Source organism: Leuciscus leuciscus (assembly GCF_965113295.1).
Source record: "Leuciscus leuciscus genome assembly, chromosome: 16".
NCBI lineage: Eukaryota > Metazoa > Chordata > Actinopteri > Cypriniformes > Leuciscidae > Leuciscus > Leuciscus leuciscus.
In genome coordinates, this window is record NC_138740.1 from 16,676,505 (window position 1) to 16,748,593 (window position 72,089).

General features: G+C 39.4%; 1 protein-coding gene across 2 annotated transcripts; it reads right to left on the reverse strand.

The window, feature by feature from the left end:
- Window positions 1-28,116: 28,116 nt before the first annotated feature.
- slco2b1 (solute carrier organic anion transporter family, member 2B1) lies at window positions 28,117-46,773 on the reverse strand. 2 transcript variants are annotated; one of them, XM_082140681.1, is made up of 16 exons: window positions 46,454-46,648; window positions 45,652-45,739; window positions 41,311-41,448; window positions 40,893-41,055; window positions 40,574-40,792; window positions 40,384-40,482; window positions 39,968-40,095; window positions 39,332-39,437; window positions 38,038-38,202; window positions 37,313-37,496; window positions 36,520-36,661; window positions 32,684-32,853; window positions 30,058-30,122; window positions 29,435-29,555; window positions 28,816-29,055; window positions 28,117-28,485 (listed from the first exon to the last, which is right to left on the reverse strand). In XM_082140681.1, the coding sequence occupies exons 2-15, from the start codon at window positions 45,709-45,711 to the stop codon at window positions 28,842-28,844; spliced, it is 1,974 nt and encodes a 657-aa protein (XP_081996807.1). In that variant the 5' UTR covers window positions 45,712-45,739; window positions 46,454-46,648; the 3' UTR covers window positions 28,117-28,485; window positions 28,816-28,841. The 2 variants fall into 2 exon arrangements, with proteins under 2 accessions (XP_081996807.1, XP_081996806.1); XM_082140680.1 differs by lacking the exon at window positions 46,454-46,648 and adding an exon at window positions 46,740-46,773 and having other exon boundaries at window positions 28,117-29,055.
- Window positions 46,774-72,089: the final 25,316 nt, after the last annotated feature.

Sequence of the window (72,089 nt, forward strand, 5' to 3'; positions counted from 1 at the left end):
GTGAAAAAGGATCGAGTTAAGACTGAAGAGTTTGTTGTCGTTTTGAACTCATTGCAACCTCTATGAAAAAAAATGGATTGGGCGCGGGTGCGAGCATGGGCGTGTCGTGATGCACGAGTGACTGATTACCATGGAAACGTGAAAGTCACGTATGTAGATAGACTTGACTCTTTGGAATTTTAAATCTCGATGTAGGCTATGCACACCCGCGAAAACCGGGTGTGGTGGACACACTTGCCCTATGAAAAAGTGCGGGGGACGAATTTACATTTTATAAAAAGTAGGGGGGACACGTCCCCCGCGTCCCCCGCGTAATCTACGCCCATGGGTAGCTTACATTCTGTTTATCAATAATAATGTTGCAATGATTTGTATAAAAATTATTTAATTACTTAAGTTGTTATAAAGTCATTATCGAGTCATACAGTACAAGTCAAGTCAAGTCTCGAGTCATTGGATCTCAAGTCAAAGTCAAGTAATTTTCTACATTTAGTCAAGCAAGTCTCAAGTCCTTAAAGGGATACTTCACCTCTGGAAAGATGAATGTGTATTTAAAATAGGTCATTTATGTAGAAGAAATGTGAAATTATTTTTTAATTTGGAGCTTTCTAGACTGAGAAAAGCCAGAAAATGTATTTTTGGCTCATGTGGATGAAAGACAACAACTCCCAGATTGCACTTGCTTCGCTGCCCTAGGAGGCCACTCCCAAGCCACGCCTACCGGCAAGAGAGCACAGTTGACAACAACAAGGCTAGGCTACTAGTGAGTCTCCGTGACCAGTTTGCCCGGGATTTCGAGATCGCCCAAAATGTCCGGGATTCGGCTTTTGCGTTCTACAGTCGCCATTCATTATGTTTACTGTGGCGAGCAGGACGAGGCTGAGGGGTGCGGGAGAACGGCGCGAGGCCGGTGGCGTGATTACTGATGATGAGCAACACCTGTGAGACACACCGGTTTCGTGGGCTATCTCTCACGGAGGAGCGGAAATTTTCTTTGCAATGTTAAAACGCACATCAACCGATCACTTGTTTAGCGTTCACGTAAACACTACATTCAGATTCACCAATCGGAATGAATTCAGTTAGACTGTAACAAAAGGTGTGCATGTAAACAATGAATGGCGACTGCAGAAAGCAAAAGCCGAATCCCGGACATTTTGGACGATCTTGACGGCCGGACATGTCCGGGAAAAAGAGGATGGTAACCCCTACTACTCAGCTTTCTCCTACTACTCAGCTTTCTCCACAGAACAAGAGCCTGCTAGCTTAGCTTCCAAAGAAAGATGGTTGACACTGTGTGTACATTCTGTGAGTGAGATCCCACCCTCTGTGGGTGGGTTGAAAACATGCAGAACAGCCCCAACTACTGGCTGTAGTCTTCAGCCTCTGGCCAAAAAATCCTCCGATGACGCAAAATGACGATTTTTGCGTCATCGGAGGATTTTTTCCAGACAAAAAAATACATAAATCTCTCGTCTCAGGGGGATATGAGGGTGGAAAGCACGGTAATTCGAAAATACTACAGGTTTTCTACTAATACAAAGCTTAATGCTAAATCCTGAAGTATCCCTTTAAATTTGACTCAAGTCCCCCACCTCTGATAAATAGTTCATTCTTGGAATGATCACAGGAAGTCATTATGCACCATTCTCCAGTCTTTCCAAGTGTTTGCTCAGCTAACAAATTATGTTCTTAGAATGTTCTATGCCCATTAAGTTATGAAAATGTTATTATGTGAACGTTAGAGGAATATTCCATTCTATATTTTTTTTAAATGTTATTAAATTTTTTATTATTTCTGAATGTTTTCTTAACGTTCAAAATGTCCAGTTTTACAAATGTTTTAAAGGGATATTTCACCACTGGAAAGATGAATGTGTATTTAAATTGGGTCATTTATGTAGTAGAAATGTTAAATTATTTTAGAAGTTGGTGCCTTCTAGACTGAGAAAAGCCAGAACATTTATTTTTGGCTCATGTGGATGAAAGACAACAACTCCCATAATGCACTTGCTTCACTGCCCTACAAGGCCACTCCCGAGCCAAACTATCCATCCATTATCCACACCACTTATCTTCTCAAGGGTTGCAGGTTGCTGGAACATATCACACCATCTCGGGCCACAGACAGGGGAAACACCATCAGTCTATCAGGGCTCACACACGTATGAATGTTTAACTGCATGCTTGCTTAGTTACCAAAAGTCAGTAAAAGAGTCCAAAAGTCCAAATTCCTCTCCAAACTCATCACTGAAAATGCTAACTGACTGAGAATGCTGTTTAAGACAATTGATTCATTGCTAAATCCCTTACCAGCCCCATCCCGTCTCTTGTTCCATCTCAGGAAACCTGTGAGAACTTTAAAAAAAAATGTTGATATGAAAGTCTTGGAGATCAAGGCTTCCAGTAAGCCATCAAGATAATATGATCTACCCTTGATTTGTTCACCAACAGATTCTCTAACTTGTTTTCATCCAGTTACCTCTGCTCAGCTAGCTGATATTGTTTACAAGGCTAAATGCTCCAGCTGTGAGTCCAGTGTCATCTCAACTCATCTTTTCAAGGAAATATTTGGGTTACACTTTACTTTGATGGTCCACTTTGGACATTCTACTAAGTAACTTTGAAACTACATGTCAACTTTAGGGTTTAGGGTTCAGGTTAGTAGAATAAGTTGACAAGTAGTTGCAAAGTTACTTATAGTCAGTAGAATGTCTGTTGGGGAACTATCAAAATAAAGTGTTAGTAGACTGTCTGCTTAGTATCTACTAATACTCTAACGAGAGTTATTTGACATTTAGTTGCAAAGTTACTTATAGTGAGTAGAATGTCTAAAGTGGACCATCGAAATAAAGTGTTACCGTTTTAAACATGCTGTGGTTCACCCTCTGTTTAAGAAACCCCATGTTGACCCAACTATCCTTAGCAATTTCAGACCTGTCTCCAAATCACCTTTAATTTCAAAGCTCTTAGAGAGAGTTGTGTATCGTCAGTTGAATTCCTATATCAGTATGTCTAATATTTTAGATATTTTTTCAGTTGGCTTTTAGATCAAAGCACAGCATGGAAACTACACTGTTGAAGGTCAGCAATGACCTGTTGCAAGTTCTCGAGACTGGTTCGTATGCGGTGCTTGTCTTGTTGGATTTAAGCGCTACATTAGATCCTATCAATATTCTGTTACATCGGTTGGAAAAGGTGGTGAGTATTCAGGGTGTTGCCCTACAGTGGTCGGCCTCTTACCTCAAAGACAGAACCTTAGTGAGCATTGGGAAGTTTTCTTCTTCGTCGGTTCCCCTATTATGCGGTGTGCCCCAAGGGTCCATTTTAGGCCCTCTTCTCTTTTCACTTTATATGCTCCCCTTGGGTGCCCTTTTTTAAGAAATATAATATCTCCTACAACTTTTATGCTAACGATACACAATTTTATCTACCAGCTAAAACTGACAGTAGTGATTCTTTGGACAAGATTTATAACTGTTTTGAGGAGATCAAATGTTGGATGGCTAATACTTTGCAAAAATACGAAAGCAAAAGTGAAATTCTGATTTTAGGCCCCTAAATGTCTCCATCTGTTTTTGATTAGGTTTTGTTTTTGATTTAGGTTCTCTTTTTGCCAGTGTTAAACCTCTTGTAAGAAATCTTGGTGTTACATTTAATTTGTCACAAAATTTTGATAAACAAATCAGTACAGTGGTAAAGGGCAGTTTCTTTCATCTGAGATTGTTGCAAAATTAAAACAAAAACATCTGGAGACTGTACTCCATGCTCTTATAACATCACGCCTTGACTACTGTAATTCCAACTGTGGCCTGCCTCTAACTGCGATCTCTCGCCTGCAAATTAGGGGGGCTTTGAGCAGTAAAGAACGCTTACTGCATTGCCAAACCATCTGTTCAGGAGGAGGAGATGATGGCGCTCCTGAGAGGGCGACGTCGCGGAGCTCTCAGAGTCAAATTATTTTTTTGTTTATTTCTTGTTGTTTTGCACTATACTATGGTAACAGCATGGTCAGAAAATAGCATTTATGACCGGGCGACCCTATTAAGGCTGAGAGAGTGCAGTCATTTTGGACTTTTAGACACAAGCACGCTTAGCTCCTATCCTGAGCTAGTAAGCGACAAGACGCTAGGCCGATACCCGGATAACAACAGGCCCAGGCGGAGACGCGGCAGGCGGGGAGGGGCCGAACGACGACTCCGGCGCTTGGTTAGCAGTGGAAAGTTAGCCCTCCCGGTCATACTGTTTGCTAACGTCCAGTCTCTGTTAAACAAGATGGATGAGCTCCGGGTTCGGATCTCCACGCAAAGGGACTTACAGGACTGCTCCATGCTGTGCTTCTGTGAAACATGGCTGGGGGAAAGGACACCCAACGAGGCGATAACACTAGATGGCTACACGGCCTTTAGGGAGGACCGGAGCGCAGTGGATAGCGGCAAGACTCGTGGCGGAGGAACGGCCGTCCTCGTCAAACAGACTTGGTGTACCGACTGTAAGCTTATTTCTAAATCTTGCTCTGAGAATGTGGAGTTTTTAACTTTGAAGCTACGGCCGTTTTACTTACCCAGAGAATTGCAATGCATTATTGTGAGTGTTGTGTACATTCCCCCCTCCGCCAAAGAAGAGGCTGCACTCAGGGAGCTACATGACATGATCAATGAGCATGAAAACAAATATCCTGATGCTGCTTTTATTATTTTGGGAGATTTTAATCATTGCAACCTGAAGAAAAACATGCCAAAACTGTATCAGTTTGTGAATTTTCCAACTAGAGAAAATAAGATACTGGACCACTGCTACAGCAATATTAGAAATGCCTTTACAGCTGAACCAAAACCCCATTTTGGCAAGTCTGACCATCTGGCAATTCGGCTCAAGCCCACCTACATCAAGAGGCTTAAGGCACAGCCAGTCACAACAAAAACTGTTAACACCTGGACTGACAGTGCACAGGCTAGCCTGCAGGGTTGTTTAGAGGCCACAGACTGGAACATCTTTAAGGAGGCCACAGATGATATCCATGAATACACAGAGGCTGTGAGTGATTACATCAGTTGGTGCACATCTATATGTGCACCTCCCAGAACTGTGCGTGTGTTTCCAAACCAGAAACCTTGGTTTAATGGAAATATAAAACAGAAGATCAGGAAAAGGCAGGAAGCTTTTAAGTCAGGAGATCAAAGTGAGTACAAGAAAGCCCGGTATGAGCTACAGAAGTCCATCAGAGCTGCAAAGAGGGCGTATTCCCAAAAACTTGAAAGATTTGATCTAAGTAACAACACGCGCAGTATGTGGCAGGGAATTCAAGCAGTCACAAATTACAAGAAAATAGTACCAGCCGCAGACCCCCTGGATGTCACCCTCCCGGACAGCCTTAACACCTTCTACACCAGGTTTGACAGAATGAACACAGATATCCCTTCAAAAGCCTCCTGCAACCCCACGGACACTGTCTTTCAGGTGACACCCACACAGGTCCTGGAAGCTCTGAGGCAGGTGAACCCCCACAAGGCTGTTGGACCAGACGGCGTCCCTCCCAGAGTTCTGAAGACCTGCGCAAAGCAACTCACTGGTGTGTATGTAGACATTTTCAACCTGTCTCTAAACCAAGCAGTAGTCCCTCGTATTTTTAAATCCTCTATCATTGTACCAGTTTCAAAAAATCCAAATCCATCCACTCTGAATGACTTCAGGCCAGTGGCACTCACGCCAGTCGCCATGAAGTGTTTAGAAAAACTGGTTCTTACACACATTAATCACATGGTTCCGGGCACAATCGACCCCCTTCAGTTCGCCTATCGCCCCAACCGCTCAGTGGACGACGCAGTGGCCGTTGCGCTACACCACATCCTGCAACATCTGGACAGCAGAGGAACATATGTTAGAACGCTGTTCTTGGATTATAGTTCGGCTTTTAATACCATCCGCCCGGGCAGGCTGACTGAGAAGCTGACAGACCTCTGCGTCCCGACTCCCACCTGTAACTGGATCTTGGATTTCCTGACTGAAAGACCACAGGTGGTGAGGATGGGAAGGAGGGTGTCTGCAGAGCTCATCGTCAGCACAGGATCACCACAAGGCTGCTGTCTCAGTCCTAAACTATTCACCCTGTACACACATGACTGTGTCTCCACCCAGGATAATACCATCATCATTAAGTATGCGGATGATACCACCATTCTGGGCCTCATTAAGGGGGGGGACGAGTCGGGCTACAGGACTTTGGTGAATGACATTCTTGCCTATGGTGAAGTGAACGACCTATGCCTTAATACAGATAAGACAAGAGAAGTAATCATGGACTTCAGGAAAAATCCACCCCCCCTGCAGCCCCTCTTCATCAAGTGGACTGAGGTGGAGAGGGCTGACAGTTACAGATTCCTGGGACTACAAGTAACATCAGATCTGAACTGGACCTTGAACACTGCTGCCACAGTGAAAAAAGCCCAGCAGAGACTGTATTTCATCAGGCTGCTCAGAAAAGCTGGTCTGCACTGTCGCCCTCTCACCCAGGTCTACAAAGGACTGATAGAGAGCATCCTCACTACAGGCATCACTGTATGGTATGGAAACACCACACAGACAGAGAGGAAGGCTCTGCAAAGAGTCATAAAGACTGCAGAGAGGATTATTAGAACAGAACTCCCCTCCATGGATACAATTTACACACAGCGCTGTCAGAAAAGAGCAGAGAGAATTATTAGAGACACACTACATCCAGCTCACTCCCTGCTCACATACAAAAACTGTACATACAATCTCAGGCACAAACGAGCGGACAGCATTATCACAAATAGAACACGCTTTTATAACAGCTTTTTCCCAGCCACAGTGAGACTCTTGGCAAAAACAAAATGAACTACTGTTTCTAGGGCTTGTGCAATATACTTATGCATTATATTTTATTTATTTATTTATTTATTACGCAACTTTGCACTATAATATATCATATTATATTATGTTGTCTCTGGGGCCTGTGCAATATGCTACATACTTGTGCAATTTACAATGCAAATTTACACTTTTAATGGGTTTTGTGCAATTTTTTATCTTAATGTATATGTTTTATAGATAGATTTATGTCTTTTTTGTGTGTCTTTTTAAATCTGACTTGACTTTCTGAGCAATAACCGCACAAGAGTTCCTATGTGTGTAAGCACAAATGGCAAATAAAGATCTTGAATCTTGAATCTTGAAATTATCCAAAATGCTGCTGCGAAACTTCTTACTGGAACGTGAAGGTGTCAAAAGGTGAAGATGCCATTAGGGGTGTATAAACATAAACATGTTTTATCTTCCAGGTTGAGTCCTGCAGAAGTTGCATTCCTCTGGGAGTATTGTATCACCATGAAGCCACTAATGAAAGCTTCAAACATCCTCCAGTCAGAGTCCAGTGTCTACATGGGATGGCTGCTGCTAGTAATCCACCAGCTTCTATCCAAACTCAACAGGTTAGAGACATCAAGCAAGACCTGCATGCCACTCATCAGAGCCCTGCAAAATGGCCTGCAGAAGTGTTTTGGACAGATGATGGAGGATCCAGAATGTTATTGAGCAGATGTTATAGAGGCTGGAAAATTTAAAATGTAAATTATCTCATTTGTCTTGCTATAACTGCATGCCTGTATAAGCGTGTATACCTTATTACAGGCCTAAAAGTTTATTAAAATATCATTTGTTGTGATTTAGCTAATGTAAGTGTGGGTATTCAAAAATGCGCATATAAATTGAAGTAACTGTGTTCAAATTACAGCCTTGACATACTTGAAACAACATCTTAAAAACTACGGAGCATGAGAGTGTACATCAAAGAGAGTCATCTGATGATGACGAGCTGATTCACTCCTTCCCAGTCATCAAGAAGCTGTCTATGAAGTTAAACACAGCTATGCCTGCCTCAGCTGCATGTGAATGGCTTTTTTGCTGTGCTAGTCTACTTTTCATATCCAAACGAAGACGGATAGACTCTGTGAACTTTGAAAATCAGCTTCTGCTGAAACTGAACAAAAGGTTCTGAAAGTGAACTGTCCAAGAGTTTAAAGGGATAGTTCACTTTGAAATTCATTTTTGGTATGTTTTAGCTTACCTCAAGGGCATCCAAGATGTAGGTGTCTTTTTTTCCGCAGTAGTTTCAATTTTGATATTTTTAGGTCAAACCGTTCTTGTCTGTCAGTCATATAATGCAGGTCTATGGTCACGGTCTCAAAACACAAGCACAGAGTCCAAATTAAAACAATTCCCCGTTGTCCAAATTAAACAATTCCCCATCGTAAGTACACATTGATGGCCTAAGACACGAAACGAGCGGTTTCTGTGAGAAAACGAACAGTATTTATATAGTTTTTACCTCTTATACGCAGACATGTCCGAGTGATCTGAACTGACGTGTACGCAGACTGGTGCATAGATATATACACTAGATGTCGCCTTAAAGACATTCGTTCCAATGAACTGCCGTAGACAAGGCGACATCTAGTGTGTATATATCTATGCACCAGTCTGCGTACACGTCAGATCAGATCACTCGGACATGTCTGCGTATAAGAGGTAAAAACGATATAAATACTGTTCGTTTTCTCACACAAACCGCTGCGTGACAAACGCTGCTAGTGTGAAAGCAAAACGCGCGTGTCCTGCTTCCGCTCACCATACGCACTGTTCCTGCGCTGCTTATGCTCTGCTTTCACACTAGCAGCGTTTCTGCTCTCCAGAGCATATACGAGCGGTGACTCTCTCGATTAATGCTAATGCTAATGCTCGATAAACATCTAAAAAAGATGGCCGCCAACGGGTTTCGAAACTTTCGCCTCCGGATTTCGCCTCTGACGCGCGTAAATTTCGCTTCAACCTTTTGTTTTTACGCGCGTCAGTTTCACTCTTGACGCGCGAATTAACACAAAGTGGTCAAGCGTCAAACTAGACGCAGTAGACGCGAATTTGACGCGCTATTCACGTCCGGTGTGAACGCACAGTTAGAGTGGAATAAACCGGCTTGTAGTGTGACTGGGATTGATTGAAGTGTAATGCCTTCACCAATGGGTCAACCAATGGGTATCAACTGCTGTGATGTTTGTGGATGGTACACAAGGAATCAGCTCATCATGAATTAAGTTGATTGCAGAACCGGAATGGAGTAGCGCAGCAACACATTGCGAGACATTAGCATATGTTATAGTGATGGGTAATGTTAAACATTGGGTTAACATCCTTGGAAAAAATATACTCACTTAAGCTTGGGGTGCTCTGTTGGGGCACATACTACATTGATGGTCTGGTTGCCGAGTTTTTTCAAAAGTGTGTTAAACTGTTTAGAAGTAGATCTCCTAGAAGTGGTAAATGCCTCACTTCTCTCTGGGAGTTTTCCAAACTCCTTGAAAACTGCAGTTGTTAAGCCCCTCCTGAAAAGAGAAATCTGGATAAGACCATTTTAATCAAGTATAGACCAATCTCAAATCTTCCTTTCATAGGCAAGATCATTGAAAAAGTTGTCTTTAATCAGCTGAACAAATTCTTAAGCTCGAATGGATACTTTGACAATTTTCAATCTTAGTTTCCAACCACACAGCACAGAGATAAAGATAATAAACGATATTCGCTTAAATACTGAGAAAGGCAAATTATCAGTGCTGGTACTGCTCGACCTCAGTGCTGCATTTGACACTGTTGATCACAACATACTTCTTGACAGGCTGGAAAACTGGGTCTGGCTTTCTGGGATAGTCCTAAAATGGTTCAGGTCATACTTAAGAGGGAGAGGTTATTATGTGAGTATAGGAGACCATACGTCTGAGTGGACATCCATGACATGCGGAGTCCCTCAAGGCTCAATTCTTGCACAACTCCTATTCAACCTGTATATGCTCCCACTGAGCCACATATTAAGAAAGAACCAAATTGCTTACCACAGCTATGCAGACGATTTACAGATCTTCTATCGCCTAACGACTACAGCCCCATTTACTCCCTGTGCCAATGCATTGATGAAGTCAACAGTTGGATGTGCCAAAACTTTCTTCAGCTAAACAAAGACAAAATTGAAGTCATTGCGTTGGAAACAAAGATGAAGTTCTCATGGTGAACGCATACCTTGAGGCTAGGGTTTAAACAACTAAAAATCAAGTCAGGAATCTCGGTGTGATTCAGTAGTCATGTCAAAGCAATAACTAAATCAGCATACTATCATAAGAAAAATATTGCAAGAATTAGATGTTTTGTTTCCAGTCAAGACTTAGAGAAACGTGTGCATGCTTTCATCACCAGCAGGGTGGATTATTGTAATGGACTCCTCACTGGCCTTCCCAAAAAGTCAATAAGACAGTTGCAGCTCATACAGAACGCTGCTGCCAGGATTCTGAGCAGAACCAGAAAATATGAACATATCACACCAGTCCTCAGTTCTTTACACTGGCTCCCAGTTACATTTAGGATTGATTTTAAAGTATTATTACTGGTATATAAATCATTCAATGGCCTAGGACCTAATTACATTGCAGATATGCTCACTGAATATAAACCTAACAGATACACTCAGATCATATAGGATCACATCAGCTAGAAATACCAAGGGTTCACTCAAAGCATGGTGAGTCTGCTTTTAGCTATTATGCCAGCCGCAGCTGGAACCAGCTTCCAGAAGAGATCAGATGTGCTCCTACAGTAGTCACATTCAAATCCAGACTAAAAAAATATGAAGAGTTCAGATGCAAAAACCTCTAAGTGGCATCTGATCATTTTTATCAAGCTTGTATATATACGTTTAGTAATTTCACTTAAATGACAATTCATAGGTAATTTTCATTGCCATTTAAGTGAAATTACCGAACTTAAATATACGAGCTTGATAAAAATGCTAATTCTAGAAAAAAAATTCAGATGGCACTTAGAGGCTTTTGCATTCTGAACTCTTCATATGTGTTTAGCTGTGCATTTAATGAATGAGCATATGCCACTGTTTGTCCGACTGTTTGCACTGTATTTTATTTCCTTTTTATTCTAAACTGTTCTTATTTCTTTTGATTATTTTAATTACTTCTATGTAAAGCACTTTGAATTACCATTGTGTATGAAATGTGCTATATAAATTAACTTGTCTTGCCTTGCCTTACATATAGAGCCTCGAGCCGGCCGTTTAACGGGGGTCTCATGGTCACAATTTTGGTCTGTTTTGGTCACTAGACAAAGGTAAATGACTAATACCATTGATGTCCGCTTTCATGCTTGCTCTTTCTAAAAGTACTTTGAATCCCCATAGATCTGTTTACATTTGAATAAAGTAAAACTATCTCTAGTCAGAGGTCATGACCACTACAGATATAAGCCGACCAATATTACTTTCTCTGATTGCCGCTTTGGTTTGGCCATGCCATGCACTTAGCTAGAGTAACATTACATTAAACAGAGGTAAGGCTCACCCTATTTAGGTTGGTCGAGCAACATTCCTAAACGTAAATTCCCCTTTTAGCTTTTACAGTCTAAGTACACTTGAACCAGTGCCAAGTGTTAGCTGGAGCTATAAAATTTCAGTTGGTGCTCCACTCAAAACTGGACTTTAGTCTGTTACTAACCTGAAGCAGATTTGCGTTAACATAAGCCCTCACTTAGTCTACTTGAGGAATTAATTTTAGAGTAAGTCAGAATAAATTCAAACGTAACAATTTATTATCCAGGTAATTGAAATAAAAGAGATTCAAATCCAGTTCAGACAATAGAAAACATTAATTATTTATTAAGCATTTACCTGGCAATGAAAACTACACACAATGATCGTGCGGGAGATCTGTCTATAGATTCCATGAACCCTTTGCCACCTTCCTTTAAATATCCAAATAATTCACGGATTTACCAAATGGTGTTGTTTATTATAATAAACATTTGGGCATTTCACTCAGTGTGTTGTAAGTGAGGATTTGCTTCAATTTCTAGATCTTAACTGTGTTTTTTTTCCCTTTCGTTAAGGGAATGAGACCTTTTTACCAGGTGCACAGAAAGCTTAAAAATTATACCAAACATGGATTATCACACTTTTGTTCATCTTGATTGAAACATTTGCTTTTAGGTGAGTTTTGGAGTGTCCTGAGTTTAGAAGATAAGGAGGAGGAGAGAGAGTGAGAGTGAGTAAAGAAACAGATATTGGCAATCAATAGTGAAGTGTGACTTCTGTTTTCACCCAGTGGGGTGAGCTGTCTTTGATTTGGATGTTAACATCCTGTGAAAGTGTTCAGGTGTTGATTCTCGTGAGAATTATTTGTTTTCTCAGGGAGTGGCCCTCTCAATTGGTTCAGACATCTTTGTACCAGCCTTACAGTAGTTATTGATTAGCTAATGAACTACCACATTCAACTGAGCACTAATACTATAACTTACTCATTTAATAATCAGAGTTCCCTTTCGAGAGGTCTCTTGTATTGCGTAAGTAGCTTACGCTATGGGAAAAACCCCTTTTCTCCAGAATATTGAAGCCAAATTTTTAAAACGCAGTGCAGCTGCACAGCAGACACATAGCTGATGTCTAGCGAGGTCATTGGCTGCGCTGCGGCAACTGCACAAACCTATGGTGAGGCGGCTCAGGCTCGCAAACCAATCAGGCCGCTTCTCGCCCTCGCACGTCTGAGCCCGCCAGAATGGGCGAGGTTTATAGCTATATTAGCCCCCATTCCTGCCATAAAATCAGATTTAATCTCCTTCAGCGAACTTTCCACTTCGCTGACCTCTGGATTGAGAAGCCTTCTTCGCTGCCGTCGGAAAGCCTTTCAGTGGAACGAGCGACCTGCGAAGCAGTCTGAGGACGCCGGCTTCCTGGTTTTTCAACTGGACGCCGCCTTCAGTCCACCGTTCTGCTGTGCCATCCGGTGCGCTATATCCTTTATAGCATAAAGTGTGTTCGCCGCTGTTCATAAGAATATGTTTCACAGCGGTGCCTGGGACCTGCCATGCAGAAGCTGCACTCTCCACGGGCGGCGGCTCTCGCTTGAGAGTATGCCGCTCGTCCCCTTGCGCGGCTGATTGATTGATTTTATTTCTGGATCGAACCGGTACCGGCTAGCCGGATCAAACCAAACCGGTACCGGCTAGCTCTCTCTGCGTTCAAGAGAGCTACCCCCACCCTCGCGCCCCTGTTTCGCGCGTCATGCAGAGCCCTCTCGAGCTCTCTGTTACCCCTTTTCCACCAAAAAAGAACTGGTTCGGAACTGGTGCTGGTTCAAAGTTGGTTCAACTTGCGAACCTTCTAAGAACCTGTTTGTTTTTCCACTGACTAGAGAGCCCAGTGAATGACGTTGTTACGTCACTGTGTACGTTGCCATACGTCTTAGCTTTCCCAGAAACACTTGCGCCAACATCAAGCATAACAATTACAATGGCGGACTACATCGTCTTTCTGCAAATGTTTCTCCTGGCTTTGCGATCCTATATTGGGGTCAGAAGAAGACGTTTAGAACACATTTGTGCTGCTCGTCTGGATTACTATAGACGGAGGTTATGTTCGAGAAGAAGTCCGACAATAACCCCGCCCCCAGCCCCCGACGTAAAAATGATGTGGTAAAAAAACGGTTCTAGTCCAGCAAAGAGTTGGTGCCGCTTTGGAACCAATTTTCCTGGCCGAGAACCGGTTCTTTGGCTGTCGAAACACAAAGAACTGGTTCGCGAGTAGACACCGGCTCCGAACCGGCACCAGCACTGCCTTGGTGGAAAAGGGGTATGTATGACCCAGACGGACACTAGGAGTGAAAACTCATGCCTGTGATCCGGCCACGTTGAAACTGGGTCACTCACGACGGCTGTTCTCGGGTGAGAAATCCCTGTGGCTCAGTGGTGGAATCTAAGGGTTTCGCGCTACAGACCCGTGTTTGAGTCCCGGCTCTGACAGTATGTGAAATTTACAGCAGCCATGAACCCAAATGTGTACAGCTCATTTTAAAGTCCATTTTTGCGCGTCATGTAAGAACAGTCTACATGACTCAGACAGACATAATGAATGCGTTTTCATGCCTGGATCTAGCCATGCTGAAACTGCATTCACTCACACTCACAACGGCTGTTCTCACTGCGAGGACATGCTGCTCCCTTCACTGCGCTCGCGGCCAGCTTCCCCAGCTAACACAGTTACGTTGTGAAGACGTAACCGGACCAGACCATATTCGTCGTAGCGATGTACCACATAACGTTCCAGCTACATAACTTTGTGATTCCCATAATCGTTGTGGCAACTTTATAGTGGTATGTCGCAAGAACGTAACGAGTACGTCTCAATGACCAAACTGGCATTTTGCGAGGACGTAACATCAAAGGACCATATTAGTCGGTGCGACGTACCAAATAACGTTCTAGCGACGTAACTTTGTGATTCCCATAATCGTCGTAGCGACGTTATAGTGGTATGTCGCAAGAACGTTACGAGTACGTCTCAATGACCAAACTGGCATGTTGCGAGGACGGCGTGGCGTGATTACTAAGACGCACAGGTCTCGTATCTCTCACGGAGGAGCGGGAATTTTCTTAGCAATGTTAAAACGCACATCAACCGATCACTTGTTTAGCTTGTTCATGTAAACACTACATTCAGATTCACCAATCGGAATGAATTCAGTTAGATTGAAACAAAAGGTGTGCATGTAAACAATGAATGGTGACCGCGGAAAGCAAAAGCCGAATCCCAGACATTTTGGATGATCTCGACGGCCGGACATGTCCGGGAAAAAGAGGATGGTAACCCCTACTACTCAGCTTTCTCCTACTACTCAGCTTTCTCCACAGAGCAAGAGCCTGCTAGCTTAGCTTCCAAAGAAAGATGGCTGACACTGTGTGTACATTCTGTGAGTGAGATCCCACCCTCTATGGGCGGGTTGAAAACATGTGGGACAACCCCTCCTACTGGCTGTAGTCTTTAGCCTCTGGACAATAAATCCTCCGATGACGCAAAATGACGATGACAAAAAATACATAAATCTCTCATCTCAGGGGGATATGAGGGTGGAAAGCACGGTAATTCGAAAATACTACAGGTTTTCTACTGATACCAAGCTTAATGCTAAATCCTGAAGTATCCCTTTTATAAAATCATAAAGACATTTCTAGAATGTTCTAAGAACGTTTCTCTCAATGTTAAGAGAACATTTATCAAGTAAACATAACATTATAAGGACGTTCCGAGAAAGCTTTTCAAATAATATTTTCTCTCAACATTATGATATAAGGACGTTAGGCGGCATAAGGACACCATAAGGACGTTCCAAGAACGTTTTCTCTCGACATTAAGAGAAAGTATATTAACTAAAAATAATGTTATATGAACATTCCATAAACATTATTTTAAGAACGTTTTGTCCTCACCTTTACATAACTTTTAAATAACGTTGGTGAAAGTTTTGGTAACATTCCCAGAGTTTTTCCTTGGTCAAAAATGGTCTTTGGTGGTGGTCGACAGACACTGTCATCCTTTCTGGCCCTCTTTTAAAAAAATGCTTTGATTTTACCACTGGATTTCATAGCTTTGTAAGAAAAAAATCATTATTTGCTAGACCTGATAATTATTTTGGTATATAATCATATCAATATTAAAAAGTAGAATAAAAAAAGTAGCATTAAAAAGTTTATTTTAACTAATAGTCTAATTTTCTACCATATACAGTTGAATAAAATTAGCAGCTAGCTAACAACTTGCTTTGCAGTTTTTTTTCTTCTTTTTTCTCTGGTTTCACCTCACTCCAGTTTAAGCTATTCCTTAATAATAATACCTGATTGTAACACTGAAACATGAATTTTCCATGAAGCTGCTTTGAAACAATGTGTATTGTCTATTGTCATATATATCTATATGGCTCCAGGAAAATCATCTTACTTTAAATGTTTTTATGTGCTTTTCTAATAGAAAGCAAAAAGAAAAAGTAACAATTTGTGTTCATACTGAAGAAATAGAGGAGGTAGATGAGTTAATTTTTTTAGGTATTGTTTTAGATTCACAACTTAAATTTGATAAACATAAAAAAGCTTTCAAAAATGGTAAGAATTAACCTAAATTGTTTTAAACTTATTAGACAATGCATCTCAATTGAGGCAGCAAATTTTTTTATATATGCAATGATTTTGTCTCACATTTCGTACTGTATTACAGTTTGGACTCAAACAAGTGATTCCCTAATTAAAAAAAAAAAAACTTGAAATGTTGTATAATCGGGCTCTAAAAATAATGGATAAAAAGCCATATCCATGGCATCACTGCCATATAAAAAAAAACAATAATAAGGCTTAGTTTTACAAATAAAATAAAATAATTCATATTTTTACATTTTTAAATGTTTGCACAATAAGGCACCATCTGTTCTATGTAAATTGATAAAGAGACAGGATGATACATGTGCCTGTACATCTCAACGATCCTCCGAGGAGGGTCATAGAACAGTCATTTCTGTTGTGACCAACACCAGAGGCCAGTCTCGAGAGACTGGTTCCCTTCAGGGATGGACTGACAATCTGTGCGTTCTGGAAAAGTCCAGAATGGCCATCCAACCGAGGGCCGTCGGCACAAGAAAAAGTCTAATAAAGCAATATGAACAGCCAACAGCAGGGGCACTAATACGATCACTTATGTGCTAGCCTACGTGTAAAAACTAAAAAAATAAATAAAAAAACTGAGGAAGAAGAGTCATAGTATAGCAGTGGTCTACAACATGTTGCCTGTGAGTTGCCCGCTAAACACATTCTATAAATAGCCCCAACTTGCCAATTCGGTTGTTAAGTCGTGACGTAACCACTCTCCGATAATACTCTTTCCGGGTCCAAAGTCCAGGTCCTCTCTACCGCTTTCGCTAGTGTTTTGGTTATTATTGAGTGTTTTTACAATGCCGCAGTGCTGTGTCCCGTGTCCCGAGCTAACTCACTTCAACCTCGTAAATCTTCTTTTTCATTGATGCCTGGACTCTACCCTTAATTATGCCACCTGAGTGATGAGCTTCACTAACCACTCTGTTGGTGTTAAAGGAATTGAAACCCTTTTTGACCGCCAAGGGTGCCTCACTAAGAAGGACGTGATCGTAAATAAATTTACAGGTTCCACCATTGTTATTTCTGGACGAGAGGAGCGCTTGGACCCGGAAAAGGCTAAACGTCACGCGTGACGTCAGACTTAACAATCGGATAGCGATCCACTGTAAATAGGGGCTCCAGACTTCAACTAAATGGTAGGCTATCATTTTGCAACCTTTTCAACTAAACTTTTCAATTTGCACTTTTGCCTCTACAAAATTGCCCAACTCTCTTTGATTATACGCTGTCATTTGCGTTGCGTATGAGAAACATCAAATGGCAAACGCTAAAAAAGCGGTAACAAAACTCGTTTGATCTGAACAACGCAGAGCATTATCAGCTCGGCCCAAAAAACAGCGATCGCGGCCAAAGCTGATCTCGATCACCCGAACATTATTACACAGAGCTGCGCGATCCACTGAGAAGCATTTAAATTCAGTGCAGAATTCTCTATCTCTATTATAAACCCACAGATGACATTGTGATTTAAGCTTGTTAAAAGCCAGCTGAAACAGCGCTAATATTCTCAACATATTGACGCAAAAAAAACACACAAAAAAAAAAAAAACAGGCGAGACATTGTTCCAAGAACAAACCAGTTAGAAGACATTTCACTCCACAACTTATGAATTAACAGTAGTAAAACAAACTGTTTTGGCAGAAATGTGCCTGTATATATTCATATTAAAAATGCTGTTATATTAATATAGTCATGTATATTAAATGTAATGCAGTAATGTTTTTATTAAGAAGTTATGGCAGGTTATTTATTTATTTTTGCATTTATATTTATACTAAATGTTTGGGCTACTGTTTTTGATAACACAACACAAAATCAACAAAAAAATCAATAAATATTTTCATAATTTTTCAGGAATTGTTTATTTTTTTATTTGTTTATGCTTGTAAGTCTGAACCAGAATATCAAGATAGTTTATTATTTCGCATATGATGGTGAAAAGTAAAAAAGCACCACCATGTTATATGTATAATAAATATTTGAGTATAACAAATAAAAATCCCTTCTAGATTATTTTATCCCTTGAGGTAGCCCTCGCACACACAAAGGTTGGAGATCCCTGGTATATAACTATATGTTTAAATTATTACAAGTTTGTTTAATTTGGGTTTCTGTAGCCTGCAGTGACATTTCATTATTTGTATTTTATGGCATTTACATTTTTTTTTGTCTTTATTTGAAGGCTGAGGCTTCATTAATAAACACAACCCCAATTAGCATAATTGTTTTGAGATGTTACTTGTTGTGAATACCTTGTCTGATAGTATTGGGGCATAGTTTCAGGACATCCTGGCTAGTGTCTGTCGCACACGGCTAGGGGCGAATGGCCGGATGATGGGCCTATTTGGGAGAAAGTCCAGGGCTGTTTTTTAGCCCCAGTCCGTCCCTGGTTCCCTTAGTAGATTTTCTTGCAGCGTGGAAACTACTGCCAAATATATCTCTTTGGGTCCTGCATATAACAGAAGAGGGTTACAGAATTCAGTTCGGTTATCATCCGCCCAGTTTTCTAGGGGTCCTGCCTATGGTGATGGTACAGACTCTTCTACGAAAGGGGGCTATAGAAAGGGTTCCTCCTCCCAGCAGGGAGTCAGGGTTTTACAACCATTACTTAATTGTTCCAAAGAAGGATGGAGGGGGGCTGCATCCTATTCTAGATCTGCGCCAACTAAACCGCAGGGTTCAGAAACTCAAGTTCAAGATGCTTACACTAAAACAGATAGTGTAACAGATTCAGTCCGAGGACTGGTGAAAACCATCATGAGTGGGCGATCATGAGTGGTCGCTTGGCGAAAGGTCTATGGCAGAACCATCTAATTTCTTGGCACATAAATCGGCTAGAAATGATGCCGTGTTTCGAGCTCTCAAGCATTTCCTGCCAGACCTGAGAGGTCACCATGTGCTTGTCCACACGGACAACACATCGGTGGTCTCTTATATCAACCATCAGGGGGGTCTGAGGTCATGTCACCTATGCAAACTGGCTCATCAGATCGTCCTATGGGCCCAAGGGAAATTACTCTGAGGAAATTGTCTCTCAGGGCAGTATATATTCCAGGGCATCTAAATCAGGTAGCGGATATCCTGTTGAGGCAGGGGCTGAGGCCGGGGAATGGAGACTTCACTCGAGGTGGTGAAGCTCCTTTGGGAGAAATTCGGTCAAGCTCAAGTTGACCTTTTCGCATCTTCAGATACAACTCATTGTCCCATGTGGTTCTCTCTCACGCACCCAGCTCCTCTGGGGCTGGATGCGATGGTTCAGGTGTGGCTGAGGCTACACCTGTACGCTTTTCCTCCGATATAATAATAAATAAATAATACATTTTATTTAAAGGCGCCTTTCATGGCACTCAAGGACACCTTACAAAATTCATAAAAAAGACATTAAACAATCAAACCAGTACAGCAACAAACATTAAATCACATAAAAGCCTGCCTAAACAGATACGTTTTAAGACGAGATTTAAAAACTGAGAGACTAGAACTGTTGCGAACTTCTACAGGAAGAGAGTTAGCCTAGAAATCTAGACGCACCCTAGCGGCAGCAAAATTATTTTGCAGCCAGGGTCAGTCTAGCAACTCTCAATAGACCTTTTTGCTGCAAAAACCTAAATTGGGTCAGGCCAATCACGTCGTGTATAGAGTAGGCGGGGGCGGGCTTAACATATGACGACAGAGTTGTGACGGTTCCCTGCTACTTGAATACAAAGAATGACGGCTGCTGCGGATGGAGAACAGCGGTCTTTCGAATCGGCTTTGGCCGCAACTCTGGAGGACTTGGAGTTAAGTTTTTCTTTGAGAAAAGAACAAAGAACGGCACTTAAGTCATTCTTAAAAAAAGGAAGATGTGTTCGTAGTTTTGTCAGCCAGATTTAAAAGTTGAATCTATCAACTAACGTTAGCTCCGCTGTTGGGAAAACGCTCTGGTTGGTTGAAGCGCTGTCCTATTGTGTGCAGAGGGAATTTGAAAGACAGCCGTTTATCCCACCCATCAGATTGACCGTGTCTATGGTGAGTTGCCAGACTAAACATCTTGATGTACGTCTGGCTTGCCAGGCTAGAAGAGAGTTCCATAAATGGGGAGCAGCACAGCCAAAAGCTTGTGACCCCATAGAAGTTGTCCGAGTGCGTGGCTGAACAAGTGAAAGTGCAGAAGCAGATCTTAGAGTGCGGGAAGGAGTGTGTATATAAAGAAGATCTTGAAGATATGAAGGAGCCAAATTGTTAAGTGCTTTGTAAGTTAAAAGTAACATTTTAAAATTCACACGGAATTTAACTGGGAGCCAATGCAACTTCTGTAAAACAGGAGAAATGTTTTCAAAAGTGGAAGTTTTGGTAATGACTCGAGCTGCAGCATTTTGTACTAACTGTAATTTATGAAGAGATTTGGAAGGAAGCCCATAAAACAAAGCATTACAATAGTCGATTCTTGATGTTACAAGAGCATGCACAAGCGTAGCAGTACTCTTGAGTGAAAGGACAGGACGCAGACGATTTATATTGCGAATATGGAAAAATGCAGAACGGGTAACTCTATTAATGTGAGATTCAAAAGACAGAGTTGTGTCAAAAATGACACCCAGACTTTTGATCTGATTCGATAGAGGAACAGAACAGTTATCTATTTCCACAGAAGAAATATTCGACTTACTTATTGTATTTTTTGAACCAACAAGAAGAATTTCTGTTTTACTGCTGTTCAATTTTAGAAAATTACTTGAAAACCAATTTTTTCATTCACTTAAGCACTCACCAAGAGCAGAAGAGGGAAACTTTGAAGAAGGTTTAGAAGACAGGTAAAGTTGGGTGTCGTCGGCATAACAATGAAAATGGATATCATATTTCCTAAAAAAGCTGCCAATAGGTAAAAGATAAATAATAAACAGAAGAGGTCCTAAAACAGAGCCCTGGGGAACACCAGTGACAACATAAGTGGGTTTTGATTTAAACTGTTTAAGTTGTACAAATTTAATGCGATCTGTGAGATAAGAACAAAACCAGCTTAAAGCCATACCAGTAATTCCAATAGATTCCAGCCTGCTCAAAAGTATGGGATGTGAAATGGTGTCAAATGCTGCACTAAGGTCAAGAAGTATAAGTATTGATAGAAGACCAGCATCAGCCGCTAGTAATAGATCATTAGAAATCTTTACAAGTGCAGTTTCAACACTGTGAAAAGCACGAAACCCTGATTGTAACTGCTCATATAAACTATTGCAAGAGAGATGTTCGCGGAGCTGAAGAGCAACAATTTTTTCCACGATTTTTGACAAAAACGGCAGATTTGAAATAGGTCGAAAGTTAGCAAAATTCTTTGTGTCTGTCCCAGGTTTCTTAAGAATAGGTGTTATAACAGCAGTTTTAAGTGCAGTAGGGACAGTACCAGTAAGAAGTGATGTATGCATAATATCAGTGATTAAAGAGGAAAGAAATGATAAACCAGCTTTAACCAAGTGAGTTGGTAATGGATCCAGTTGACATGTGACAGATTTAGATTTTTGTACAATGGAACAAATGTCCTCAACTGTTGGAATTTTAAAAGCAGAAAATGAAAATAAGGGAGATGGCGCAAAGCTAGAATGAGTTATGTTCCGATCAGGGTTTGGTGAAACCAATTTCTGGTGGATGTGTTCAATTTTCTTATTAAAAAAGAGCATAAATGCTTCACACAATTCTGTAGAGTTTATATGCCAGTTAGAACACTCAGGTGGCTTTAAAATAGTGTTAACCACAAAGAATAGAGATTTTTGGTTTCCTACACCAGATCCAATTAAACCTGCATAATAATCTGATTTCGCTGTGGAAAGTGCAGTCTTATAAACTTGCATGTGATCAGCATACAAATCTTTATGAACTACAAGTCCAGTCTTGGAATACAAGCGTTCTAAACGACGCCCCTTGACTTTTAGCAGACGAAGATCCGATGTAAACCAGGGTGCAGAGTTGACAAACGAAACATTCCTGGTTTTCAATGGGGCACAAGTGTCAAGGATCATTTGAAGATTGTGATTGTAATGCTGGATTAAATCATCAAGATTCCCTGAATGGTCTTTGTAGGGAAGTGTGGACAAACATTCCCCAAGAATTGAGGGATCAATGTTCTTAATATTACGAAATGTGATTGTACGACTCAAATTAGGCTTAATCACAGATAAAGAGACATTGAAAGACACCAGCAAGTGGTCTGACAGTGATAAGTCAGAAGTAGTGCAATTTCCAGGAATCACACCTGAACAGCAGACCAAATCAAGAGTATGACCTTTTGAATGAGTTGGGACATTGATAAATTGCTGTAGTCCAAAACTATCTAGGCATGATAAAAACTCTCTAGAACATGAATAAAAATCTTGCTTTCCCCTGTTGTTTAATTTCATGGAAACAGACACCAGTGATTTTGCCAAGAGATCTCTTATTTATTTAATTATATAAAACATAGGAGGAAGAGACAATGGACCAAGCGAAGGTCTAATTCAGCTTCTCAGTCATCTTCTCTACATTTCCATCTCTTCCTGATTTTCGGACAAACAGGGCTTGGTTTTTATATCCCTGACCAAGGAAAAAACTACATCACCATAGGAACACATACATTCAGCAGAAACCAACATATGGTTTCCATTAACGTTGGAATGTATTCCCCTTATGCTATGCATATACATTTCAGTCCAGCAGCAGCACACTCAAGTCCAAAGTCTCCCAAAGTCTCTCCCACATATTCACAAAATACAATGAGTACAAATAATTATGAATGTATATAAAAAGTATAAAAGAGATACATAATACTACTGATTATGAATATTAATAAAAGGTAAAAAAAGTAATAATAATACTAAAAACAACAGTAAATATTAATAAAAGGTAAAAAAGTAATAATAATACTAAAAACAACAGTAAATGATGAAATTTGAGTCTTCAATCCACATGGATATTAAAATCACCAACCAAAACCACGTTTGGAGACAATGAACAAAGAGAAGTTAAAAATGTTGAAAATTCCTGTTGGAATACAGAATTGGCCTTCGGAGGCCTGTATACAATAGCTATGATAGTTGGTATGAATCCATTGATTTGCAAAGCAACAGATTCAAAGGAAGTATAATCAGTTTCAGGAAGAGTTGTAACTTTCCATTTTTCCTTATATAGTACTGCAAGCCCCCCGCCCCGGCCAACAGTGCGTGGTTTACAGATAAAAGCATATCCAGGAGGAACAGAATGGTTCAAATGGTAAAAGTCATTACTTTTTTGCCAAGTCTCAGTAAGACAAAGAAAGTCGAACTTACGATCAAGCAGCAGATCATTCACGAAAGGACCTTTATCAGAGATTGATCGAATATTCCATAGTCCAAAATGAAGATCGTTCTTACCGTTGATAGAGGTGATCGTCTTAGTTGGCTTGACTAGGACACTGTGATCAATAGTCCGAACATGTTTCCTTGGAGGACGAGGGTTCGTAGACCAAATGGAAGGAATTCCACTTGGAGAGACAACCTTAAAACTCCGGCGAGATCCACGATGAACATATTTACGGCGTGGTGTAAAAGCAATATCCTGATGTAGGTTTAATGCAGACGAAGGCTCGTCGTAATGCACGCGTAGCTGCAACAATTCCGCTGCCGAGTAGTGATAGAGCGGATACACAGGATGGAAGATTGAGCAAAGGACAATCCATATAATTGAAATCCAGATAGTCAGTTTGATGATCATCATTGCCGCAGCTGAAGGAGGATATCTATGCTTCTGGGAGTTCTGGAGAGGGTTCGCCGGGAAGGGGCCCACCTATTAATAGTAGCCCCGTACTGGCCAGCCCGAGTTTGGTTCTCGGACCTGGTGTCCCTTCTAGGCGGCTCTCCGATGGAGATTTAGGAGGGACCTGCTGTCCCAAGCAGGGGGCACAATTTATCACCCTCGCCCGGAGTTGTGGAAACTGTGGGCTTGGCCCCTAAGGGGGGCCCAGCTCATAGAATCAGGTCTCTCGACCAAGGTTGTGGACACCATACTCCAATCCAGAGCTCCCTCCACGAGAAGACTGTATGCACTGAAATGGAAACTGTTCTCTGCTTGGTGAGAATCCAACAGAATCCTGTTAACTGCCCTGTTGGTACAGTGCTCTATTATCTGCAAGAACGTTTCTCTGCGGGGTTGTCTCCTTCCACCTTGAAGGTGTATGTGGCGGCTATATCTGCTTACCACACTCTTCTGGGTGGTGCATCATTGGGGAGAGATCCTCTCATTACTCGTTTTCTTCGTGGCACCCTGAGGCTGAGGCCTGCACTGCACACTAAAACACCAGCTTGGGATTTCGCCGTTAGTATTAGTAGGTCCCTACTAAACCGAAAACCAGTTAGTATCTGTGACCACCATTTGCCTCACGCAGTGCAACACATCTCATTTGCAAAGAGTTGATCAGGTTGTTGATTGTGGCCTGTGGAATGTCAAGTCAAGTCAAGTATATTTGTATAGCACTTTTCACAATACAGATTGTATCAAAGCAGCTTTACAGTATTAAATTAAAATAATACAACAAGGTTTGTTTCTAGTGGAATTTATTGATTGATAAAATTAAATTACATATCCCCAAAATATCCCCAACTGAGTAAGCCAAAGGCAACAGTTGCAAGGAACCGAAAAACTCCATTAAGTGACCTAATGGTGACCTAAAGCTCCATCAGGTGACCCGATGGAGAAAAAAAACCTTGGGAGAACCCAGGCTCAGTCGGGGGCCAGTTCTCCTCTGGCGTTTATGAACTAGAGGCCGGATTTAACTGTAAGATTAAAAATATTATATGAATGCCTGGCTGAAGAGATGCGTCTTTAATCTAGTTTTAAACTGGGAGAGCGAGTCTGAGCAACGAACAGTATCAGGAAGGCTATTCCAGAGTTTTGGAGCTAAATGTGAAAATGCTCTCCCTCCTGTTGGTCCACACCTGTTGGAATGTTGGTCCACACCTCTTCAATGGCTGTGCGAAGTAGCTGGATATTGGCAGGACCTTGAACACGCTGTCGTATACGCCGATCCAGAGCATCCCAAACATGCGCAATGGGTGACATGTCCGGTGAGTATGCTGGCTATGCAAGAACTGGGATGTTTTCAGCTTCCAGGAATTGTGTACAGATCCTTGCAACATGGGGCCATGCATTATCATGCTGCAACATTAGGGGTTTGGTCATGGATGAATGGCACAACAATGGGCCTCAGGATCTCGTCACGGTATCGCTGTGCATTCAAAATGCCATGAATAAAATGCACCTGTGTTCGTTGTCCATAACATACGCCTGCCCATACCATAATCCCACCGCCACCATGGTCACTCCATCCACAACGTTGATATCAGCAAACCGCTCATCCACACGTCGCCATACACGCTGTCTGCCATCTGCCCTGTACAGTGAAAACCGGGATTCATCCGTGAAGAGAACACCTCTCCAAAGTGCCAGACACCATCGAATGTGAGCATTTGCCCACTCAAGTCGGTTATGATGACGAACTGCAGTCAGGTCGAGACCCCGATGAGGATGATGAGCATGCAGATGAGCTTCCCTGAGACAGTTTCTGACAGTTTGTGCAGAAATTCTTTGGTTATGCAAACCGATTGTTGCAGCAGCTGTCCGGATGGCTGGTCTCTGATGATCTTGGAGGTGAAGATGCTGGATGTGGAGATCCTGGGCTGGTGTGGTTACACGTGGTCTGTGGTAGTGAGGCCAGTTGGATGTACTGCCAAATTCTCTGAAACGCCTTTAGAGACGGCTTATGGTGGATAAATTAACATTCAATTCATGGGCAACAGCTCTGGTGGACATTCCTGCAGTCAGCATGCCAATAGCTCCCTCAAAACTTGCGACATCTGTGGCATTGTGCTGTTGTGATAAAACTGCACATTTTAGAGTGGCCTTTTACTGTTGCCAGCCTAAGGCACACCTGTGCAGTAATCATGCTGTCTAATCAGCATCTTGATATGCCACACCTGTGAGGTCGATGGATTATCTCGGCAAAGGAGAAGTGCTCACTAACACAGATTTAGACAGATTTGTGAACAATATTTGAGAGAAATAGGCCTTTTGTGTACATAGAAAAGTCTTTGAATTCAGCTCATGAAAAATGGGGGAAAAAACAAAAGTGTTACGTTTATTATTTTGTTCAGTGTATATCGATCAAAATGTCAATGTTTATTTATAGTTACAAAATATTTCTATTTAGTAAATGCTTTAATACATTTAATTTAATAAATGCAAATAAATGCGATTCATTGAACTTTCTATTTATCAAAGAATCATGAATTTTTTTTTTACCATTTCCCCAAAAATGTTAAGCAGCACAACCGTTTTCAACATTGATAATAAGAAGAAGAAATGTTACCTGAGCACCAAATCAGCAAATAAGAATGATTTCTGAAGGATGTGATATCTGTTTCTGATCAATTTAAATTAACATTTAAATAATTGATATAACTATTATCCTATCCCTATTATATAGGGATTATCCCTTAACTGATCTACATTATAGAAAAACTATCAATCAGGAATCAGGAGCTTATTAGTCGGAGGTTGGAGATGTTTATTGCACAATATTTATTGATTTTTAGCTGAAACCGTGGTCCTTGGTGATTCATATAATGCATGCATATAATGCATACAATGCATAATTCATATAATGGCTACAGTCACTTTGAGAGTAAAAAAAACGAAAAAACATATTACACGCAAAACAAAAAAACAATACCTGTGACATATTGTTGTCCTATTGTTAGTTGAACTGCTTCTATTGCTCTCCTCATTTGTAAGTCGCTTTGGATAAAAGCTTCTGCTAAATGATTAAATGTAAATGTAAGTGTACTAAAAGAGGGCTTTTAAGCTTATTTGTTAAATGTAACAAGTAAATATGTGTCTGATTTGTCTCAATCGTTACATGATATTCTGAGCACAGCCCTATTTAAAGCCGTGTTCCATGTGTCACCTTTTATATTTTGAGTACCTGCCTGTCCAAAGGTCTTTGCACGGCCCTGTTAATGGCAATGGTTTTCCCCGGTGGAAGAGGCCTCTTTCAGAAGGATCAGTGTTGAGTAAATTACTCTAAAAAAGTAATTAATTACTAGTTATTAGTAATTACTCTCTCTAAAAGTATTTAATTACTTTTTACTAATTACTTTCTAAATCCCATATCAACCTCAACCAGCTGAATAATACATGGATAGACATGAGAAACTTTTTTAATTCTTTCAAATAAATACTATAAAATTGCATGAATTTTGCTTAAACTGACCAAACAATTTAAAGGGAGAAGGTTACATAATAAACATACTTTTTAACATCAGACAATACATTTAGATGTTAAACCCACTATTGTTTTATATAGAATTGTTCTAGTTTATACCAGTGGTTTGTAGGTAATTAGTTTCACTCAACACTAAGCAGGATAATGCACCCTGCCACACTGCTGTAACGGTTATGTTCTGTTTAGTTCAGTTTCTGTCACTGTCTGTATTAGTCGTTAGTTACTATGGTGTCTGATTGGTTTATCTATGTCTAGCTGTACCTGCTTAGTGTCCACATTTGCTATGTGCATTTATACTCCCTGTTCTGTTCAGTCCTTGTCGGTTATTGTTTGTGTTGAACGTGTTTGTGACACACATTTGAGTTTGCTACTTCATTCGAAGACTGTATTTCAAATCATCTTCTTCGTCATGCGCGTTCTACAGCCACAGATGCGTGACAACTGCAAAACTTGTTCAGGAATGGTCAACATAAATACATTTTGTGGCCGATCAATGTATGTGGCATGTAATGCAGAAAAGCTAAAGGAAAATCCAGCAAAAAAATTAATAAAAAATCTTTCAAAAGGGTCATAACCAAACACATAAACCCCTTTGTTTCGAATTGTACCAACTGGATGAAGATTTTTAGCATGGTAATGGATAAGACAATGTTAATGTATTTTGTTTTGGCAGAGCTGCTACACTGCTGCTGTTGATTATTTCTGTTGTTGTTGCTTATTGCTTATTGCACAGGGACTTGCTACTGCCAACAAACATGGACATGCTTCTGCATCACAAATATCATATATAAAACTACCCATTGTAGATCTATACTGGTGGAGCAGAGAAACAGTATTTTAATTCAGTTAGAACACATTACACAAGCCATTTGTGAAATTTGAAATGTGTATTTTCATTTCAGCCTTATAGTGTATAGTAACGTATAAAAATGATATAAAAACTTGATTAAACACATGTACAGTATATTTATGTGAAGGTATATCCCATATATGATCATGTGACTGTATGATAGTATACAAATAATATATATATAAAACAAAAACAAATATAGCACATTTTACATAAATTGTGCCAAAAACAAAATGTGATAATGGTCAAAAATGACCAAAGAGCTTGTTATAAATGCATCACAGTAGAAGAAAAAAGCACCACAAAATTTTTTTCTTCTTATATATAGACATACTTGGCTCTTTGTCTACATTAAGTAATGAGTTCATATTACACTACTCAGATTTTAACATTGTTAGCATATAAAATGTGTAAAGTACAACTGAGTGCTTACAAACAAAATATATAAACTCAAAGGAAAAGCAAGGAAAATATTTTAGGCTTACTGCCAGAGATAATACAGAAACAATAACGTGTTTTAAAGTGGACTTTGTTTCCTATCATTATTATTATGATTGATGACAGCTGTTTGTAGAAATTACTGTGTTCACAGTCTGGTGTCGTCCTGTGTCAGAAACTTGGCCTGTTTGAGTAGTTGCATTATGGCAATCTGAGAATCTCCACATTTCTTCGGTATTCACCTTCTGTCTTTACTCTCTAATGACCATTTGTGTGTTGCAGCGTCCACTTGAGTTGCTAACCATCTGTTTGGCATCTTTCATTTCTTGGGAACTTTCACTTTTGACCTGGTTGTTCATTTTCTCATTCTGTTTCTGGGTTGATTTTATCCTCCGAAGCACAATAAAAGACAGGAGGAAGCAGACGAAGCCACCGAATATAAAGAATATCTGGAGTCCCAGGAATCTGTGAACCAAAAAGTATTAACAATTGTAAGTTTACCTTGCTAAAAAAAACAACCTAAGTTGGTGTGATGTTATTAACCGAATAAGTCTGGTCTAGTTTAATGGTATTAGAGGGGTTTGGGGCACAAACAGGCAGATAGACAATTGTCCAGCCTCAGCCAGACTGGGAGCCTAGATAGACCAGCGCAAACCAGTTAAAACCAACAAAGCTGTTTTTTTTTTTTAAAGTATGGTAAAGTATATATATATATATATATATATATATATATATATATATATATATATATATATATAAATAAATAAATATAAAATAAAAGCCATACTAATAACTACAGTATCAGGCTCATTAATTTTCATAGCAGTGTAATTGTAAATTTTACCTGTGTCTGAAAAGGTCTAAATTGTAGTACTGACATGATGTTGTCTTATTGCATTTCTTTCCCCACTTAATGCATGCGGTATCGATTGCGCGGCCATACAATACTGGTGCTGGGAGAAATGCTGTCAGGAAATAAAAGTTAATTGTAAATATATAATTGCAATTAATAGAACAGTATAATAAAAAATCTAAATATAATCACTGTGACAATCTTTACCATACACACATTCATGACTAAAAAACGAAAATATTGTCTTAACACACCTCTTCCTGTTTTTTAAAGATATCACTGCAACTTTCACAATACTGGGAAAACTTGTTATATAAACAAAGACAGATAACACTAAGCTAAACAGGGCAGGTCTGAATATGCCCATAAAAAATGTATGTCGAAAAACCTCACTTTTTATGTTATCATAGTAGATAGTGTGTGTGCAGTCCAGACTTAAACCTGTATTTACTTCATAAGCACAATAGCTTAACACACCTGTGAACTGCTGCACCAAGGCTCTGATTACTACTTGTTGCTTTTGTTCACTTAAACTCTCAAAGCCTCTTATTAGGTTTTGGCCGTAACAAAAAATATGACATGTCCGTTCTGCATGATTGACTTTTCTTGCTTACCGAGCACTCTAAACAGCATGAACTGAATTCCCAAGGCAAAAGACTTGTCTTCTGGAGTCACAGTCCTGAACAAAAGCCAACAAACCATATTTAGTCAAAACATCAGTTAATAACACTTTATTTCAATAGTCCACTTTAGAAATTCTAGTAGTCAGTATTAGTAGACTGTCTGCTTAATATCTGCCAACACTTTATTTTGATGGTCCCCCAATGGACATTCACGAGTTCACACTTACAAATAAGTCAGATAAAATAAAAGGTGTATGTATTTTGCATGCTATCCGAGGAGAGGGCTCTGAACTCGGTATTTGGCCCGAACCCAGAGTACTCCCCCTGAACATCCTGGCTGTGGTAGTAGCTTCCTCCCATGTGGATAGACGTGGTAATTGCTGATGACGGGTTGATTGGATAGATTATCTGAACAAGCTCCTCCCGAACCTTGTTAATGAAACATCATTTATATTGACTATAAGCAACTTTGCTAGTACATACATTTATTCTACTAAGAATTACAACCACCCCCATACGGATTGCAATTTAGCATTGTAAGACTAATTGTCATTGAGTCCTTTGATCTCCAAGATTTACTAACAGCTTGCGCCAGTGCAAACCCTTTTTTAGCAGTAAAAAAACTACTGTCAGGTTTAACTAAAGACATGCAGTGAAAAATTTGCATTGAAAAGGCATCGGCAGGGTTATTTTTGCGGCTGACTTTATTGCATATGCAGTTTTCCTTTAATTTACTGGTATTTGCGCCATTATTTACCACCCAAAAAAAGCATGTCTTAAACCAGACGCTAATTTGTGCTGCATCTGTGTTCTTTCATTTGTGGGTTGTTAGTAGATTACATGCAGAACATTCCACTCCCATCTGTGCTTTTTTGGAATTGCGCTCCCACGCTAGTTTGTCCTGTTTAGTAAATATGGCCGCAAGATCTGAGTGGGACTAAACAGTGTTTGAACAAAAACATCTGGGTCTAACCTCTAGAGTGGTTACAGAATCCCTCAAATAGTCTGCGATGTAAAACCAGGCAAATGGCCTTTTTGCAAAAAGACACAGTAATAATTCCTAATGGCTGTACACCTCTTTAACTCTCATGTTCCTTACCCTAGGCCCAAGGCCCAGATAGGTTAATCTTCTAGACAGGCGGTATGATATAGTCATGTGTCGGAATCTGCCCTTTCCTTTGGCTCCCTACTTCAAACTTCTCCAGATGGGTTCTAGGTTGGGGGAGCTGTTGTAATTTTCCCAAACCTAACCTAACAGTCTACTAATACTCTAAAGAGAGTTAGTTGACATGTAGTAACCAATTAATGAGAGTAAGTTGACGGGAGTAAGTTGACATGTAGTTGCAAGTTACTTAGAGTTAGTAGTATGTCTAAAGTGGACTACTGAATTAAAGTGTAACCCATCAGTTTATACATAATTTTACAACATTTTGCATATGAATATGACGTCACTTCCATTTCATGAATGCCAGAGTATGAGCTATTTGAAATCTTCTTTAACATATTCATTGAGGATTTTTCTGAAAGTAAGGGCTGTTAAAGAGCCTGAAGTCTATGTCAAAACGCTGATGGCAGTTTTTCGTGATGCTGGCAGGGCCTGCACAGGCAGGTTTTTCACTATGCTAGAATGATACTATGACGTATTATAGCTGAAGGGCAGAGGTGCATGATAAATGAGCAATGTATCTGCCTTTAAAAAAACAAAATAAATGAACACATTAGTCATTGCAGAGATTAAAAGGTCAAACAGAGTTTTGATTAAGTAACTTCATTTTAATTGAAACGATTCTGTATTTTAGAAACTGACACTATTCTTACAGTTTTTTTTTGCAATGAAAAAAAAAAAGACTTCAGTTAATGTGAATTTCAATTTTGATTTCATGCATAATTCTGGCACTAAAGGAAAGAATGTTTATAAATTGCAAATGGAGTTCATTGCTCTAATAGAATTTCAATAAAAGCATTACTAGCTTTATAAATTTTTTTTTTTTTTTGTATGCTGTAGCCTGTAGGTAGCAACTACGCAAGTGTTGCACTACAACAAGCTACAACCTGTTAAGCGAGTTCACTTCGTCACTCTTCCTTTCAAACAAAACATGTGCCACCATGTATGTTGCCATTCATTTTTAAAGTAGCAACATTAATTCCATTGATGTTCCTTCACATAAATGACATGATATTATCACTCACTACACCTAAAACCACCTGTATTAAGACCATATTGCAATACTTCATGAAGACAACATATTATACTTAAACATACATATAAAACAATATAAAACATATCAGTACAATGCTATAACTTAACAATTTTGGAAAGTCAGACCTGATTCTCATATTTTAAATAGTTTTAAGTAATTGTCCTTATATTTTTTGTAACACACCACTGATATGTCAACAAAAATGTTTTGGATTTTTAGACATTTTATCTCACTATGTCTTTGTCAGATATTCATGATGCATATAGGTAAATCTTATTTTTCAACCCTTTTTTTAAATAATAATGAAGATTCTCCTCTTTTTTAAATATGCAAATATTTCAACAAAGTGATGCTAGATGTTAACGTTCAATACAGATCATATTTACATGCTTTACACTGAAAATAAAGGGAAATACCTGAGGATCATCATAAAGGATGTAGTATGTGAAAGTGAAGCCACAAAGCATGTGATGGAGGACAGGATCATGAAGGGAATTAGGCGATTAATACAACTATTTTCACATGGTCCTGGTGACGCAAAGCCTGGAGGACCAGTTAATGCCACACATCCACAATCTGTGTAGTTCTGTGGGAGATATTAGAAGATTCAATGGCAGATACTGAAAAGTGAAATTTTTTAGTTTTACTGATGCCATTGATTTAGAACTATTGTAACCATTGCTGTTATTCTCATATTTGCAGGGAACTTTGGAACAAAGTTAGTTAGTAAAGTCATAAAGTAACAAACAAGCAGCTTTGTTTCTGCTGCATTATAAATGTGACACAGATGTCTCAACCTATAAATCCAGCAACACTATCAAACATTTACCTAAAGCCTATAATCAGGCTTGTGAGATATCAGGAGGAAACTTTGTTTGTTTTGAGAGCAATTAAAAGGAGAAAGTATGCAGGAAGTGTTTGGGCTTTTTCATTTTATTTGAAAAGATAAGTCATGAAACTCTTTGCCACACACACTCTTAAGTAAACATTTTACAGATAGAAAATGTCCAACAATTTGATACAAACATGATATTTTTGAGACACAGAGGTAGATTGTTTAAGGATTCTTCTGTGTTTTCCAAAAGCAAAATACCTAAATAGTCTAATGGCGTCTACGCTAATATTAGTCTCTCTGTTTATCCCGAGGATTACCGCAGTCCGCCGGATCCAGGCTGTATCCAGATCTGATGAAGGACCTGCGCCTGGACACGACGACAACGCAGTCCTGAAGTGTCAACTAGTCTCTCCCCTGTGAAGGCCTCCTTCCCTTCCCCTTACCTAAAACGTTGTCGGGATGATTCCGGTTCGCATGGCTACGCGGAAGCGATACAAATTCTGTGTTATAAATTTTAAGGGCAGACAAGTAGTTTGTTGAGGGTTGGTTTGTAGAGAAGGACTAAACGCCTGCACACATATATATTCAAACGCGCATACCTTTAGACTTAACACGTAATATGCATGAGCACGCCATCAGCGTTCTCACAGATTCGGGCAGACAAGTAGTTTGTTGAGGGTTGGTTTGTAGAGAAGGACTAAACGCCTGCACACATACATATTCAAACGCGCATACCTTTAGACTTAACACGTACATGAGCACGCCATCAGCGTTCTCACAGATTCACGTTTTTAAAGTCTGCGCAGAGAGAACTTAAGGGTTTTCTGTTAGAACGGTGTCGTGTTAGCGGCCCCTAAGTTAATAACTAATGATCGTTGCGACGGAAGTGAATCAGTCAAAACTAACTTTAGCTGGACAATAACTTTATTCTAGTGCTGCTTTAAAGCCAAAACAATCTCTGTTACTTTAATTTCCTATTATCACTGTAAAGCTGCTTTGAAACAATCTATATTGTTAAAAGCGCTATATAAATGAAGGTGACATGACTTGACTTGACTTGACTAATGACCATCCAATTATGATCTGGACACATATTCCTACATAAACACTGTCCCTTTTTCTGGCTGCTACCATGTTATTTTTATTGTGGATCTATTTTCTCAGTGGGCAGAGGCTGTTACTCAACTTGTATAGAGGTTGCTGATCATGTTTTCGGAAGGCTGAGACAGTTATTTCCCCACTGTGTTGTTTATAGTAATGTATCTGCATCCTCATCACTGCAGTCTGCCGGCGTGTTCTACGTTCACTTCCAACAGAGCTGTCGGTGTGCATTTAAAACAAGTAATGGTCTTGGTACATTGAGCAATTGGTTGGTTTGGCCTGTCTAAATGTTTAAAGTGTTGTAGGTCTGGGAATGTTTTGTGTGTGTGTGTATGGAGCTCAGATAACAGACTGACTGACTGACTGACTGATGCTACAATAATTTTGGTTGATGAAAATTATGTAATATTCATCTCAAATGGCAAAAAGTGTCCCAATCTACCTTTTCTTTTATGGTTTCATGACATGTTTTTGATTCTAATATATAGGAAACCTCCTGTATGGCATCAACTTCAGATACATTCACTCCTACGTTTTACACATCATTCTTTTTGAACATTTAAAACCTTTAATGCAAGCACAAGGCTGTATACACTTCTTGCACTAGGCTTTACTGCCTTCATGATCCATGGCTTTCTTCCAGACTCAATGATGTCTGTGATGCTGACTCCTGTGATTAAGGATAAAGCAGGAAAAGTGGGTTCCTCAGACAACTATAGACCCATCGCCCTAGCTAATATATTATCAAAAGTTGTGGAATTAATTCTCCTTGAGAGGATCAATGAATTAATTATATCTGCAGATAATCAATTTGGTTTTAAACCAAAGCATGGTACGGATATGCGCATATATGTCCTGAAGGAACTATTAAGCAACTATAAGAGAAGAAACTCAACTGTTTTTATATGTTTTTATGATGCATCTAAGGCATTCGACCAGGTGAATCATTGGAAATTATTAAAAAAATTGGATGCAGCAGGAGTCCCTAAATACATTGTTAGAATCCTATCATATTGGTATGCCCAACAGACCATGCAAGTGAAATGGGACAGCTGTATGTCGGCTCCTTTTCATATTAGTAATGGAGTAAGACAAGGGAGCATCTTATCCCCCATTTTATTCCATTTTTACATGAATGATTTATCATATAATCTAAACCGAGGTAAAACTCGGGCAGTACAGTGATGAACCATCTTATGTATGCAGATGATTGTGTGATTTTTAGCCCGAGCTCAGCTGGACTGCAGCATCTTCTTAGCATATGCTCTGTGTTTGGGGAAGAACATGATGTAAGGTACAATGATTCCAAAAGTGTTATCATGATATGCAGAACCGCAGAAGACAGACATTTAACCTTTCCTGTTTTTAGGCTCGCAGGTAATGTTCTTAATATCTGCAGTAAAGTGAAATATCTTGGTCATCTAATTACAGATCAGCTTACAGATGACGATGACATTAATCGTCAGTGCCGTATGCTGTATGTGCGGGCAAATGTTCTGGTACGCAAATTTGGGTGCTGCATTCCTGGAGTCAAGTTGACCCTATTTAAAGCATACTGTTCGCCTTTGTACACTGCACATCTGTGGCTGAACTATAAAAAAGCTAGTCTTCAGAAATTGCAAGTAGCATTCAATGACGCTCTGAGGATGTTACTAAAAAAGCCCAGATCAACTTGTGCGAGTGAGTTGTTTGTGAGCACCAGAGTGGATACAATGCAGTCTGTTCTGCGAAAAGCGATGTTCAGGTTCATTTGTCGGCTGAATGATTCTGTAAATCAAGTTGTTGTGGTGCGGGTGAATGTTAGGTACAGTGCCACACGCTGCATGTCTCAGTTTTGGGAACACTGGTATAAGTGTCTTTTAAAAACGAGTCATTTGTAACTTTGTGTTGTGTATTTCGTGTTGTTTTTTCTTTTGTATTTGTATTATCTTGTTTTTTATTTAAAAAAAAAATGTTTTTATGGATGGACCATGAGTCTGAAATAAAAGATACTACTACTACTACTACTTTAAATAGTTCCTCCTAATTCTTAACCCTTATTTTGGTTGTAATTCACTCCCATAATGACATATGTGGTCCTGTCAGTGGCATTTATAATGTGTTCCAGAGAAGAAGAAAAAGCATACAGGTTTGTAACGAAATGAGTGTAAATGTAAATGACGACAGAATGTTCTTTTTTGGGGATCATGTTAAACCTCCATTGGGTTCAGTAATTTATTACTAAAACTATTTCACTTCCTTAAATGAGTTCAGGCCATGCACTGTTTTTTCAGAGCTCCCCCCGCAGTTCCAGTAATGGAAGTAAAAACAACTTACCAAAACTTTAGTTGTATTGTATAATACTATCTTACATCCCGCATGACAGGGAGAGAGAAACTCCACTCCGTTTGAGCCACACACGGGATTGAAGGCTTCTTCAGAACAGGAACATGCATTGCTGCACTGCTTAGAGTCAAATCTGGGGAAAAAAGGAAGCAAAATAAAGCAAAAATATAATGGATTTAACAGGGTGCCTTGCCACAGGATGTTACGCATTTGAAGAGCATTAACATTTGCACATGAAGAAAAAAAAATACTGCTGTAAATCCATTAAGGAATGTATGAGAAAGTGACAGAGCAGATTTCAGCCTGCAATGCAGAACTTTGTAATGGCAAACAGCAGTCAGAGGGTTTACACAGATAAAGATGCTGAAGTCACGCTATTTAAACTAGAATCACAGGGCTTAATCACTTAGACTCTGGCAACAGCTAATCAAATATCTTTGTTCATATATATATGCAATAAGAAAATGTAGAGGAAAACTCTATTGCTCAATAGTTTTCTACTTTATTCGTAGCTAGGGTTCTATCACATTTGACTAAAGTATCAACCTTATCTAATAAATATTTACTATGTTTCCTTAGGAGAAATAAAAACAGAAATAGACCATTGTTGGCAATATATAGTAAGCGTTCAGAGCTGTAATATGAATGCTGAAGGCATTGCTCTGATTTCTCTTTCATACAGACTGTGGGGTCAGATTCATATTTGGCCAAAATTCAGTTATGGCATAATAGCACTAAACAAATGCATAATGTTTAAAGCATGTAAGGACCAAACACAACTCACACATTGATTCCAGAAATGTTTTGTGTGGGGCAGCCAATGAAGAGAAGAGGAATTGCAAACATAAAACTAACGAAAACTGCTACCGTACACAGCGCTGCTGAGGACCTGACATTCAGACCCAACTTGCGTAGTATAACCCCTCCAGCCATTATGCCTAACATGGCTGAAGGAATATTTATGCCACCTGTGGAAAAAAAAAGAAAGAAAAACAAACAAACAGATGTATAAAACATTTTATGTATAAAATATTTTCTTTTAAAATATTATAATATATTTATTATGTGGCATGCACGTAAGGGAGTAATATTTGTTAATGTTTTTCTCTATTTAATGCTTCAGGGTTGACTGAGAGTTTAGGTGGGTCCCTGGTATGGTACAGGTTGAAAAACCCTGCACTAAGGTACAATACATTCCATTATTAATCCCATTGAACAATAAATAGTGAAAGATGTTACTCTCAGACAAAAAGTTTCAATCTTCCCTTGCTTATTTCCCTGGACTTTGCCTTTGAATCAGAATTTGTTAGAGTGACATACTGTATTGTGTGTGGATTAGTAGCAGTAAAGATTTTGAATGAGTAATTTGTACCTTTGAACAATACGATATGCTTTCACTGGCCTCAAACACACACCACATATTGATATATGGTTTTGGGTGGAGCAAAATATTTTTTCTTGCGTGAACACCTTAAAAAAAGGCGTGCTTAATTTCTTTCAATAACTTACCCATCATAATATTAGAAAAGGAGGCAGTTTGTGCAAACTGCTTCTCTACGAATTTGCCCATGAAAGTGGCAAGTCCCGCAACCATGGCAGCAAGATTCACCTGAGCCAACACTACTAACAAATAAATTGGGTTCCGCAGAGTCCTCCTGATGATTTTGGGGAAGCCTGAGGAAAGATAAGAGACACCAAACTATTTGAAAGTATCTGAAGAACATTTCTACATTAAAGCACAAAAAGAACATCCATGAAGACAAGAACGTTATATTTTGGTAGATTAATGAAACATCATGGTTTCATGAAAACAGTATCCAAGGATCTTTAATATTTTGATAAGTCAGTGGTTGTGAGTTGGCTTTGTTTTAGAACCTATATTTTACATTGGACATCAAGTCAGCATAATTTATCCTACAGAAATCTCCTTAAAATTCAAACACTAAAATTACAGTATTAATATTACCAGGAGAGTTTGATTGGACGCACAACTTTTAACAACAAAACATATGGGAATTTTTTTTTTTCTTGTGCAGCCCACACATTGAGAACAAATGTGCTACGTTCATGATATACAATTATTACAGGAACAGAACATTTTAATTATTAATTTGTAGTTGAGGTTTCACTTGATGGTCTCTTAAACACATTCTGTTGACTATAAGTAACGTTACACCTACATGTCTACTAACACTCATTAGAGTGTCACTAGAGTATTAGTACTGTAGACTGGTAGGGTTGGAATAAGTTGACATGTACTTACAAAGTTACTTATAGTCAGTATAATGTCTGTAATGGGACCATCACAATAAAAATTTAGCAGATATTAAGCAGACAGTCAACTAATGCTCTAATGAGAGTTAGTTGACGTGTAGTTGCAAAGTTACTTATCAACAGAATGTTCAACAGGGACCATAAAAATAAAGTGTTACAGTAGTTGAGACAACCAAGTCATTATTTGGCTTCTAACATCTGGTTCTGAATAAGTAGGTCAAAGTGCGTAGCATAAAGTTTCTTTGCATGAGCAGCATTACAAATGTTCTAAAGTAGGCCATAAACCTGTATCTTACTCACTAACCACTTAGAATCCAGTTTGACCAGATGCTGAATATGATGAGATTTTGTGGGTGAGTTTATGGAATTATCTCTGAACTGGCTGTTAAAACAATGCAGACAGCATGCAAATAAACAACATTACCAGCAAGCGCAAATTCATTTCCCCCGGTTGATTTTTGTTATTTGAACTTGGAAGTACTTAATTTGTGACTGATAAAATCGCTGACAGGTAAAATGGCAAACACACTTTTTAGGAACTCAGTGAGAGAAACCTCTTCCATCGTGTCAGTTCCAGGCTTCTTGTCTTCCATAATTTTCTCTGTTGATGGCTCTGCAGGAGTTTCTTCGATTTCCTGAGGAGATTGAAATCTAAATTTGTTTTTGAAATACCAACTGATATGATCAAGACTGTAGTGAAAAACTCTGGAATATGAAGTAGCGATGCACATACTGCAAACTGGTTTACACCAGCAAACCATCTTAACCTGTTTAGGATTTTATGAAGCCTGTTTATCAATATTTAAAAATTTGAGATTTTGCTTCCAATATTAGAACATGCTCATTTACAGAGTTCAGAAAAAGAACATTTAGTGCAAGAACATTCCTGTTGAACACACACTTTGTGTTTTATGCGAGGTTAGCATGTTGAGCAAGAGGGGCAAGAACAGGCTGAGACAAGCTCCATTTGTACTCAAGTTTCTTTCCTTGTTTGTAGTTTTTTTTTTATATACACATATTCTGTGAGACCCTAGTCGGCTTCAGGAACAAAGCCAGAATCTTAAATTACAGCAGAAACACTCACATTCATCTGATTTATATCAGAATTTACTAAATAATTTCCAGAATCAAAAAGGCCAAAGCTGGGATTTGTGATATACATCACCTCTCTGGATATCTTCTTAGGGAAAAACAGATATGGCAAAGAAGTCAGGAGAAGGAGGGTGGCAGCTATCAAGAATCCCAACCACCAAGCTCCAACCCATCTGGGGTCATCATTTTCAAGTATTTTATCTGAAAAGTAGAAATAACAGCTGATTCATCATTGATTTCCCACATACAAGAGACATGAAGCCAAACTTACTATGATACATCAAGCAACACTGCTAAAGATGTTTAATCTTGGGGTCAAACTTTCTTTTTAAAATCAGTATAGCTTGTCAAAAGGTACTCGTCTAAACATGTTTAGTATAGTTGCTAAAGTATTTAATTATAATGACATCTCATGCCGTTTAAGCGCAGTAAAGTGTGTAAATGTGACTTTACATTTATGAAAGTGTAGACATGGCATATTAGACTCACCTGAAGAAATCTTCTCAAAATCAACAAAGAAACGAAGGAGGACAGATGACATCAAGTAGCCAAATGCCGGCCCAATCACAGTAACTGCGAAAAGTATGCCTGTAAAAAAAGATAAAGTTGGATTATTTCTTGAATGAACCACTGTATTTTGGGAATTGATGATTAAACAAAACTCAATATTTAATCAAACCAAGGTAGAAGGGTGAACTCCTCTTTTCTGCATAATCATCTATGTAGGAAATCCCAAAAGGTTGTATGGGGACACCGCCAATGCCCAGCAGTAACTGGCCCAGTAGAAATATTGGATACACTACAGTGTCAGTCTTGTTTGTATAGCATTCCTGATTAGATTCTTCCTCAGGGGAAATGCTCTGTGATTGGCAAAGACCCGAGCTGTTGTCTTTGGTGTCTGTGCAACAAATACAATCAGGTTAAATACAATCAGTTATTAAGTACATCCAGTTGTTAACTACAAAAATGGCTAATTTAAAAGAAAAATGTTTACTCACTGCTATTAAAGCCTGTGTACTTGTACTTTCCACCAATGAAGTGAGGTAGTGCAATAAGGAACACCCCCATGCTAGCGATCATTGCTCCGATTCCAATACATCTCGGCCGATGTACGCGACTCCCAAAGAAACTCACAAACACGATGAGAACCGTGTTCCCCACCTTTGCTTAAAAACAACAAAACTTACATTGCATGATCTGATATAATAGTTAAAAATTATAGTTATAATATTAGTCTTTGCAGATGCAGTACCATTTCATATTAAGACTTTGTGCCTAAACTTGTAACTTTAAAAATGAAATAATTGCTAACCAGGTGCTAACAGATGTCAGAAACAACTTGAAAAGAAGGTATTTGCCTTCAGGCCATCCATGATATCGTGTTAGCACCATTGAAATATAACATTTTATCCTTGCCTCATTGAAGGCTGCTAGTAGTCCTGACATCTGACTGGAAAATCCATATCGTCTCTCAATAGTGGTTATGGAGCCCTTCAGATAACCAGACACCAGGAGCTGAGCAAGCTGTAGCATCCCATGACACAGTACAAAAAACTGACACACAAAGAAAAAAAGTGATAAAAATGTAAATTCCTTTGGTATGCATTCTGTAAATATGCCATAAAAATAAATCCAAAAACAGCACAAACATTTCGGACTCATTACGCAAAGTATCAATATAGGTTTTTGGCTATGTTAGTGTCATTATGTATTGCAAAGGTGTTTTGTTTTAATCTTTGAATTGTTTTATGTGTTCAAGTAAAGTCAAGCTGTCTCCTTGCAAAGTCAAGTTGTGTATGTTCAAGTTCATAAGACTTCTAGCCATTTAATAATCATCACTCTGATTGTTGAACAGCTATTTCAGAGTATTTGGTAATGGGATAAACATAAGAAGAAGAAAAAAAAAAGAACAATATAAGGATGTGCAGTGAATATAAGGAAATTAATATTGTCCAGGCCAAATCTATGGAGACTAGTAAAGTCAGGAAACTTAACTCAGCTACGCCTCTAATAAAATAGCGCATTGCAAAAAGAAGCTTCCATTGCTACATCTAACATTTCCAATATCTAATACTGCTGAAATTCTTACAGTGTTTACATTGTTTTTAAAACACTTCCAGAAACAAACTACCGAACCTGTAGACTGGCAAATCATATCACAGTGCAGGTAGATGCCCAGCGTCATGTTAAATTAATTGATTGTCACCAGTGTTGGGGGTAATGCATCACAAGGTAGCATGAGTTACTTAATCAGATTACTTTTTTCAAGTTACTAGTAAAGTAAAACACTACTTAGGGTGTATTCACACCTGCCTTGTTTGGTTCGATTGAATCGAACTCTAGTTCGTTTCCACCCTTGGTGCGGACCTTTTGGGCAGGTGTGAATACAGCAATCGAACTCGGGTGCGGACCAAACAATCGAACCGAGACCCAGCTGAAGAGGTGGTCTCGGTACGGTTCCAAACGAACTCTGGTACGGTTCGTTTACGATGTGAACATGAACCGACCCAATTGCAAGAAAGCACTGCGCCTTTACGTTCATTTAATTATTTGACTGCTCTTATACTCTTATGAGGATACTTAAAGGGATAGTTCACTTTGAAATTCATTTTTGGTATGTTTTAGCTTACCTCAAGGGCATCCAAGATGTAGGTGTCTTTTTTTCCGCAGTAGTTTCAATTTTGATATTTTTAGGTCAAACCGTTCTTGTCTGTCAGTCATATAATGCAGGTCTATGGTCACGGTCTCAAAACACAAGCACAGAGTCCAAATTGAAACAATTCCCCGTCGTCCAAATTAAACAATTCCCCATCGTAAGTACACAATGATGGCCTAAGACACGAAACGAGCGGTTTGTGTGAGAAAACGAACAGTATTTATATATAGTTTTTACCTCTTATACGCAGACATGTCCGAGTGATCTGATCTGACGTGTACGCAGACTGGTGCATAGATATATACACTAGATGTCGCCTTAAAGACATTCGTTCCAATGAACTGCCATAGACAAGGCGACATCTAGTGTGTATATATCTATGCACCAGTCTGCGTACACGTCAGATCAGATCACTCGGACATGTCTGCGTATAAGAGGTAAAAACGATATAAATACTGTTCGTTTTCTCACACAAACCGCTCGTTTCGTGTCTTAGGCCATCAATGTGTACTTACGATGGGGAATTGTTTAATTTGGACGACGGGGAATTGTTTCAATTTGGACTCTGTGCTTGTGTTTTGAGACCGTGACCATAGACCTGCATTATATGACTGACAGACAAGAACGGTTTGACCTAAAAATATCAAAATTGAAACTACTGCGGAAAAAAAGACACCTACATCTTGGATGCCCTTGAGGTAAGCTAAAACATACCAAAAATTAATTTCAAAGTGAACTATCCCTTTAACAACGAACATTTTGGCATAATGGTTTGTGTTATTGTTCGTTCAAGTGCGAAAGAGAATTCCATTCCGGCGTGCTGTCTGGCCACACGATACTGTTGCGCGTCTTTCTGCGCGTCGGTTGTGCATCATCTAGTGAGAAACATGCACATTTCTCTGTTATTAACGGATCAAACAGCGCTGACGTGGAAACCAGGAAGAAACATCGTGCCATGAATGAACTGGCCGGTATCCACAGATCAGCAACATTCACCGTGGAATGGATTTGCTGTAGTAGCCTAACACTAACTGCAAGGTATGAAAGTTTGTCAGGAATAGTGGGCTATAATGCTTTCAAGTAACATTACGTCTGTTTTATTTTGACATTATGAATACAATTGCTGCCCTCAAATGTTAATCTGAACTAAAATAAACCTTTGTTTAACTAGCCTACTACTACAATATTACATTTCATTTTGTCCAAGGAGCTGTTTTGTTTTATGCTCTTAAGAAGAGTCAAGTATAGCTCCATTATTGCTCAGTAAAAAAAGCAAAAAATAAATAAATAAAAATAAATAAATCATACTTTATGATGTTAGTTTCATTAAATAAAATAATAATAATAAAAAAAAAAAAATTCAAGGAAATTTCTCTGGCATTTATTTATTTTTGCTGTAGCCTATGGAAAACGTACCGAACCGAACCGTACCGAACCGTGACACAAGTGTATCGTATCGAACCGAACCGTGAATTTTGTGAACCGTTACACCCCTAATTATTATCATAAACTTTTCATTAACTTCGGTAGGCTGTACAACAAGGGAATACAGATGAAGGGCAGCCTGCCTTTTCTAATAATTTCATAATTCATATTTTTTATAATTTCCTATTATCACTGTAAAGCTGCTTTGAAACAATCTGTATTGTAAAAAGCGCTATTAAAGTGAAGGTGACTTGACTTGACTTGAGCTGCACCATCTAATGTACAAGCGTAAATATACGTGCAAACAAGATAAGGCATTACTTTCCATCAAAGTAACTAAGAAACTAAAATAATTAAATCGATTTTGCCGCACTGACCAACAGAAAGCTGCTTGGTTTGACAGTGTGAGCTGTGCTTCATACATCGCTAAACTATTGTTGATAGTCATTAGACAACGGACGTTTTTGCCTGCCAAATTTCACTGAAATTATGCTAATTTGACCGCACTTTTAGAGTGTGCTGTTTTCTTCATGAATAAAATATCATATGTTAAATATGGTTATCAAAAGATGTGTCAGTGGGTAGACTAAGCTGTAACCTTTTTTTTCCTTTAAAGTCTGCGTGAACCGGAAGTTGCAAATGACTTTTCTCCAGTGTTGTGACGTATTTCCCAGTGAAACGGAATATTGAACAGAGGGCAGGGTTTTACTCTAGCGCTCCTCCTCTCCATCTCTGCTCATAGCAGACTAACGGTTTGAGGGGAGTGGTTAAGCGTTTCCCAATCCAAGCCGTCAAACCTACATCATCAGAGAGGGAACGCCATTCCAGACCGGAAGTAACTTTTCAGATTTTGATTAAAGATTACCACGGCAAACAATTTTTTTCTGTGTATTAACTTGCACGGATACATTTTTCACCACAAGACTAGTAATATGCGCTAACAAAGTAAATAGGGTCAATTTTGATTTCAGTTGGACTTTAAAGGGTTAGTTCACCCAAAAAATGTAATTCTGTCGGTAATTACTCACCCTCATGTTGTTCCAACCCCGTTCATCTTCGGAACACAAATTAAGATATTTTTGATGAAATGGTAAGGCACTTTTACGTTTTCTCGTTGGTTTCTCACGATTCAGACATCCAGGAAATGCACAATTTAGAACCATTTTAAATAGTACATCGAGACCCATCTGCGTCTTCTCAGTTCTCGCGCATGCATCGTGACGCTCTCGTGAACTCACTCAGAGGCCCACACAGAAGAAAATAAAGTCGTTATTTTTGGGATTTTTTGCGCACAAAAGGTATTCTCGTCGCTTGATAAACTTAAGGTTGAGCCACTGTAGTCACTTGGACTATTTTAACAATGTCTTTACTAACTTTTCTGGGCTGGCAGATGAAATTACCTTGCAGCCTATGAAGGAGTGAGACAGCTCTCAGATTTCATCAAAAATATCTTAATTTGTGTTCCGAAGATGAACAGAAGTCTTACGGGGTTGGAACAACATGAGGGTGAGTAACTACTGACAGAATAAAAAATTTTGGGTGAACTATCCCTTTAAATCATATTGGTCTGGTTAATATTATCTTTTCCTAAGGTGGGGCAACTTGTGTCACTGGACACCTTTATTTTAGAAGTCATATTTGTATGTAATTAGGGATATTTACATTTTGAATCTTACCTTGATATTGTTAAAGAGACCCATTGTTCTGCGACGTCTCGTTGTCTCGATAGCTGTCATTTCGTGTTTTTACAAGATACAACACATTCTGGAGAAATAAAATCATAACTATTAAAGGTATATTTTAATAGTATAAAGGTACAAAACAAATATGGATTTCTTTACAACTTGATTTTTTATCTCTCATTTTAATCTAGAAATGTGGAAAGTTACAATCAGTTACAAGTTGTTTTCTGCAAGCTATTTAAAATGAACAGGAAATGCTTGTGTTCTTAAGCTAACTTGGTTACATGTAGTTGATGCTGTTTTTTTTATGATGTTTTTTTTTATGTTTCAGGCAGCTGCTCACAAGAAAGCAGCCGTTTTGTCCCAGTTTTTTTCTTGGGAACTTGGTGAGAAGAACTTCATATGATGTCACTGTTGCGCAAGACTTAGGCTACTCCAAGGCTACTCTTGGCAGTTATTGCTTTGTGCTGGTTTTGATTTAGCACTTTCAATTCACTTTGAATTCAGCTCCAGAATAGAAGTATTGAGGAGAGTGTGCCTAATATCATCCATACATGTTCTATTACATTATACACATTATTGAGTATACTCAGGATAAGAATATATGAACTGAGATTAATTGATTAAATTTAAATAATACATTCATTTCTACTGTAAGTATAAAAACAAATATCTATAGCAAAATAATATATATTTAATTTATATCCTCAACATTTCTATGTCCACATCTTGATAAGTCTGACTAAGAGTTGTCCTTTACTCCCCAGAGTTCGTGAATTAATGAAAGTGTACTTACAGCTTGCTGAGACTGAAGAGTTGGAGATATAGTCTAGCTACTTTCACTTTATGACGTTAAGTGGGCTACAAGAAGTTGCTGAGCGGGGCGGGCTTTCAGGATTGTGAAATCTCAAAAAGCATTTGGACGTGATTTCATGTGGAGTGTAAAAAGAAGGTGAAAGAAAGAAAGAAAGAAAGAAAGAAAGAAAGAAAGAAAGAAAGAAAGAAAGAAAGAAAGAAAGAAAGAAAGAAAGAAAGAAAGAAAGAAAGAAAGAAAGAAAGAAAGAAATAATGATAAGACAAACCTCTCAAACGAGCATCGAATCATTGATTGATCACTGACGATTGTTAACCGACAACATGCGGTAGCTAGTCGTTCGTTCTGTCTTTAATCCAAACGTTTTCCTTGAATTTCCTAACATAACCAGCAGATGGAGACAAAGTACAGTTTTAAAACCAAACTCACTTTTATGAAATCGCCAGATTTACAACAAAATACCAAATAAAATAAAAATCTACCTGTTCGATTTTAGATCATATTTAGGCCTGGATTTTCTTCTCATATTGGTGAAAATTCTGGAAACAGTCTACATATGAGAAACTTGCTATCAGATCACCTGATTTTATTGCTCACTCTACTTAATTTGTTCCTAAAAATATGAAAGACAAGACAATTGGTAATACAAGACCAGTTTTAACTGGTCATTAAAATGGTATGATTACAGAAAAGTATTTCAGGAGCTATATTACTTCTAAAGGCATCTGTTAGAATGCTGCATATTTTTTTTTCAATTCAAGGTTTTGCCATACATTTTTTTCTAGCTATCTAGAACTAGGCCTTAGGCCTACATGTTATTTTATCATGTTCATCACAAATAAAATAAAATAAAAAATAAAATAATATAAAGATTAACTTTACTATACCAGTTATTCAACTGTATTCATGTTTTATATATACAGGGTTATATACTTGCTTTCTCTCTTTTTTTTAGTTGCATGGTATTATGCAACCAAAGAACATGGGGGCAGGGACAGAAATTAACCAGGGAAGTGACCAAATAGGTACGCATATTGAAATTGTGGTGGCAGAAAAATGCTCTCATTTGATATGCATTTCTAATATTCTGTTAGTGCTATTTGTTTAGGGCATCTACAGGTACACTGGAACTGTCTCAAATGGCACCCTAAACACTCACGGTCTTCATTTGAGTCCGCACTTTCGTGACATAATGCTCATTTGACTGTCGGGCAATAGTGTACTTCGGAGTTCGCTTCAGTGCGGGGCTCAGAAAAAAGTGAGCATCGAGGGAGCATATCACCGCAAAGAGGGTGCTCGCAATCACCCTTCTGAAACTTAAAATGAGAAATGGGACAGGCTTGGCTGAAGCCCCCTAAAAAGGGCCAAGTGACGCCTATGTGACGAGCTGCTCATAACATTTACCACAAAGGACAACGCATGATGATATACATGGCAGTCAAAACCATATACAGAGATTAAAGTTGATTCAGCCACTTACTCTTAATTTTTCGCTGACACACCAGCTGTCCGTACCCGGTACGTACGTTTTAACAGCTAGTGAAGTGATATCGAAGAACCAATCCATAGCAAAGAACACATTCTTAACGTAGGCTACCAGAGAAATGGTACAGCCCAAAGGGGAATGAGGGTTTAAAAATTGTATTTCATTTGATTTTTTCCTGAATTGTTGGTATGTGATGGTAATACTGCATTTAAATACATATAATGTTGGATAGGCTAACATTATATTTAATAAAAAAAATAAAAAAAATCAGTAGGCTAGTAGTACCCCCCAAACTATTTTTTTCATCCCTTTTGGGAGGGTCCAAGTCTCATCTAGGGGTGTCTCATCTAGCTCATGGAAATGTCTAGCTAGTGGAGATGTTATGTCTTGATGTTTAATACTTGATTTATCTTAAATCCGTAATTTCATTTGTCGTGATTATTTTCCAATATAAATCTTTTGTCAAGGACATTTTAGCATGGATCACATTGCAAGTAGTCTATATTAGAGTAGTCTATATTACAGGTGATACAATATTTAATTTTGGTTAAAAAAAAATTGTCAACATATCTGATTTCTTAAAGGTAAATAATGGGTGATATTGAAATTTATAATGATTCATCAGATTATAGTAAATGGCAATGTTTATGAATAATTATTTATATATTTCTATTACATATCCTTTCAACATTTCAGCTGAATATCAATTGTTCACTACCTGTCTAGTGATTATGTTGATATAATAAATAAAAAAAATAAAAAAATTAAGTCTTCTAGCGCGTGTCATTATATATTGAGTTGGCTCGTGTGTTTAAGTTTCACGAATCGGGAATGTGACGTCATTCATTTCCGGTAAGGGAGCATAGTGAGCATCGATGCTCCCTGGTTTTTGTGGTGCAATGTGGGATTTTTCAGGGAGTGAACATTCCAGTGCACTGAAAGAATGTTGCGATTGAGACATCTCTTAAAATGGCCAACTTCCTGATCAGTGCCCTTACCACTGAACTAAGTAGAGTTAGATGCACCAGTCCAGATGTTATGATGTTTCCTATGCAGTAAGGAACTTTTGTCTCTCTCTCGCCATCTGTGGTTGAAACATAAAATTGCAAGTGGCTTGGAGGATTTTTTTTTTTTTTTTTAATTTGGAACAAATCTTTCATAGTGCACCTTTAAATAACTGGCTTGTATGTGACGTACTAAAGCCTAAACAAATTATTAAAATATTATTTAAAATATTATTAATGTCATCTTTATTATTTATTTATACATGAAACTATAATTATACATTATAGATGAAATGGTTGTTTCATTTTAATGTGTTTAAATTGGCTACTTTTGTTTGTAAAGCCTGGATGCGGCGGCAGACTTGTTTATTTAAATAAGTTCATGTATGTTGTGCCTACTGTCTGATAACTGTTTTTTTGTTGGTGGTATTGGTGTCTTACAAGCCCATTAGGGCTGGGCATACAGTAGTATGCAAGACACAATAATACAAATTATTCATTCATTCATTCATATACAATAGGTGTATTTATGTTGAGCTTCTCACAATAATATAGTTCCATGTACATAATGATTATGAAAACCCGTAAACGTAAATGTAAACCCTACCCCTAAACCTAAATCTACCCATCACAGAAAACTTTCTGCATTTTGACATTTGGAAAAATATATGTGTATCTCATTAAGTATGATTTATAAGCTGTTTTCCTCAAGGGGATCAAAAATATTTGGGGGATATACTATCTTTGTGAGGGACATTTGGTCCACACGACGTATATGTTTACCATGACCACACACTATAGGCCTATATACATTTTTTAAACCCAACATGTAGGCCTACAACCCAGAGGTTAAAGCAGGAGATGGAATATTTTATTATTGCATCAATATAACATGTTATATTTAACAACTCTTTACAGCTCCACAATTTTATTTCATTGTCTTTAATAAAACAAATTCTTATTTGAACATTTAAAGAAAAAAAATATTCTGGGAACAAGTAGAAAAAAGTAGAGAATTACTAAGACTTGATTTTCCTGCGTAGAAAGTAACTACTTGCACATTATCAATATGATGCAACACTTGAGGATGGTTGTATAGCACCAGAAAGCATCAACACCTGCCAAGGCAACTGTGATCAATGGGAACTGTGAAATAAACATTCTAGGATGACAAAGGTCAATGTAAAACTTCAATATATAATGTGTTCGTTATTTTCAAGAAAACAAAAAATATAAATAAATGATAAAATGAATATATTTGAGTAGTTAATAATCAAAAACAAAACATTACTGCTACTCCACTCCTGACTAGACTTGTAAACTGTAAAAAGATGGATGCAAATGTTACTGGGAGCTGGATGACAGGAAGTTAACATGTTTACAGTATTATTACAGTATTTTCATGTATTTGTACTGAGTTTAGCTTTGTTTATACTTGAACAAAATATATTTTCTACCTGTAAGATAACACACTCATGTACTTTTATTTTTGAGTCAATTCACTTTAATTATTGTTTGAATCATCCAGATCCCTTAATAGTCCCACTTTATATTATGTGTCTTTAACTTTACCTTTAACTAACATTTAAATTAATAATTTGATACAATTGCACTTATTGTGTACATACATGTTTTACATTGTACTTTAACTTATATTTAAAAAAAAAAAAAAAAAACTATTCCTGCATGTAGTTACAGCTGTAATTAATTTCTGTAATTAAGGTGATGTGGTATGACAGCTGATTTCCCCATTGACAGAAAGATGCTTGCCTTTCTAAGAGTCATGTTGTAAACAATGATTGTTGATACAAAGTAATTGGAGCACCTTCAGGACTATAGTTGCATCACCCCGAACCAATTGTTATTGTCCACATTACACAGTATATTGTTGAAACAGATGAAGATTATGTCTTAATTAGACAATAGTTGTATTGAATCCACAGAGGGGCAATGAAACTGTTGCATTTCCATTAATGAGTTCTAAAATAGTTTGCTTTTAAGGGACATATTGAAATGTCAAATAATAATTAATCCTCTGGGAGCTAATTGACAAGCCAATAAATGTTTATCAGACAAATCTGCTAATGAAGCGAGCTGATAATGAAGTCCCGAGACATTCCAGATTCCTCATGGCTTTAATTCATAATGGGGCAGTTTATTATTCTTTCCCTTCCAAAACAGCTCCAAATAAATTATGAAATAAATTATTTATTACATAAAAACATATAGAATTGAAAGATGTATGCCTTGAATAAAGTAGTATAAAAATAAGCACAATTACATTTATAATTAAAGCTGCAAGCAGCATTTATCGGGGTTCAAGCAGTTAAGGCCTTTAAGGCCTTTAAGCACACAAGCATCAAAAGACATTAAGTTTTATTTAGCAAGCATTTAACAACTGCCATCATAGATGAAAAAGTCAATTTACAGCCAATACAGGCAGTTTACCATAGGAAATATATGGTTTTAAAGCGTTTTTACAGTTATAGCACCTTTTTGCCTGAGTCTTCTTATAGTCTTGCCTGATCTCCACCACTTTTATTAGTAGTACTCAAAGTGTGCCCATATATATGTGTCAGATTTGTTGTAAATATGTAATTTTGATAAGGAGTTTAGACAATTATATTCAGTGGCGTGACGAGCCAACACCGGGCCCTTAAGTAGGATTATCAAGGCGGGCCCCTTGATGACGCAATTGATGACATTGATGTCCGCGAGTAGGCTACCATGAATAGGGCAGGATATGATCATACACAGCATATAAGAGATGAGATGACTAACAAAATCAGGAGGAGCCTACGCTCACCAAAAAAAAAAAAAAAAAAAAAAACACTGCTGACAGCGCACCATAACACATTGTTAGGCCTAGGTCCAAATACATAAAAAAGATGCTCTCTTACATTATAGCGGGATTTTCCGGGCTTTCCTATGTGCAACTGCAAAGTTGTCGATTAGATCAGGATTGTGCGCACGGGCATTCTCAATTGACCCTTTGCAGGGAGTTTGATTGACAGGCGATCTGACTAATCATAATCCGCCATTTTGTCCCACAAAGCAGTCAGGAGAGTTAGTAGATTAACATTGGAGGATTTAAATTTGAAAAACAAAGTGTACTGACGTCTTAGCACTTTAAAACAACATTCCTTTTATGTTCATTCATGTTTATTTTAATGCTATAAATTAACTAGAAGGAAGAGATGATTGGTTCACGAGCAGCTTTAACTGAGCCTCGAGTCTACAGCGATCTGTCAGACACATTAAAGAGTCACAAAACAGTATGACTACATTTGAAGGGTGAGACTTTTGGCGCTTTTCCATTACCAGTACCAGCTCAACTCAACTCGACTCGGCTCGGCTCGCTTTTCGCTGCGTTTTCCATTGCAGATAGTACCTCCACAATAGTACCTGGTCGTCATAGCGACGCCGCAGGAAACTGCTGTGACTTAATCTTCTACGCGAGATACATCCGCTGCCACACACAGGACAATGGAGGAAATCGAGTGTATGCTGTTTTTGGATGTTTTTGTTTTTGCTGTTTTTTATTCAGGATACTCCGTCTGGCGCGTGCAATGATGACACAGTCAATAGTGACGATTCTCTCTGACCAGTCAGCAGTCTGCCGTGTTTTCACGTCACATTTTAGCATCGCCTCAGCTCGCCCCAGCTCGCTTAGAACCTCGCCGGAGGTGGTACGAAAAAAAGTACCTGGAAGCTTTTACACAGTGGAAAAAGTACACTGTGTTACACTGTGTAGTGGAAAAGCGCCATTTGTTTCATATCAAAAGTACTTGTCTGTCAGCGCACAGTCTCCTCTCTGATCCGCAATGTATTTTTCACTGCGTGAGAACTTGGTGTGGTGTGAGAGTGGCGTCGCTTGTCAGACATAGCAACAGTAACTAAAGTGGGCGGGTCTTTGCGAATGGTCATTGACAGTATGGACGGGGATTCACCAGTCCCAATTCAAAACAAATTTCATCACAATCCACCATTGTTCGTTTCAAACATGTGAGAGCATCAAAATGATCCATGGGTGAAATTGATTGGATTTAATTCATTTTTTTTGTCAGTTCCTATCATAATTGTAACATTTTGGCGTTATTGTTTAGCTATTTACCTATGTTTTCAAATTTCCTTCGTTTTTTTTGTTGTTGTCTCGATCGGACTAACGGCTTTGAAGATAAACACAATTTTTTAAAGCTCTAAATGACACTTACAAAAACCATAAGGTGAAACCTGGCATGTTTGGTATTGTTGGACTCGGCAAGGATTCAGGAGTCTTAGGAGGTCACTCCTGTGAAAAAACACTGGCATTGTGCCAATGACGTATACTGAGTTTTTTGAGATACACCAATGTTCTCATAGACTATCATGGCACCCTGGACAAAGACACTGCGTGCCAATTTTCAGTAGACTAACAGTTGGGTGCACTTATAGCTATTTTCATGATTTTTTTCACTGTTATAGCGCCACCAAGTGGCCAATTGTCACGATTTTTTTCATGTCAACTCAGATTGAGCTTATGAACATGTGTCCCAAGTTTAGCGAAAATATCTCTTTCCGCTCACAAGTTATAACCATTTTAGAGTGCCACCAAGTGGACAATTGTCATGATTTTTTTCACGTGACCTCAGAATGAGCTCATGAACAGGGGCGGACTTTACCATTAGGCAAAGGTCGGCAATTGCCTTGGGCCCCGAGCTACCTAGGGGCCCCCAAAATGCCCTATTAACTTATGCTTAATTATTTTTTATTATTATTTATTTTATTTTATTATCTATTTCTAAAACTCCGTTTGCGAAAAATGGCATCAAATCATTAGTGTCGTGTCGCAGACAGGAGGGGGCCCCCCGCCTCACTACATTGGACTATTCCATTATCTCATTTACTGCGCATCTGCGAAAGTGACAAGGCTGTGCCAAAAAACTGACGGAGAAAAATAAGTGATTGACAGACAGAGTGTACAGAGTAGTAGACAGAGTAAAAATGAAGCGAAGCTAGCTACCCAAGCGGTGCCGAAAAAAGGAGGAAGCGGGAGGCAAGCAAAAAGTCCGTAAAGGTGCGCGGCGCGAAAGTTAAACAACACGCAGTAACAGGAGGACTGGGAAATACACAAACAGTGCAAGACGAGTCTAAACGCGAAAATTTTAAGTTTCGAAGTTACCCAAGCGGCTCAAATAAAAGAAAAAAGTGAAAAGACGCTGATAAGTATTTGGGAACGCTGCCAAAGATGACAAACTTTTTTACGGCTATGTTGGGGATACAGATCAGGAACAACAACGTCAAACGCACAGAAAAATCGTGAAGCAAAGAGGACACGGAGATCGACAGACAAAACTGAGCAGTTTACTTATGAATCATGATATTTAAAAAAATCTCAGCTCTCAGATTCTGTCAATTCTATTACGAAATTCAAACAATAAATACCGTTTTGCCATTTTAATGTGACGTGACACTGATTCCTATAGCGGCACGTGAACTGATCATCTCTAGCTAATAGTAAATAAACACGAATTAACAATGTTGAAAGATACAGTATAACTTACCGAAATGTATATTCCTCATTCATAATATCGATCAATAAGTGTTTTTCAACCGCGGAAAGAGGTAAAACAGCTGGAGTCACATACCATTTACCTCAGGAAAGCCATTTAATTGGCTAGAAAAAAAAAGAGCTACAGAGAGAATTTGGCTAAATATGTGTATATTACTTATTTTAACCTTAAATTATACCAGCTGATAGGGCTTTTTTTTTCTTGAGAAAAAGTAACGCCTATCTTGTGAAACGTTACCTAATATTTATCCAAATGAGTAAATATTGAATCAAATCACAAGAATTGAATCGAAATGGTGAAATTTGTCAAGCAAAAAACAAAACAAAAAAAACCCCCTTTACTTCCCCGTAGATTAGCTTTACCTGCCTATCCACCATTCAGTCGGTACATATTTTTTTCGTTCTCTTTTAAAGATTGGATGGGGAGGGGCCCATAGCCTACCTACCTTCGCCTTGGGCCCCCGATTTGCTAAATCCGCCACTGCTCATGAACATGTGTCCCAAGTTTTGCGAAAATATCTCTTTCCGTTCACAAGTTATAACCGTTTTATAGTGCCCCCAAATGGCCAATTGTTGCGATTTTTTTCAAGTGATCTCAGATTGAGCTCAGGAAGATGTATCCCAAGATTAGCAAAAAAATATCTTTCCGTTCACAATTTATAACCATTTTAGTAAAAGTGGCCCTGGTGCCATCAAATATTTTGGTTCCCCTTATCGACCGTTAATTGAAATTTTGAATTGTTTGGATGATTATTGATTGTCAGACTCCAGAGAATATTCTTGCAGTGGTTTGGTTCCGATCGGGCCAAAAACCTAGGAGAAGTTCGCAAAAATAGGTTTTTCAAAAAAATGCAATTTACTCAAAATTGGCGCCTGAAGGGCGAGCAAATCGGATATAGCCATTTTGTCCGCCTTGAGCCAAGGATTCCAACGATATAAGACACTTGATCCTGGGACAAACGGTCTAAGAGTTATGAGCAATTTTGAACTTTTGGTTGCTGTAGCGCCACCTATGGGCCAATCGGTGTCATACTCTGATAGGTTGTCCCCAAATTGAGGCCTACCATCTGGCCAGGTTTCACGTCTCTAGGCCTTACGGTTTGTCCTGCACGATGCGTTTTACAAATCCTTACAATTACAATAGGGTTTCAGCATTTCATGCTTGAACCCCTAATTACATTGTTACCTTCCCTTAACCCTTAACCCACCCTTAAACCTAACCAGACCATCAAACATGTTCCTACCTTACCCGTATCCCATCTCAACAGCAGCAAAAGTGTTTTGCAATAAAATGTAAACAATAAGTACATTACTTATTTTTTGTAAGAAATGTACTTTAATGTACATTACTTGCAAGGGTATACAATTTTGTGAATGCCTTCTCAGTGATTAAAACCTTTCCGGAATTCACACCTGTCCTTGTTATGATTTTTATTATAAATGAAATGCAGAACATTAGTTATCTTAAGTGTGAATGGCCTAATAATGGTAATAAGATATTCCTTATACATAGGAAAACACCTGTAGACAGACTTTGGGTGATTCAGATCCAAAGTATAAATCATTCAAGCATCCGTGGTCATAAGTTTGAATGATTTGGAAACCGTAATCTGGACCGCTAAGTTTTGAAAAGTTATATTCATATTACTGACTCGTATTAATGAAAATGTAATTAAAGTGCTGTATCTGTCAGCTGATTACCTCAAAGACATAAAGATGCTTGCCTTTCTAAGGTTCATGTTGTAAACAATGTTAGTTTGTTAAACTGTTACATAACCCCGAACCAATTGTTATTGTTCACATTACACAGTTTATTGTTAAAAACAGATGATGATCAACAGAGTTAGAAAATATTTTTGGGATACTTTTTTTGAGTCAGGGTTAAAAACAGTGTAACAATAATTACAATAACTTGTTATGATTCATCACATGAATTCGACCATGAAGTTACCCACCTCATGACACTATCACAAATGTAAATATAATGCTACATGTCATGTGTTGATTGTGCCTAAAGTGTCAAATATTTATTTAAGGTGCAGTAGGACCCATGAAATGTGACCCAATTCCAATTTTTTGCTCATGTGACACAGATCGGACTGTGTTCTATGACCGTGTAAACAGGAAAAAAACACATGCATTCGGATATTTTGAGATCGGTTTCAGGCCTCATTCATATGTGGAAATATAAATCAGATATGTTCCAATGTGACTGTAATGTAAACAGACAGATCGGATTTTCTGAGGCATTAGGCAAACGTTGACACAACATATCAAATGGCTTGCTCATCCTAAAATTTCGGACCCACTGCTCCTCGTTAAAGCCAATATTTAAACAGAATATGCTTCCACCAGTCCTGGGATCTCTCTTGCACACAATAATTTAAGAATATGCGCAGGCTGCAATGATGGCACTTTTCGTCCTCCTTCGCCTCAAAATCATGGTGATTTGGCTAGCATCAAGCATATTTCGCATTCGTCCATCTGTGCAAGATAATTTAACCTTTTAAGAATGCGCAATATTTCAGATAGTATGACAAATGTAAACACATGAATCGGATACAGTTGAAAGAACGTGTAAACGGACGGTAAATTGGGCATAAAGACCTGCAGTGTAAACAAGGCCTTATTTTCAGAATAATAACAATTTAACTTTTTACCACTCTCCGCGCCTCCACTGGCATGCTCTGGCGACATCCCACACTTTGAAAACCCCTACATTAAAGGGATGGTTTGGAGTAAAATCAACCTAGGGTCCTTTGCACCATGACCTCGAGCCAAACTTGTGTAAAATCTACCAAAAGTTAATGAAGATTCATATGCAGAACTGATATGTCCCTTAACAAAAGTCGAACTTTGCAATGCTTTGCAGAGTTTGACGAATGGTAAAGCACCAGGATTAGATGGGTTGCCTGTTAAAGAATGGGTAATACATGTTTTGATTGTAAAGTTTAACATCAGCTCAGTGGTGTAACAGATTATATAATGACTATATAACATTTCAATCCAATAATGTTAACACCAGCTTGAAATTCAGTATGAATGTCAGTCAGCCTTAAAGGTAGGGTAGGTAATCATTTTTCTAAAAAAAACACATTCCAAATTTGTTTAAACTGTCTTTATATACCAATACATAATTAAAATGTAAGTACTCTGAAAAAGAAAATATAAAAATCGAGTGACTGTAGACCTTTTAATCTGCAATAAACACAGCTCATTATTTCCATTCACTCCACCCCCTCCCTTCTCAGCTCCTTCCAAAGCCACGCCCCCAAAACACATGAACGCGCGACGCCAAACGCTCAGGAACAAGACGCATTTATTACCTGAGACGAGTGGAGAGGAAGGAGCGCAGTACATACAGTGACATCATGTCAGAATCACATGTAATAAAATACCTAACTTTATCACTATGAATATAAACAAATAAGATTTCTTTTAGTACTCACTATCAAGCTAGCATATCGATAATGGTAAAGTTTCATTCGGTAACGAGCTATATTTATAAGGCAAAACTAAAAACAGGTTGCATTGATACACGTTTTTCCATTACCATCAGTTACACTGTGATGAAGATGAATTTCGTGTAAGATTCATAACATATACGGTGTTTTGCATGTAAGAGTTTCCATGATGAAAACATTGTTGACTCTAATGAAGACTAACGTACACTCCGAGTCCGGAGACAAGTACCGCATCGTCGGTTCGAGGACAGGTCCGGGGTTGAGGGCGAAGCAGAGGAGGTCGTTCAAGAGTGCGGGCAGGGTCCGAGGAAGTAGTTTTTGCCTTGTTTGCCTTCGCTGACTGCATATGCAGGTGCTTTGAGCTGAATATTTCCGGGAACGGTGACATGTGATGAGTGCACGCCGGGCAGCGCGCGCAGTGGGGCTCGGGGCGGGCACTAGACATGAAGGCATCTGATTGGTTCTTTACATTCGCACCGAATGGCAGTGATTGGTCAGAGTTTTTACTGTCCTGCAGCTGCTACAGAGGTCTGATTTTTTTCATTCCTTTTTCTAAACACATAATGTATTGACTACTATCAGGATGGAAGGACCATTTCACCCAGTATAAAAAAAAGTGTTTCTGAACAGGATTACCTACCCTACCTTTAATTGATGACACTCGATGTATATTCTATTATACTTCTTGTTTTCTTTTTTTTTCATGTATTTTTCATGTATTTACTTTTGTACTGTACTTGTAGCGCTTTGGGTACAAGAAAAGCGCAATATAAATAAAATGTATTATTAGTATTATTATTATTAAATGTACCATTTAATATATTGATCATTCATATATAGGGAAATATATTTTCTTTTCATAAGGGCAGAGCTTGTTTTTTTGCAATAATCCAAAAGCCTATAGAAAAATCCAGTGGCGTAACTTTGTTTTAAAAAGTGGGTGGGACAGGTGGGGTGGGGTGGGGTGGGGGGGTTGCTAATAAAATGCTAAATCAGATATATGAACAATAACATTACGATGACCTTCAATCGATTTAAATAGTAGGCTACATGGGGTTTAATTTGTCGTTTAATGAGATGTAACCTGATATATGTATCCGCTGCTTGACTAACGTGTATCTTAATGGTCCAGTGGTAGAACTTTCGCCAACCGTGTCAGAGGTTCTGGGTTCTAATCTGCTCTCGCATAGTTATTTTTATTTTTTTTCTCATATAATTTTTTTTTTTCTCATCAAAACCGTTTATGTTCATCAGTGGTTGTATATCAAGCAGGGGCACGTTTGTGTGCATTATGTTTTGTGATTTCACCAGAACGAATAGAGAGTATCCGCAACGGACTGAAGCGCGCGTCCGAGTGAAGACAGTGCGGTCCACCGAAAACACTGTATCCGCGCCACTGATCACAGCGCCAACGAGCACTTTGATCACTTGATTTAAAAAACACATTTGAGCACTAGATCGTCTTTTATTTAAAAAACGAACGAAATGAATGCTCTGCCAGTTAACTGGAGATGTTTTATTTATTTGTAGAATTGGTACATTCGTGCCGCGAGATGTTTTAAAAAGTGATGGGGACAATATCGACCCTGGCAAAAAGTGGTGGGGACATGTCCCACCCGTCCCACCCGCAAATTACGCCTATGGAAAAATCCTATTGGGTTTTTGCAGAGAGAACCACTGTGATGCTAACTGCCAATTGGCCTACAAAGTGACATCATACCTGCACCACTCTATTCCTCGTGGTCCTGCATGCTTCAACATGACCATGCGTGATCCTTTTCCTTTGATGCACATTCTCAATGGCCACATCTGTATGTCTTAATTAGACAATAGTGGTATTATATCCACAGAGGGGCAATGCAACTGTTGCATTTCCATTAATGAGTTCTAAAATTGCTTGCTTTTAAGGGACACATTCAAATGTCAAATAATAATTAATCCCCTGGGAGCTAATTCACAAGCTAATAAATGTTTATCACACAAATCTTCTAATGAAGCGAGCTGATAATGAAGTCCCGAGACATTCCAGATCACTCATGACTCTAATTCATAATGGGGCAGTTTAGTATTATTTCCCATCCAAGACCGCTCAATCAGTTTCTAAATAAATTATGCAACACTTGAATAAAGGCCTTTGTTTGATTTTTCATTAAACATTGTCTTCAACAGCAACATTGAATAAGTGATAATACATAAAAACATATAAACAATAGAGATTTGAAAGCTTTATACCCTGAATAAAGTAGTGTACAAATAAGCACATTGCATTGTCTTAAAGCAAAGGGAGGTCAAGAGAAATTATGAAAAACACAGAAAATAATGTTTGATGCCTATGATACTAGTAGTTCAACTGTACTGGCCCCTTCACTGCAGTAATTCAATTACGTTCTGGTCATTGGTGGTGTGAGTGATTCACAAAGGATTATTGCAAATGTCCCAGTGCTTCTCTAATTATTATTAACTGCTTATATAATGTAGGGATGACCACAACAACAGCATAATTGTAACGATCACCAGCTGGAGTGCCTCTGAGAGTCACCAGAGGGCACTCCACACCAGACTGATCACATCACAAACTCAACTTCCCATCATGCCGCTTACCTGGGACTGATTGCACATACACCTGCAGCTCATCCACACTCATCTCATACACCTGCAGCTCATTCACATACACCCATATAAACCTCTGTCACTCTTCAGTTCACTGCGAAGTATTGCATTGCCACGGCCTGTAATCACTGAGCGTTTTCCCCTATTCTACTGATCTGTTTATTGACCTTGGATTGTTATCTCGTTTCTGCCTGTTTGCTGCCTGTCTCGACTTGGATTGCTCCTGGATTATTGTCTCTTGCTGCCTGCCCTGAACTTCTGCCTGTGACCTGACTACTCTCTGTGTTTGTTCTCTGATCACCCTGTTTTGCTGTTGCCTGACCCTTGCCTGTTTTGACGTTCCTTGATTAAAAGCTGCAAATGGATCCTACTGAGTCTTCCAATTCATAACAATAATAGGTATCTTTGTGTCATATAGGTCAAAATATTAAAGTAATATTTCATCCAGAAAAAGAAAATTACGTTATGTAGTCACCCTCATGTTGTTCCAAACCACTTTCTTTTTTTGTGTGGAACAACAAAAATGGATAGATTTAGTAGAATGTTAAAGCTTTTTTCTATAGTGTTAAAGTGGATAGTGACCAGGCACACATCACTGCATGGACATTGCATTAGATTTTTTTTATTTATTTTTTTTACTTTATTACATAAAATAAAAAATGGTCAAAAAGGTACACTGTTGTCAAAGATAAACAGATAGAACATGGGTTGAGCAGGAACTTTATTAAACATATGCAGGGTGTTCTGGATGGGCAACGTGGAATTCGGTAAGAAAAGTAGGACAGTTCCTCGGGGCCAAATCTTTCCTTGTTTGAGAGGGTTTGCTGGTAACCTGGATGCCCTGATCCCGGAGACGAGTGCATTGAGTCCAAGAGGGTAATGGGTAAAGTTGATGGTACATACATGTCCCCCGGGTTCAAAGAGCGTACATTCTTGAAATATTCTAAATGACAGTGATCTGTAATCACCTGAAATGGGTGGTTTGCTCATTACAGACAATGTTTCCATTGTTCAAGGACAAGTTTGATGGCAAGGAGTTCACGATTCCCGATGTCATAATTTTGCTCCACTCAGGTCAGTTTCCTTGAAAAGAAGGCGCATGGATGAAGCGCTGCTGACTCAGCCGGCCGCTGAGAGAGTACCGCTTCCACTCCGCTGGTGGATGCGTCCACTTCTACAACAAAGGGGAGGATGGAGATCATTTTTTAGGTTCCTTTTCAAAGGAAGTTGAAGGCAATTCTGGAAGCAATACCTACTCCATTTGAGGATATCTCCATTGGACAAGGAAATCGAAGGAGAGTGTTTCTGTAGCCAGGGGAGTCCCAGGAAGATATCAGCAGTTGAACTTGATAGGTCTTCCTCTGAGGCTCAACCATTGCAGAACTTTTATATCAAAACCTTTTTGTGATAATGCATCTTTGTTTAAGCTTTCTTGTGAGGATGTGACTACCAATATCTTGTATGGGCTGATATACACAGTATTTCTGTTTGGTTTCGGTGGAAGTACTGCAATTACATACATTAAAATAACCGCAGTTTGCTTAATAACCAAGAGTAAAACTTTGAACAGACATGCACTGAAAACCTACAGGACGCACCCGGCTCTACACTCTTTTATTTAAAAATATAAAATATACACTGGGTCAAAAATTACCCAATTGGATTGTTTTATCCCAAGTGCTGGGTAAATATAGGACAGAACACATGTTGGGCTACATTTACCCAGCAAATTGTGTTGTTTACTTAACCCAGCATAATTGGTTAATTGTATTAATTCATTTTTATAATACTAGCTTTATCTTTTTACTTCATACATTAATTAGTGCTTAAATCCTCTAAACGTTTGTAAAATAGGCTACTCCACACAACCTCTGGAACATGATAACTTTATTTTCAATGAGTATCATATTTTACAGTATAGCATATTTTATACAGTTTTTAATATGTAAGCTATACAATATTATTGCCTACATTTAAACTCATTTAACAAACATTAGAAGTAAAAATTAAGCAGTTAGAAGTAATTCAAGTGTAATCGAACAGTCTCTATTATCCCATTTCTACCGTAACTGTGATTGCGTTCTCGTGCTGGATCTGGAATCGTGCTCGGTGGGGTAACTGCTAACTAGAGACCTGCACTCCCACGGGACCTGAGGGGGGAACGATTCGTGATACTCCCGCAAAATAGAAATATCTAAGAATAAACAGTGTAGGCATTATGAAAGATTCATTGTGCAGTCAGCTTTATGGATTATAATGGAGTTTTGTGAGATCGCAATGAACTGAGATGTCAGCTTTTAAGGGATTATGAAGGGAGCGCTCTTTGCACGCATTCTGCCATGCCAACCCATGCACGCTGCAGCCTATGCTTGCTTTTCTGTTAAAATGATCAGTGGTTTGTGAATGTTGATGCTTTAATAAATAATTTATCAGGAGCGTTTATGCTGATACATAACCTACACATATGGCTAGACGACACGTAGCCTAACTTGAAACTATTTCATGGAAATGTTCTGGATGTACTGAAAAAAATCTATTTATACTTTTATGTGGGCTTTTGCGGGTGGTACCGGGACAAAACATGAATGTTGCGGGTGGGAGTGGGAGAAGTTAACATATATTTTCGTGGGAGCGGGCAGGTGACTGAAAAATCAATGCTTTAAACCAGGGATGGGCAACTTCGGTCCTGGAGGGCCACTGTCCTACAGAGTTTAGCTCCAACCCTGAAAAAATCACCTGCCTGTAATTTTCTAGTAATCCTGAGGACCTTGTTCAGGTGTGTTTGATTAGGGTTGAAGCTAAACTCTGTAGGACAGTGGCCCTCCAGGACCGAAGTTGCCCATCCCTGCTTTAGACCGTCGCCCTCATTTCACCCATAGCCGAAATATGTACGACTGACTCCATAACCTGCCCATTAACAAAAAGTGAATAGCTCTGTGGAAACATTTAACATCCAAAGTATTTATATTTAGTATCTTTATGAATAAAATCATACATTTTATGCAAAGCATCAGGCGTTTCCATCAAAGAACAAAAGACAGATGCGACACTCGTTTAGGTGACTCACACTGTGTCCCTGTTGTCACGTTCAGTTCAGTTTAGTTTTGTTCATGGACTTTCAGTGTGTTTTCATCTGTCACATGTTTCTTTGTTCAGTTTCCCGCTTCTAGTCTGTCTCCTTGGTTACCATCATTATTAGTACATGTGCGTCAGCTGTGTTTAGTCATTATCCTCGTTGTGTTCACTACTTAAGTTGTTCCTTCTCCTGCACTCCTTGTCTGGTAATACCTACACTGTTGTGTTAACGTGAGTTCCGTTTTGAAGAAACTTGCACTGCGTCGATTCGACGATTTGATGTCTGAAGCATGTGTGAAACTATTTCAATCCTGATTGGCGTTGCGTCATGATGTAACATGTGACGGCATGCACAGAAGCTCCAAAGGGATGCTGGCACACAACAGAGTTAGCTTTTTGCTCTTCAGCAAGCGCTCTGTGTCAAACTGTCTGTCCTATTTGTTGTTTGTCTCGTAAGAACTTCAAATACAGATTCTGTGGTTGGAATCTCGCGTTTGCTGAGGCAGCGCGCAGATTAAAGGTCTGCATTGCAATAGAATCTAGTGGCTCGGATCTCACGTTTGCCGAGGCAGCGCGTAGATTACGGGTCTACTCTGCAATAAAGATTATGTGGCTGGGATCTCGCGTTTACCGAGGCAGCAGCGCGTTGTTTATGGGTCTACTCTGCAGTAAATATTCTGTGGCTGGGATCTCGCTTTGGCCGAGACAGCGCGTAGATTAAAGGTCTGCATTGCAATATAGAATCTAGTGGCTCGGATCTTGCGTTTTCCGAGGGAGCGCCTAGATTACGGGTCTACTCTGCAATAAAGATTCTGTGGCTGGGATCTCGCGTTTACCGATGCAACGCATAGATTAAAGGTCTGCATTGCAATGTAGAATAGAATCTAGTGGCTCGGATCTTGTGTTTGCCGAGGCAGCGCGTTGATTATGGGTCTACTCTGCAGTAAAGATTCTGTGGCTGGGTTCTCGCATTTGCAGAGGCAGCGCGTAGATTACGGGTATACTGTTTGGGTGCGAGGCATGCACAGTCAGCTCCTGAGGGTGCTGGCTGTATTCATTGAGAAATATCTCGACATGCACAGACGTGCGTTTTCGGGTGTTTCAGCCTTGCACCTGTTGACTTTCTTCTCGAGAGATGAAAGCCAAATATATTGTGAACAACTCAAATCTTACATTTGCTGAGGCAGCGCGTAGATTACGTCTGCAATAAAAGGGACACACGCGATTGTGAAATAATACTGTTGACTTTCTTCTCGAGGGATGAAAGCCAAATATATTGTAACGGCTCAAATCTCGCGTTTGCCGAGGCAGTGTGTAGATTACGAGACCGTATAAATAAATGTTAAAACAGCATTGTCTGGTGATTATGGCTGCATTTAATTTTGAGGAATTAAAATGATGGAATATTATCTAACTTTGAGAAGTTAGATATTTTAATTCAGCCTACCATTCAGACCGTGTTTTACTTATCCAGTGTTTATGGCTGCATTTAATTCTGAGGAATTAAAATGATGGAATATTATCTGACTTTGAGAAGTTTTTAAATGCAGTGCGAGTTCCCTCAAAAGGGAACATCTCGGGTTATGACTGTAACCCTTGTTCCCTGATAACGAGACACTGCGTCCCTTCACCATGCCTTCCCCTGCCTGGGAACGACTTGCTTCATCGCAAAAGCTTAATCTGTTGTGTGCCGGCGTCCTTTTGTAGCTTCCGTATATGCTGTCACATGTTACGTCATGACGCAATGCCAATCAGGATTGGAATAGTTTCATTCATGCTTCAGACGTGCTACACGGGGGGCATTCCCCCAAAGTGTTGTATCAACGCAATGTCTCGTTTCCTTCTCAGGGAACAAGTGTTATAGTCGTAACCTGAGACGTTTCCCTGCCTGTTAGCTGATTCTTGAGTGTTATTATTAAAGTGTTGTTAGGATTTCATCTTCTGAGTCTTCAGCCTGTTCCTCACTACACCACACCGTTAAGGTGATGATACACAGGGCAACTTTTACATATATGCTGGATACAATTAATGGTATAAGTTATTATCATCTCATACATCTATTTTGTAACTATTTTAAGTGTAACCATAACCATATATTGTCATTAAACCCTTTCAATTACAAATAATGTTCTAACTAGTTTTGATTTGCTATTGACTTTGAAGTGCTACCTATTGCAATACAATATCGTCACTCTACATAGCAACGCTCTCCCACATATTTAGCTATTGTAACTGTGCTTATTTCCATCGTTGGTATAAGTAGCAGTGGGTGGTAATAGACAAGAAATGTACAGTTTTCTACCATCTTGCTGAAAACGTTTCTTTAGTCATTTGGCAGTCTTGCAGCCTGAACCCCTGCAGGAAATTCACCCTTACAGCACCAATTCGAAATGTTTATACCTTTTTAGAAAACATAATAACAAAACAAACTAAAATCTAATAAGTAAAGCTATGCAGTAAAATAAAGCAAATACATATAAATGCAAAGGACTAAATACAGACATATTATCACAGTGAGCAGGCAGAGAGACAGTACAGCAGGTACAGCAGTAGACTTTTATTTATAAAAAAACAAAACTGAGGAACAACTTTAGTATTTCCAAAAACAAAATATATCAATACTACAAAAGCAAAGAACTCGGGAAGGTATGATACATAGAACGCCATAGACAATAACGCCTCGGTTACGACTGTACCCTTGGTTCCCTGAAGAGGGAATGAGAAGCTGCATCGATTGACGCTTAGGGAACGCTTTGTGTGATGATGTCTTGAAGCACATGTAAAATCAGTCCAATGGTGTGGCGGAACGTCAGAGGCGGGTGACGTCATGAACCAGGAAACTATAAAGCCTGCCCAAACAAAGCAGCGCTAGCTTCTTAAGGTCTGAGCAAGTCGCTAACAGGCACGTAGGAGATATGGCAGGTGATGCAGCATCTCGTTCCCTCTTCAGGGAACCGAGGTTACAGTCGTAACCGAGGCGTTCCCTTTCAAAAGAAATAGCGCTGCTTTGATTGACGCTAAGAGAACGTCTATACCAACGCCACCATAGCGAGAAGTGTCTGTCCTTGTGTGAAATCATAAGAGCAGCACTAGGACGAAAACACCCAAGACCCCGGTGTAGAGTCTGGGTCCAAAGTGTAAAACCTGATGTATGTATGCGGTGAGGACCACTCTGCCGCATCACACACGTCCTGGAGGGGCACTCCAGACATTAGAGCCTTAGAGGCCACCATACTCCTAATAGAATGGGACCAGAAAGCCATAGGTGAAGGTTGTCCGGTCGACTCATAAGCAAGTGAGATAGCCTCAACCACTCACTTGCTCATTCTCTGCTTAGATGCTGGGGACCCTTTGTTAGGGGGCCCAAAACATACGAACAATTGTTCAACTTTACGCCACAGGGCAGCTCTGTGGACATAGGCATCCAGTGCCCTAGCTGGGCACAGCAGATTGTTCTTTTCCAGGTCCGAATCTTGAAAAGGAGGACGACAGAAGGCCTGCAGTACTATAGATCTAGCCACATTAGTGGGGACCTTGGGAATATAGCCTGGTCTAGGGTGAATGAATGCTTTAACCATGCCAGGTGCAAATTCTAAGCACGAGGGTGCAACCGACAATACCTGTAGATCTCCTATTCTTTTAAGCGATGAGATGGCGAGGAGGAACAGAGCTTTCAAATTAAGAAATCTAGCTGGCACCTCCTCCAAAGGCTCAAAGGGAGCCTGGGAAAGGCCTTGAAGGAGAATGCCAGATCCCATGTCGGCACTCTGGTGCGAGCTGCAGGCCTCAGCCTCAGAATACCATGGAGGAAACGAGATACCAAGGGGTCTTTGCCCAAAGACATTCCACCAAATGGAATGTGGTAAGCACCTATGGCCACCACATAAACCTTTAAAGTGGACGGGATAGACCTGCAGTGAACCGCTCCTGCAGGAAGTCCAGCACTGTACCAAACGGACAGTTAACTGGGTCCAACTGACGGTCACTACACCATGAAGTGAAGACTCTCCACTTCAGAGCATAAAGTTTCCTTGTGGAGGGAGCACTGGATTGTAGAATGGTCTCCACAACCTCGGTTGAGAGACCTGTCCCTACGAGCTGGGCCCGCTCAGAAGCCAGCCCACAGGTTCCACAGTTCTGGTCAAGGGTGAATGATTGAGCCCTCTGCTTGGGACAGAAGGTCCCTCCTGACAGGTAAATCCAGGGGAGGCCAGCTGAGGAGAGACACTACATCGGGGAACCAAACTCTGCCCGGCCACCACGGAAGCGCTGCTTTGTTTGGGCAGGCTTTATAGTTTCCTGGTTCATGACGTCACCCGCCTCTGACGTTCCGCCACACCATTGGACTGATTTTACATGTGCTTCCAGACATCATCACGCAAAGCGTTCCCTTAGTGTTAAATCGACGCAGCGCGAGTGGGAACTGACAAACTAAAGAGGCAAACACAGGTTTATATAAACACACACACACACACACACACACACACACACACACACACACACACACACACACACACACACACACACACACACACACACACACCCCTTAGGGATGCCGGTCCACGGTCGAGCTATAGGTGGTACTGACCAGGGTGGAGCCAGGGGACGGGCTACTGAGACGGGAGAAAATATGGAGTACCAAGAGAAGCCGGAGTGATTCACATGAGGGACATGGTGATGCCACAGGACAGGAGGGCCGAGGTGGAGCCAGGAGGTCTGAGGACTAAGGATGCATGCATCATCCTAAAACTTAGCAACAGTTGGGGGAGAACCGGTCAGCCACAATGCATAGTCGATGTATTGAACGAGAGAGAGCAACTAATATCTCCCATGGGCAACAACTAGAAGAGGTGGTCATCCAGCATGGTCCGAAAGCACATTTCAATGTTCCCTCATTTCAGGGAAACAGGTGACAGAAAGTTCTCAACAAGATCCTTCAGCAAATGACCGCCTTGATGAAGGGACAGGAGTTGGTCCTCGAGGTGGAGGGAGACTGCTGCTGAATCCATCTTTCTTTTTAGGTTGGTAATTCTATCACAGTGAGCAGGCACAGAGATAGTAGAGGCTTGTATCAAGTACAGCAGTAGACTTTTATTTTCAAAAACTCAAAAACAAGTATTTTCAAAAACTAAACCTTTTCCCAAATAACTTGGGAAAGAGCGATACATAGAGCACCATTACAGAGACAATAACCGACAATGTAAAGAGGCAAGTGTCTTGGTTACTAATGTGATCCCCGTTCCCTGAGGAAACAGAGATGTTACGTCAGAATGAGCTGACGAATTGGGATCTCACCTGAGAGCCCAATCACCTTCGAGTGGTAACAAATCAAGCCAATGGACACTGACAAATGAGATTTGCATTGCGAACCACTCTTCGCGAGGCGGGTATGTAAGGAAGCATTGAGCACTCAGTCATTTAAGTTTTGAGCTGAGGAGCCATGACGGTGTCTTGAACGTTCAGAGGTGGTGCAGCGATTGTGGCGACGGGACGTAATGTCTCCGTTACCTCTTTCAGGATTTACATACATTAGTATGTACACTCACCTAAAGGATTATTAGGAACACCATACTAATACTGTGTTTGACCCCCTTTCACCTTCAGAACTGCCTTAATTCTATGTGGCATTGATTCAACAAGGTGCTGAAAGCATTCTTTAGAAATGTTGGCCCATATTGATAGGATAGCATCTTGCAGTTGATGGAGATTTGTGGGATGCATCATGCACATCCAGGGCACGAAGCTCCCGTTCCACCACATCCCAAAGATGCTCTATTGGGTTGAGATCTGGTGACTGTGGGGGCCATTTTAGTACAGTGAACTCATTGTCATGTTCAAGAAACCAATTTGAAATGATTCGAGCTTTGTGACATGGTGCATTATCCTGCTGGAAGAAGCCATCAGAGGATGGGTACATGGTGGTCATAAAGGGATGGACATGGTCAGAAACAATGCTCAGGTAGGCCGTGGCATTTAAACGATGCCCAATTGGCACTAAGGGGCCTAAAGTGTGCCAAGAAAACATCCCCCACACCATTACACCACCACCAGCCTGCACAGTGGTAACAAGGCATGATGGATCCATGTTCTCATTCTGTTTACGCCAAATTCTGACTCTACCATCTGAGTGTCTCAACAGAAATCGAGACTCATCAGACCAGGCAACATTTTTCCAGTCTTCAACTGTCCAATTTTGGTGAGCTCGTTGAAATTGTAGCCTCTTTTTCCTATTTGTAGTGGAGATGAGTGGTACCCGGTGGGGTCTTCTGCTGTTGTAGCCCATCCGCCTCAAGGTTGTGCGTGTGGTGGCTTCACAAATGCTTTGCTGCATACCTCGGTTGTAACGAGTGGTTATTTCAGTCAAAGTTGCTCTTCTATCAGCTTGAATCAGTCGGCCCATTCTCCTCTGACCTCTAGCATCAACAAGGCATTTTCGCCCACAGGACTGCCACATACTGGATGTTTTTCCCTTTTCACACCATTCTTTGTAAACCCTAGAAATGGTTGTGCGTGAAAATCCCAGTAACTGAGCAGATTGTGAAATACTCAGACCGGCCCGTCTGGCACCAACAACCATGCCACGCTCAAAATTGCTTAAATCACCTTTCTTTCCCATTCTGACATTCAGTTTGGAGTTCAGGAGTTTGTCTTGACCAGGACCACACCCCTAAATGCATTGAAGCAACTGCTATGTGATTGGTTGATTAGATAATTGCATTAATGAGAAATTGAACAGGTGTTCCTAATAATCCTTTAGGTGAGTGTATACATACATTAGTCACCAAAACAATCCCTATCAGTCAGTCAGAATGAGCTGATAAATTGGGATCCCTACCAAAACGGCACAATTGCTGTCCCTTCCATTGCCCAGAGTAAGCTGCCTGAACCTCTGCACCAGCTGGGGAGGAAGAAAGGATTGGGCTGTACGCGGAGAAAGTCGATCATTGCTGCTCCTTCTCAGCCACATAGTGAGATTATTGGATCCCAGCTGCCCATGATCAACTTGCTTCAGTCTATCAGAAGCAAACAGTGTTCGGTCTGGGTATACTTGATAGTTTCCTGGTCACGCCATTGGATTGGTTTTATACATGCTACACGATGCAGTCAAGGCATTCCTAAAGTATTTATCGATGCAGCGTCTCGTTCCCTTTTCAGGGAACCATGGTTATATATGTAACCGAGACGTTTTCCAACTCGCCTCTTAGGCTTGGGCGGTATTCGAATTTTGATACCGTCAAACCTCCTCCCTATTTTACCGGGGTACACGGTATTACCGTGACTAATTAAAAATTATGACATAATGGGCTCAGACGGCGTCACCAAACTGTTGGCTTGTGCCTACACCGTTCAGAAACTGAATGCCAGATCGGGCAAAAAATAAATAAAAAATCAAGCCCAACCCCTGCACGTTGTGTCTGAGTCAGGCCGACGGCATTAACTGTTATTATGAGCCGGAGCCCACCATTATTCAACATAATATCTGTGTGCGTGCAACAAGCAAAAAGTGCCTCTGTAATCCGGTGACACGTGTCCATTGATTTTTATTAATACAACTTTTCTGCAAAGATGGAAGTTGACGATCGCCATCTCTGTAGTGAACGCGCCTATAGAGAGAAATGCACATCATTACACAATCAGAGAGTGGCCTTTTTTTTTTTCGTTTTGAATTGTTTCGTTTAAAGATATTGACGATCGGCATCTGAACGCTATAGAGAGACATGCACATCATGGATTACAGAGAGTACGTTAGGCTAGTCTATTTATTTTCGTTTTGAATGGTTTCGTTTAATGAAATTGACGATCGCATCTCCGTATGAACGCGCCTAGAGAGAAATGCACATCATGGGTTACTCAGCCTAATCAGTGAGTAGCCTATTTCTTTCGTTTTGAATTGTTTCGTTTAAATAAATTTAAAGCTTTATTTATATATATTTGCCATGTCTGTGAGGCATAGCCTACACTGAGTTTCGGTTAATTTATGAGATTTCAATGCAAGTGACCGCGGCATGCCCATCATGTCATGATTATCCAGGAAATTGGTTGATGAAAAATGTATTAAAATTAAGAAACAATATATACAAAACGAAATTCGTTTTAAAGAGGCCTTTTACAAAACGAAATTTATTGAAGTGGTCAAATCGTCTGACTCCCGATGCATCCCATCTTATTTGTGCCGTTCACTTTTCATAATCAACAAAGATGGAAAAAATAACATTATAATATTTTAACAAATACGAAACTTAATGCGCTTATTTAATGAACTCGAGAACAAAATGCATCCTGGCAGCAGTGAGTGGGCGGTTGTTTCGGAGATGCGACATTAGGTTAGAGGTGTTTACATCTCTTGTATTTACCGCCTCTCCCTTCTCATGCGGTTGGAACCAGAAATATTGCCAAACTGCAACCACACATAAGCAGTTTTTAGGCA

What these genes read in the sequence shown, in the direction of transcription:
- slco2b1 (XM_082140680.1), bottom strand. Translation starts at nt 45,711, where the DNA reads ATGACAGCTATCGAGACAACGAGACGTCGCAGAACAATGGGTCTCTTT. An exon ending in ACAATACAACTAAAGTTTTG is followed by an intron (nt 32,854 to 36,519) that starts GTAAGTTGTTTT and finishes TATCTCCCACAG; the next exon opens with AACTACACAGATTGTGGATG. An exon ending in TTAGACCTTTTCAGACACAG is followed by an intron (nt 29,056 to 29,434) that starts GTAAAATTTACA and finishes TTTGGTTCACAG; the next exon opens with ATTCCTGGGACTCCAGATAT.